The sequence below is a fragment of the Balaenoptera acutorostrata genome, chromosome 9, assembly GCF_949987535.1.
Source record: "Balaenoptera acutorostrata chromosome 9, mBalAcu1.1, whole genome shotgun sequence".
Classification (NCBI taxonomy): Eukaryota; Metazoa; Chordata; class Mammalia; order Artiodactyla; family Balaenopteridae; genus Balaenoptera; species Balaenoptera acutorostrata.
Genome location: NC_080072.1, coordinates 13,051,567 through 13,123,655, shown reverse-complemented (window position 1 = coordinate 13,123,655; position 72,089 = coordinate 13,051,567). Strand labels below are relative to the sequence as shown.

The 72,089-nt window shown below is 39.6% G+C and overlaps 3 protein-coding genes and 1 pseudogene across 3 annotated transcripts; 2 read left to right on the top strand and 2 right to left on the bottom strand.

The window, feature by feature from the left end:
- Window positions 1–8,533: 8,533 nt before the first annotated feature.
- On the bottom strand, window positions 8,534–9,041 carry LOC103008748 (mediator of RNA polymerase II transcription subunit 28-like). The gene is given in 2 exon segments (XM_057553946.1): window positions 8,534–8,879; window positions 8,881–9,041. Coding segments are annotated over 2 exon segments (507 nt in total).
- Window positions 9,042–19,075: 10,034 nt separating this feature from the next.
- Window positions 19,076–20,049, top strand: LOC102997696 (putative olfactory receptor 5AK3). Its single transcript, XM_028166200.2, is given in 2 exon segments — window positions 19,076–19,787; window positions 19,790–20,049. Coding segments are annotated over 2 exon segments (972 nt in total).
- Window positions 20,050–40,318: 20,269 nt separating this feature from the next.
- LOC103002188 (pre-mRNA-splicing factor 18-like) lies at window positions 40,319–41,347 on the bottom strand (annotated as a pseudogene).
- Window positions 41,348–45,296: 3,949 nt separating this feature from the next.
- Window positions 45,297–46,220, top strand: LOC114235787 (putative olfactory receptor 5AK3). The gene is given in 3 exon segments (XM_028162412.1): window positions 45,297–45,370; window positions 45,372–45,805; window positions 45,808–46,220. Coding segments are annotated over 3 exon segments (921 nt in total).
- The last annotated feature ends 25,869 nt before the right edge of the window (window positions 46,221–72,089 follow it).

The following is a 72,089-nucleotide window of genomic DNA, read 5'->3' as shown; positions in this document are numbered from 1 at the left end:
GATGGGTTGGCTTACAGGTATATGCTTTATCTTACAGAGATTCAGAGGAGCTTTTTCTTTTAATACTAGAGAAAAGGATAAGTGATGCTTTGGAGTACAGAAGAGAATAAAATGAAACAAAAACTCAATCTCCTTCATATAGAAAAGGTGAACTCACCTTCTAAAAAATAATTCAGTGTATCTGACTCCCTCCACTGGGCAAGAAAGAAAGACATCTTTCAGATACAGCTGAAGATGACAATGTTGCCCTGAATTAAGCAAAAGAGCAAATGTTCCATGAAGTAGCTCCTTTGACATGACAGTCTCACCTACTGATGATTTTGTTTGCTCCTCCCACAGAGCCTTGAAGAAATCTGCAGCCCTCTGGATTGGTGCTTACTACACCCATCCAGAAACATGACGCATACGGGCATGTGTTAAAGAGAAAACCATAAGCCCAAGAAGTGTCACTTGTGCTAAAGCCCATGAAACCAAACCTCTACAATATCTGACTTAACTGCAGTTTCAACCTTCCCCAGAAATGTAATCTTAATTAACTAGTGTGGAATTTTCTGGTCAGCACAGAGGAGGTAATCTGTCACGTGGTCCCTCTCCATCCCTGCCCTCCCCTGCCCAGATGAACAAGAGGCAATCTGCATGATAAAACTCTTGCCATTCCCTCTCTCTCCCCAAAAAAATGAGGGTGTCTGGCCTAAAAATACTTTGCTAATGGCTTCCTTGCCCCTCCCTTCTTCCTATAAAAACTTTCCATTTGTATAACCCCTCAGAGCCTCCTTCCTTTACTCACTGGGATACTGTCCAATTCATGAATCATTGAATAAAGCTAATTAAATCTTCCAGTTTCCCTGGTTGAATTTTTGTTCTTTAACAGCTTATTCAATAAGATTCTCAGAGGAGAAGAACCAAGGCCTGTTACTTTCACAACTTCCCAGATCACTGAGCACTGAGTTAGAATTTAGACGGTCAATCCTGCAGATCATTTCTGCCCTCTGCTCTCTGGCCATATGAATAAAGATGGCTTCATTGGCCAGACTTCTGTCTCTTTAAACTAAGTGACTCGTGAGAGTTATGTTACAGCTCTACCTGAAATTCTTCAATGGATTCCCATGGGTCTTGGAATAAAGATGAAACTTGGTGGTTGCCAACAGACTACCAGCATTGGCCCTCCCCCATGCACCCTGCCCCACCTTGTACCACTTGCTCCCTCTGCTTTAGCCCCAGTGGATTCTTTCAAGTCTCACACACTCTTCTGCTTCAGTGTCTTTGCTCCTGAATCCAGTGTCTGAACTGCTCTCTCACCCTCCCTGCCCTCTCTCCTTCTCACCTGGTTAGTTGCCAATCACCTGCAATCCTGTAACTGCAGAACAAGCCCAAACTAGACCTATCTTCTTTCTAACAAGATACTGAGTTTTTTCAGAGACAACAGAACAAAACTGCAAGTCAAGCAGCCAAAGCACACAAAGGAGAATATTTTTGACCTCAAATAACACCCAGAACCAAAGTCCCCACCACCATCCCCAGGGACCCAAAGGATCAGGACATGACTCGAACTTGAACACCAGAATCCTTTCAGAAGAGAAGGGTCCATTGTCCTAGAAGATCCCATGTTGAAGCCTCCTACCATATCTTACCATAAATGGCCAAGTTCCAAAGCTCACTAATCAAAACCTGCCCCACTGGCATTTCTGCATACCAACCCATCCTCCACTAACTCATAAAATTTGACCGAACCCTCAGATGGCAGAGATAGATTTGAGCCCTGCCTCCTGTCTCCTTGTCGGCTGGCCTCAAAATAAAGCTCTTTTCTCAAAAGCCAGTGCCATAGCATTGGCTTCTATGTGCATCGAGCAGTGAGCCCTTTGCTTGATAACAATCCTAGGGAAGCTTCCCTATTAAGTCAAGGCCTCCTGTGATACACTTTGCAGTAATCACTACAGGGATAATTTTATATCCATTTGTGTGATTCCTTAATTAATTTGTTTTCCACTATAACCTGCAATATCCATGAGAGTAGAGACTGCCTGACATGATAGAGACACTCAACAAAGATGTGCGGAAGGAACAAAGCTAGGAAGGAAGGAATGGAGGGAGGGAGGGAGGAAAGGAGGGAAGAAGGGAGGGAGAGAGGGAAGGAGGGAGGGAGGAAAGAAGGGAGGGAAGGAAGAAGGGAGGGAGGGAGGAAAGGAGGGAGGGAAGACGGGAGGGAGAGAAGGAGGAAGGAGGCAGGGAGGAATGAAGGGGTATCTCTCTCTCCATTAATCTATCTTTTTTATGTGCTTCAAAGTAAATTTCCTGGGGCTTATTTTAAAAAATAAATCTCAGATTATGCAAACTACAAGTGCATTTCTCCTCTTCAATAAAGAACTGTGTAGCAGCTTCATCTTTAAGGGAATCTTGAAGGGAATTTTGCTATGTGAAGGGCATATAACATGGTTAACTTTCTGCAAAATAAATTATTAACTCAAAACAGAACCAACCTTCTTGTGCACACACTTATCCTTCATTATTTTTCAATTATTGATATATATTTATCTTCATCATTCTCTTTCATTTGGCAACATTTACTGAGCACCTACCATGTCTCAAACTTGGGCCAGGTGATGTGAACAAGAGTTGCAGGAGCCCAGGCTCTTGGAGCTTACAATCCAGTGGAAAAAAAACAGTCAATAAAGAAATAAATGGAAGAAAAACCAAGATCATTGCATATGAAGAAAACAAAGGGTGTTGTGAGAGAGTGATAAGCAGGGACTAGTTTAAATAAGGGGCTCATAGAAAAGTGACCAGGAGAAGAATATGAAGGAGCCTCTGCCATGAGATCCTGATGAGCAGAATCATCAGAAGCAAGTGCAAAGGCCCAGAGGCAGGAACAACCTTCTGTCCAAAGAACATAGCAGGAAGCCTGTACGACTACGGAACAGTGTGCCAGGTTTTTTCCTCACCATCGCTTCAGCTTCAGTGTGTTTTGCCTTGGCTTTTCAGAGGCATTCAAAAATAATTTTCTAGATAAGCAACAAGGATAAATTGTATACCACAGGGAATTATAGCCATTATCTTGCAATAACTTTTAATGGAGAATAAACTGTAAAAATATTTAAGCACTATGATGTACACCTGAAACTAATATAATATTCTGAATCAACTATACTTCAATAAAAAATAATAAGAATAATTTTCTATTATTTGTACAAGCATAGTTTTCTCTGGGAAATCTTCTCAGATTTAACTGACCAGGTTAATTCTCCCTTTACAAGCTCTTATGCCCTGTGCACCTCACTAATACAACTTATCTCTGCCTGTACACCCACTAGACTAAAACTCCATGAGGGCAGTGAAACTGTATGCTGTTACTCACCATTTTATCACCAGCCCCAGTCCAATGTTTGGCATTGACTTGGTATTCAATAAATGTTTTAATGAATAATTAGTTAACCTATCTTCTCATGACAAGCTTTCCAAAAATTCCTGGTAATTGCTGCCTAGAATCCAGCTGTCATTCTGATGCTCTCTGTTCCATATGGAGACAAAAAACAAAAACAAAAAACACCTAAGTGCCTAAGTGGACGGAATTGTTAAAGCCTGTAATTAGGAACCCTTCGCTCAAGTCAGTTGAAAAAGGCTGCACAAGAGTGACTTGGGGGACTTCCCTGGTGGTGCAGTGGTTAAGAATCCGCCTACAATGCAGGGGACACGGGTTCCATCCATGGTCCCGGAGGATCCCACATGCCACGGAGCAACTAAGCCCATGCGCCACAACTACTGGGCCCGCGCTCTAGAGCCCGCGAGCCACAACTGCTGAAGCCCACGCACCTAGAGCCCCTGCTCCACAACAAGAGAAGACACCACGATGAGAAGCCCACATACCGCAACGACGAGCAGAGCCTGCGCACAGCAGTGAAGGCCCAACGCAGCCAAAAGTAAATAAATAAAATAAATAAATTTATGAAAGAAAAAAAAGAAGAGTGCCTTGGTTCTCCATCTTATTGGGACAAACCCAAACACTGACTCACACAAAAAGAATTTTCATTCTGACACACGATTTATTGGGAAAGGGCTAGGCAGAGCTGAAGAGATAAGAGAGTGAGACTGCCCTAAACCACAATGGGGAGTTTCTAGCCATGAGGGTACAGTGGTAAGAGCCCTGGATTTAGGTTCTCTTAATAGTTACACATCTACTCCTATCATACTCTCTGATCATGAGCTTGGTCCTTCCTTTCTAGAGATTACCTCCTTTATTCATAGATAATAAATGAAATACAAGGAATTATTTGGGTTAATAAAAACACAATATATGTTAAAGTGTCAGTACCTTGCCTGGCACAGGTCAGCTTTCATGGGCTACTGCATTAGCTTCCTAACTGTTCTCATTGCTTCCTGTCTTCTTCCTTCGTCAGCACCTTTGAACTCGATGCCCTAGCTACCTGGAATCTCCCAGATATCTGCATGAGGGGTACCTATTTATTATTTTGGTCACCTTCCATTCAATGCAATTTATGCACAGAATCCCTGTTCCCTCCCTCACCACGATTGCCTATCATTCCCTAAGCATTAACCTGTTTTATTTACTTCACAGTATTCAGCACCATCCGAAATCATTTATTTGTTATCTCAACTCACTGGAATATGTTTTAACACAGAAACCTGGAAGAGTGCTTGGCAAATGAATGAATGAATGTAAGTATATCCTTGTTCATAAAGTGTAAGGAGGATGGGGAAATAACATCAGCTCCTTGAGAGCAGTGGTTTTGGACTGATTTGTGTTATAGCTCCAGCACCAAAGCTGCCCTGAGTGCCTATTCAATAAATACCTGTTCTTCAAGGACTGTTTTTTTTCCTCTTCAAGCCAGCAAACACATCTCAAAGTCGTCCTGCAGAGGGTACCAGGTCCAGGCCTAGCTGGAATTTCCGAGGGCAAAGCCACCAGCACTATCCGATGGAGGAAAGTTTGGAGGACTTCGGAACGCCCAGCTTCAGAGAATCCAACAAGTAACGACGGAGAACCTTATATTGTGGCTAAAGGGCACTGCAGGCACATGCACTATGGACGCGCCAGTGTTTCCCCCTCAAAGGGCTGGCGATTTTATTAAGACAAAGCTCATATAAATTTAATAGAAAGATAAAATTAAGATAACCAGGGCTGCGTCCTACACAAGGGGCACGGGAGAGGTGGGGGAGGGGAGGAGGCGGGGAAGGGGGCCGCGAGGCGCCTGCGCAGTAGCTGCCCATTTCCGGTCGCAAGATGCGCATGGCTGAAAGAAGCTGCCTGGGGCGTCGCAGGCTGGGTCAGGTCTGAGGCTGGGATGCGCCGCTGGGGAAAGAGGCCCGGCTGGTTCCTTCTCACTGGTCCTGGAGAAGCTGATGGAGAACCATCCCCACCGCCGCGCGAGGCGCTCCCTGATAAGGAGAAGGGGAAGGAAAAGCCGGGGGAAGAGCCGGCTGCGGCAGCCAGCACCGTGGCCAGCTCGGCCTCCCTCGTGCTGCGCGTCCGGGACCAGGCCTTCCGCGGAGATGGCGAGTATTTCCACCTGCAGTAGGTGGACCTGGACGGGTTCCTGCCTGAGAACCAACGCCCCGCCGGCCCCACCCACCGGGCCCAGAACCTGCGGCTGCCAGTGGCCGAGCTGGAAGGGAAGGAGCCTCTTCCACGGCGTCCCCGCTGCTCCTCCACCGCCGTCTTCAGCCCTCGGAAACGTGTCCAGCCCAGGTTGGTGCCGGGCCTTTGGGCAGGACCCCCTGGCCCATCCTAGGAAGTCCGCCTCCCCCTGAGGGCTGCTGGTAGCCACACACCCAGTGAGCCCCGTCTCCCGGGGGAGGTCCTGGTGGGCCCGCAGTGGGGAGAAACCCTCTGCTTCCCGCCCTTTAGCACCCCTCTCCAACCTGGGGACTTCAGCATATGTCGCATCAGCAGCAGTCGGAGCCTTTGTGTTGGTTGCTGAGCTGCAGATGGTGAGGACCGTGGAGTGAGCTGCATTTTCTCAGTGCTGCTCTTTACCCCACGTGCACTTTGCCACTGATTGTTGGGAAGCTCAGGCAATAATAATAATAATAACAACAACAGCTAACATTTATTTAGCACTTACTCCATGCCAGGCATTAACACATAATCCTCACAAAAAATTGATACTCTTATCCCCGTTTTATAGGTGAGGAAACAGAGGCACAGAGAAGTTAAGCAACTTGCCCAAAGTCACACAGCTGGTAGGTAATGGAGGCAGTACTAGAACCAGGATGGCTGTCTGCATAGCCAAGTACTGCTTAGGCGCTGGCACAAAGAAGGCACTGCCACTGCCCAGCCGGGACGAACATCATCTTTGGGGTTCCTCCTTCATCTTCTGGTCCTTTTTTTAGGTTTTACCTCCGGGGATTGGTTTGTTTGTTTGTTTTCATGCCTCTTGGACGTGAACCCACCAGAGGAGGCATGGCCCCCCTTTTCAGGAGGGTCTGCAAAACTTTCTGCAGACTCAGTTGGAGACATATAGGCTGATGTCTCCTGAGAAGGACCCCAGGAGCTGGGATGAAACCCAGAGAACCTGTACCAAAGGATTCTCATGCTCTTTTTTTAAATTTTTATTATAGAAAATTTTCCAAAGGCAAAAGTAAAAGGTTTCTATAATGAACCTCCATGTAACCATCACTCAGCTTCCATAATTCTTTTTTTTTTTAAGTGAAATGTTTATTTGGCAGAAAACTTTTGAATTTAGTAAAGAAATGACAATAACTGGTGCACACATTAATTCAAAATATTTTTACTAAGCACCAAATAGAATAGTTCCTGAACTTTTCACTAAGAACCTCTTCATTACTGAAAGAATGCCTAACATGTAATCCGTTTAGTTAGGTTTTTAATCAAGAAATCTAAAGCTGCCAATCAGAGCTTCTGATTGGCACGAGATGACCAGGTTAACGACCTTGAAATCAGATAATGTGATTAAAAACAACTTTTAAAAGCTTTGTTTAACTATATACTCTGCTTGAGGGAATTAGTTGGCCTCCAGCTGTGTCCCATACACACACGCACACAAACAAAAATAAGTACTAAGTTATTATGTATAAAAATTAATAAGTGGTCCCTGTATATTCAGAGGGGAATAATGCCTACTTCTCATGAGGAACAAAGAGACAGATCACTAACCCCAGAGAGAGAACCAAGCAAGGCTGGCAGAAGAGACAAGAAGTCCTGTGTCCTGTGGATACGACGGAGAGGGCGTTTGGAGGCTGCAGAGACCAGGTAGCGTCCAGGCCAGACGGGAACTCGAGTAGATGTCAAGGTGGGTGGGGCGGGACCTTCAAGGCTGGAGAAAAAGCGAGCCAAGACACTGAGTCACAGAATTACTGCCTGTTCAGAAAACAGTGCTGCACTGGTTGAGGGTGAAGGGGTGTAATCTAATGAGGGAATGTAAACAACAGAGAAAGGAAAGCCTCATGCAAGGAGACCAGGCACAATGCCGGTTTGTATTTCTCAACAGCGGTTCAACAGACAATCTGAGGTGGCCTGTGCGACTGACAGAGGGTAAAATATCTTCCCAAACACCAAGTCTCCCATGCACCCTGCAGCCAGCCTCCCACCTCAAGGCCCCAGTCCCTTGGAATCAACACCATCCATTAGCAAGAACCTTCATTAATGGAAAAATCTGCTCCAAATAGCAGAACAAATAAAACTCAGAGATTATCACAGCAAGCTTTAATCCTCATATTTCACCTGTGCCCCTGTTGAGAGCAGGGTCTGCTCCGTTAGTTAAACTGATTATTGCATAAATGAATATCACTTAGCATATCACTGCTCCTACCCCCTCCCCAGAAAAAGTAAATAAACACTACACAAAATGTAAACTTACCCCCAATAAAAGTCAACATTAACTTAAGGATACTACTGTATTCCTATAGCACTAGGTTACTACAGTACGGTAACAGTTACTACACTAACCTACGATACTATAATCCTCTTCCAACCTATTTACAAAATATCCTCATTCTGAGGTTCTGGAAGTGTTAATTGTTGCATTAGATTCCTCTTCTTGAGGTAGTTCCAAGTCGTGAAAAACAAGCAAATTTACATATTTTTATATACTGCCACTGATGGGTAAATTATCATAAAAGGCCTACAACCAAAATCCTCATCCTTTGATATGCAGATCAGATCATACAAGCTTTTCCCCTCAGATCATACAAACTAATCTAAAACTGGAAACACAGAAATTAACAGTCATACAAAAATAAAGATAAAAACAAGCAGAAAAAAAAAACAAAAACCAAAAACATAAAAAGGAATCTGTAAAAAGCATCACACTAACAGTCTTAAACTTTGCTAAAGACAGACAATACGCTTGGTTTACTAAAGCAATAAGCATTTTATAAAGTACTCCAGAAATAACGCTTATGAAAATAGGTGGACATTTTTAGGTGAGAGCACAAAACTAAAATCATCTCATTCTCTGGCAAAGAGTTCTCCCAAAATGTCATGTCTACAAGAAGTGATGTTTGGCAAGACTGTGTCTGAACTGAGTCAGCCACCAGCTCATTTTCAGGTGGCTTTTCCTCAGGTTTGCTTCATCGGTGCAGGGATATTTGCAGACGCCTGCTCGAGGTAGGCCAGGGAACCCTGAGGGATGTCGGCTGGCTTTTTGGGCTGCATGTTGATGTCCTCCAGCACCTGTTGCCAATGTCTCCGTTTTTTTAAGTGCTTCTGAACCAGAACATCCTTTCGCTGTAATTCATTCCTCAGTTCCGAGACATCCTCTTTGATAACTTGCTCTGGTTTCTGAACAGGTAACTGCAATCTTTTTGGTAGGAAAAAACATACTGTCTGTCTCACAATATCTAGAAATTTCTGGATACACTGATCAACACCAGTTGGAATTTCTTCCTAATCTGTACTATTGACTCACCAGAGAAGCAAAACAAGGCTCAAAAGATGACTCCAACTCATCCACCAAGGTACTGTGAGAAGTTCTTGAAATGCCTGGTGTGGCCTGAAGAAGCCCCCGCGGGGGTGGCGGGGGTCCAGGTGGCTGCGCAGAGAACATGCCTCCCAGCAGAGCCCTCATTTCTAAAAATCCATAATTCTTAACTCATAACCAATCTTGTTGTCTATGACACCTTCCACTCCCCTCACCTGATTATTTTCAGTCACTTCCTAGATATTATATCGTTTCATCCATAAATATTTCAATATGTATATAAAATATAAGGACTCTTTTTAAAAACATAACAAAAAATACCAATTTTATATCTGAAATTGGCATCAACATTCAAGTGTTAAAAAAAAAAAATAGAGGTAACAATAATCAAGACTCTAAGAAGGAATCATGTGCTCTTCTAGAATAAGAAAGCACTGGCAATAATACCTACTGGGCTTTGGTCTCTGCCTTGGACTTCTCATGGGTAAATTAAATGAGAGAGTTAAGATGATGGTTAAGTTTTCATCTAGCTCAGATATTCTAATAGTTTTCAAAGCTAAATGGATTATCTTGTACCTATGGGTCTGGGTACCCTTAAACATACCCTCAAAGTTTTTATTAATAATTTCAGTAGTATTTCATTTATCTCCCCTACCAGAATGTACACTTCTTGAGGGTCAAGAATTTATCTCTTATTCACTGCCAGATCCTCAGAGCCTAGTGGGCAAATTGTGAGGGGCCTTCTGTGCTGAGCCAACGAGTCTGAACTTTATCCTAAAAGAATGAGGAGTCATGGAAGGAATGTAGTGAGAGAAGATGCATCACCAGATGTGCTCTTAAGAAAGATTGGATTTGTGCTACAAACAAATGCTGGAGAGGGTGTGGAGAAAAGGGAACCCTCTTGCACTGTTGGTGGGAATGTAAATTGATACAGCCACTATGGAGAACAGTATGGAGGTTCCTTAAAAAACTAAAAATAGAACTACCATATGACCCAGCAATCCCACTACTGGGCATATACCCTGAGAAAACCATAATTCAAAAAGAGTCATGTACCACAGTGTTCACTGCAGCTCTATTTACAATAGCCAGGACATGGAAGCAACCGAAGTGTCCATCAACAGATGAATGGATAAAGAAGGTGTGGCACATATATACAATGGAATATTAGCCATAAAAAGAAATGAAATTGAGTTATTTGTAGTGAGGTGGATGGACCTAGAGACTGTCATACAGAGTGAAGTAAGTCAGAAAGAGAAAAATACAGTATGCTAACATATATATATGGATTATAAAAAAAAAGAAAAATGGTCATGAAGCACCTAAGGGCAAGACGGGATTAAAGACGCAGACCTACTAGAGAATGGACTTGAGGATATGGGGAGGGGGAGGGTAAGCTGGGACAAAGTGAGAGAGTGGCATGGACATATATACACTACCAAATGTAAAATAGATAGCTAGTGGAAAGCAGCTGCATAGCACAGGGAGATCAGCTCGGTGCTTTGTGACCACCTAGAGGGGTGGGATAGGGAGGGTGGGAGGGAGGGAGACGCAAGAGGGAAGAGACATGGGGATATATGTATATGTATAACTGATTCACTTTGTTATAAAGCAGAAACTAACACACCATTTTAAAGCAATTATACTCCAATAAAGAGGTTAAAAAAAAAAAAGAAAGAAAGATTGGATTTGTGGAATATGAGAGTAGCGAATGGGAGGTCAATTAGGGAGTTACTCTTGTGATACTGAGCCGAAGTAGCAAAGGTATGAACTAAGGCAATGGCTATGGAGATGGAAAGTAGGGAGCATATGAAAGAGAAGTCGAGGGCTTCCCTGGTGGCGCAGTGGTTCAGAATCTGCCTGCCAATGCAGGCGACACGGGTTCGAGCCCTGGTCTGGGAAGATCCCACATGCCACAGAGCAACTAAGCCCGTGAGCCACAACTACTGAGCCTGCGCGTCTGGAGCCTGTGCTCCGCAACAGGAGAGGCCGTGACAGTGAGAGGCCCGCGCAACGCGATGAAGAGTGGCCCCCACTCGCCGCGACTAGAGAAAGCCCTCGCGCAGAAACGAAGACCCAACACAGCCATAAATAAATAAATAAATAAATAAATAAATAAATAAATAAGAAGTCGAATTAACTGGGCTTTAGAGAGGCATTCAAACAAAGACCACTTTGAGAAGCCCAAATATGGCCAATGGAAGGAAATTATAGACTTCATTCATATTTGGATTGAGAGCATTAATTCCCTCTTGGCATGCTCTAACCCTTGGTGCAAGAGCAGCCAAATGATCAAGATATGGTGGGACAGTTGATGGGAGTGAAGCATGGTAAGTGACGCTGGTCACCACTGGAAGGTTCAGTGTAAATTATTCTTTTAGTACAGTCAGGATTTGGCCAATCAAATTGCAACTAGTACAATGCCTGCTACTTGGTAGATATTCAGGCAACAGATCCAAGTCTCTTGAGCACGTCAGTAAACATGGATTAAATAATTTAATGTATGATAGAATCCTTAAACCCTCAAAACCAAAAGCCCAAAGTCTCCAAGAGGTTCAGTAACTTGCCCATATTCACTAGGTTAACGGATGATAGAGCCAGGCTTTGGACACAGACAGAATGACTCTGAGAGTTCATGCTTTAAAAACTCCTGTGCCATACAGCCTATCACCTTGCCAATCGTCCTAGGAAAAGGATGAAGGAAGCCAGCCATTTATACTGGCAGATCACCAAATATAAGAAGAGGAGGCAATAAAATATGAAGTTATAACAACCTTTTGTTGTTCAGCCAGAGTCCCTGCCAGGGCATCTACTGCCTGGAGGAGAAGGGATTTGAATTCTGCAGAATCACTCTGTGATTGAGCTCAAGGAGAACATACAAAGAGCTCTCTAAAATGATGGTCTAGAACCATAGGGTAATGCCTGTGAGCTTTCTTCTAATAACCACCACGCGGTTAATAAAGTGAGGCAGGTAGTTAATCATGTTAATAAACTGAGGCATGTGAATGTCTCTGATGATGTTGGGGACAGAGCTTAAGTTGAGGGTCCTGGCTAGGTAAAGCTCCAAGAGTCCTTTAGATATATGACAATGAGGACAGCTGCACCAGGGAAAGAAGAAAGAGGGGCACCCAGATTTGAAGAAGTCTTCTAACAGGAATAATCCTGATAATCCCTTTCATGGCAATGCCCTTCACAGTTCAAAAGGCATATGCATTCCTCACGTGATCTTCCAGCACCACTGAGGCAGCCAAGTCTAGTATCATTAGCCCGATTGTACAAAGGGAGAAACTGAGATTTATAGTAAGTGGAAGATCCAGGATGCAAAGCCAGGTTTTCACAATCTAAGATCAGCTCCAGTTTGGAACAGATGGTCCCCAAACTCATGGAAGTAAACAAATGCAAAGTCCCAAGAGGACAGAAACTTGAAAGAAAAATTTTTTTTTAATGTTCTCAACTGGGAAGCTCAATACGATACACTCAACTCAGTCCCCAGTGTCTGAGACTCTCATGAGAATGGGTCTTAGTCCCACAGCCCTCAAAAATAAACCCCCTATTTGTAGCAAAAGCAAAATATCACCTTGCTACAAGTGTAGAAAGGGATATTCTAACATAAATAGGACTTAGTTAAAAAGTAACTCGTATTTTTCTAAGCGGACGCTTGCTGTAGTGTCTGGAAGGAAAATCCAAGTCTATTTGTTAGAGAAATACAACAGGAATTTTATCTGTGATTCTTTGCAGGCTGCAGAAGAATCCTCCTCCAGAAAATCAAGAGTGGAAACAGAGTAGCAGGATCTGCTGATGGGGTGAGTTGGGAACACTTTGGACATCAGTTCTTAAAACAATGCCTCGAATATTGTCAATGCTCAGTGAAAGTTTTGCAACGGAAATACTTCTTCTTAGTTACCAGTTAACACTACTGGGAAAAGGAGAGGTCAGGTCTAGACTCAAAATTTACCTTACTTAAGAATATCTTTCAGTAGAACAGTGGTTGCCAGGGGCCAGAGGTGGAGGAAATGCTGGTCAAAAGGCACAAACTTCCAACTATAAGAAGAATGAGTTCTGGGGATCTTATGTACAGCATAGTGACTATAGTTAGCAATTCTGTATCATGAACTTGAAAGTTGCTGTTAGAGTGGATTTTAAACTTTCTAACCATAACAACAACAACAACATGGCAGTTATGTGAGGTGAAGGATGTGTTAACTAACCTTATTGTAAATATTTAACAGTATATGTGTGTATCAAATCATCACATTACACACCTTAAACTTACATGTTACATGTCAATTATATCCCAGTAAAGCTGGGGGAAAAAAGAATAGCACTGAAAGAGGTACAAGAAAAGTCTGTTGTGATTTTATATACAAATTGCTGCTACACTCCTTAATTGTATATAACACGAGTCCCTGTTGCCTCTTGCCCTTAGTTTATGGGGCAACGTTCACATGCTTCTATCCAAAGTACTTCCTTTGTTTGGAGTTACCTTCACTAGTTGTTCACATCTCTAGCTTATATAATCTCAAACCTGTTTCTAGTACCAATTTTAAAACTACTTATTTCAGGGAAGATTTCTACATCCTCTTAACAAGATGAGATCATTCTCTGAACTAAAGTCAAACAGCATTTGGTTTGTATCTCCTCTTGGATATGATTAACTCTGACTTTTATCACAGAGAATCACCGTTAACAATTGAACTTGAGGACCGTGGATGCAACTTATTCACCATTTTAGAAGTCTCTTAGCCTCTGAACATTGTTTTTAATAACTGGGATGCTCTATTTTTCCTTTGGATTGAATTGACCTCTTTCAACCCTTAAAATGGTAATACCCTTGTTTCTCTAATGTCTAGTAAAGGAGGTGTGGCTTTGATTTAGTAAAACTGGCAGCATTTTGACTTGCTGAGAGATGGTATGTCTGTAACCTGTGCTTTAAAGGCAATTTGGGGGTGTAAGTATGTACAAAAATATTTAATAATTATAAAAAGGCATACAGAATATACAACGAACACATGTAACCACCAAATATAAAATATCACCAATACTGGTGAAGGTCCGATATTATACTGTGCTATAATTAATCAATAAGCTCTTTCCCTCAACATTATGTTTTTAAGATTTGGGTTGAGAAGTGTAGCTCTTGTGAATTCATTTTCACTAACGCATGATATTCTTCTCTATGCCATTATTTATTTAATCATTAGTTGTTTAGTGTCTTTTTAGTCTTTGTCTATTATATCACATGGTTTGATTTATATTTATAAAATCCAATTTCACAATCTTTGCATGTTAATGATGAGTTTAGTTCATTTATATTTATTCACCGTATTAATTCATTTGGATTTATTTATGCCTTCTCAGGTGATTTCTATTTGTCTTGGTTTTTCCTACTGTTCTCTTTATCTTCTTTATTATGTTTAGATTGATTGATTTTAAAAGTCCATTTATTCCCCTAAACTTAAAAATATTTCATTGTTATCTTTTTAATTTTTGAAAATACATACATCTAAGTAAAAGCACAAGAATTTTAGAGCAGTCAATTTAATGAAGACTCCAGTATAATGTGTTAGTGTTAGCTGATATTTTTAATTATCACTTCCCCATAGACAATATTATCAATATTTAATACAGCCTCTGTTTATCCCAATATGTTATTTCCCATGTGTTTACCAGCTTCTAAGCTCACCATTTCTTCTTGCTTCTGAGACTTCGTTCAGAGATCACATTCCTCTCTTCTGAACAACAGTCTTTAGAAGCACCTTAAGTGCACAACTATAGATGGCAAACTCCATTTGTTCTTGCATGAAAATGTTTTATTTTATTCATGTTTTTCACTAACTTCGTATTTTTTAACATAAAACCTTCATAACAGTTAAAATGATAGTACAAGAAACATTGGTAAGCACTTCACCTAGATTAACCAATTCTTTTTTTTTTCTTTTTCTTTTCATTTAGCTTTATCTTTTTCACACCAAAGGAATTTAATATTGATAAAATAACATTATCTATTATGTACTCATTATTTAAATTCCCCTACTTGTCCCAACAATATCTTTTGTAGATATTTTCTTATCAGATTAAGAATCAATCAAGGATTGTGTATTAAATTTAGTTATAATATCTTTCTAGTCCTTTAAAATCTAAAACAGTTCCCAGTTTTGTTTTTGGTTTGTCTTTTATGAAATTGACAATTTTTTAGGTGTCCAAGCCAGTTGATTTGTAGAATTTCCCATCATCTGGATTTTTTCAGGTTGCTTCATCATGATTAGACTCAGGATAAATATTTCTGGCATTAAAACAACATAGGTGAGGCTTTTGCCCCCCCCCAACTTTGTATAATTGATATGTAGGTGTACAATTCTAGACTGTGGTTGTTTTCTGTCAGCACTTTAAGGACCTTATCCTGCTCTCTTCTGGGCTTTATTGTAACTGTTGGGAAATCTGTTTTTTCAGACTGTTATTCCCTTCTCTCTGACTGCTTTTATGATCTTCTGTTTTCTTCTATCGTACAACTTTTTTTCACAATGGTATTTCTAGATGTGGACAATTTTTATTTATTCTGCTTGAGAGTCTTCATACTTTCCAAATTTTTTTATCTTTTGTCAGTTCTCAAAACTTCTCAGCCATCATTTCCTAAAACATTCTCTTTCTTTCTGACATGCTAATCTTATGCATTCTATTCTAACTTCCACATTTCTTTTTTTTATATAAATTTATTTATTTTATTTATTTATTTCTGGCTGCATTGGGTCTTCGTTGCTGCGCTCAGGCTTTCTATAGTTGCAGCGAGTGGGGGCTACTCTTCGTTGCGGTGTGCGTGCTTCTCATTGCAGTGGCTTCTCTTGTTGCGGAGCACAGGCTCTAGGCACGCGGGCTCAGTAGTTGTCGCTCGTGGGCTCTAGAGCACAGGCTCAGTAGTTGTGGCGCACGGGCTTAGTTGCTCTGCGGCATGTGGGATCTTCCTGGACTAGGGCTTGAACCCATGTCCCCTGCATTGGCAGGTGGATTCTTAACCACCGTGCCAACAGGGAAGCCCTAACTTCCACACTTCTTAACTTTTCTCACATAGTTTCCATCTCCTTGTCAGTTTGTCCCATATTCTAGGGATTTTCTTCATATATGTCTTCCAGCTCACCAGTTCTCTCTGCTATTTCTAATTTGTTGTTTAACACACCTACTGAGTCTTTCATTTCAATGACTATTTTTTTAGGAAATCTATGATACTCTTCTATAATTCTTTTGGTAATCTTTGATAGTCTTTTTCCCTTGCTCTTATTTTCATTTTTAAATTTCTTTAAATAATAAAAAATCTATTCTATATTCTGTACCTGATAATTCCAGTATCCCAAACCCTATGTTATTCAGTTCTGCTATTTGTTGTTTCTGCTAAGTTTTGTTCAGGATGACTTTTTTCTTTGTATTTTTTTATTTTTTGAATTATAATATTATTTTTACTGATTTTACCTGCAGGAATCTTGAGGTAATTTGGATTCTTGTTATATTCCTACTCATGATCTTACTTTGTTTCTGCTAGATAACAAAGATATTCACAACCCAGCACAATGTTCTGTTAATTTCTTACATAGTAATATAAATTTATAAACTCCAAACCCATGTGAATTCAGTGTGGTAGTTACAAATACTCAGGTAGGACTCTTTTTTGGCCAAAACAGAAGCTCTTTTTCCATCAAGGTGATTTTTTTTGTAAGCCATCATTACTAAAATTCTATATTTGGGTCCATCTATACTCTACACTCTGCATATCCAAGGCATAGTTTCCCATCCCCCACTGAGGTCTTTAAACCAAAGATCTATGTTTAATGTAATGACAGAAGTCCTTGTGACAGCCTCAGCACCATCTCACGACCACAGCTCTGGTTTGCAGGTTCCTTTTCAGTCTTCAGTGCCCGGCATTTTTCTTACTTGCTTCTGAGCTCAGTATGACTTTACAGTGGTGTTTGTTATATTTTACCAAGCATTTTCAGGTGTTTTGTGCAGTCTGGTTTTCTCATTATCTTTTATATTATACAGCCTGGAGCAGAAGGATGAAGGCAATTTTCAAAAGTAATTCTTCCCACCTTCTCACTTGTTTTGAATTACCCCTCAAGGAACAAAAATTTCCACTGTGGGTTTATGTTCAAGAAGATGGATTTCAGATTCTAAAAGCAATTACCAAAGGAGAATTCTCAAAAACTATTTTGTTAAAGGCATTGTCACTGGTATTAAATATTCAGCATCCAAAGCATATTGAATTTGACAATATTCATTAAAATGTGAAATTTCTGGTGAAATATTAATCAATATTTTGGGGGCGATACTGCCTATAAAATTGATCCTGTTATTTTGCAGCCACATCCTCACATAGAATTAGTTGTCATTTGCATTCATGATGGTTAGGTTTAGAGAACTTTACTTTAAATGCTTAATTTCTTTTAATACCCCAGAGGACAAAACAGAGAGAATAAAAAAAAAGACATTGAAATGTATCAGTTATGCTTTCTTTTTTGCAAAATAATGCATTCTAAACCATACAGAGACTCACAACTCACAAGACTCAGTCTTGCCTAAGCAGTATTCCAAATTACTATGTATCAGAAGATTAAAGGTCACTCATGAATAATCAAAAGCATGACTGCAATGAGAGTTGATCAAAATAACATTAGCTGTTATAATAAAAAAATCCCCAAATCTCAGTGACTTATCACAACAGAAGTTCTCAATCACATAAAATCTAGTGGAGAAGAGGGGCTGCTGGCAGAGTGACTACTCTGCACAGTCATTCAGGAACACAGCGTGAAGGAGAATGCAATAAGCAACGCAGGTAGGGTTGCATAACTTAGCAAATAAAAATACAGGAGTCTCAGTTAAATGCGAGTTTCAAATAGACAGTGAGTAATTTTTTAATATATAAGTATTTCCCATGCAATATTTAGATTATACTTATACTAAAAAATTACCCGTTGTTTACCCACAATTCAAATTTAACTGGATGTCCTTTATTTTATCCGGCAGCCCTAACACATGGCTTCCGAAGTTTCCATGAATGTCAGTGTCCAGCCAACAGATGAGATAGAAAGGGAGCAGAAAGTCATATGCTTCCAGTCTGAGGGGAGCGGGGATGAGCTGGTCCAGGCCTAGAAGTAGCATTCATTCCATTTGCCCGTGTTCCATTGGCAGAACATGGTACCATGGCTACACTTAAGACAGTTTGGTTGGCAGTGTGCTCTAACTCTGTGTCCAGAAGAAAGATCTATTGATGAGCAGCAAGTCAATTTCTGCCATAACAAAGGTCCATGATACATTACTCCACAATGAGCAGTGCTCAGCAATACAGAATGGTGTTTAAGAGTAAAGGCACTAGAATAGGGGAGTTTGAGGGCTTGCAGAATATGAAAAATTATGGATGAAAACAACTCAGCTGTACCAGGTACAGGGGTAGTATAACTCAAAGTGGAAAATAAAGAGATCTATAATTTAAAATAAGCTCTCATTATATGTTAATAAAATTATTGCAAGATGATTTGTCCTGCAGCTAGGCTATAACTAAAAAGAAAAACAAAGGAATGGGAAATGCAAGACTATCTCTCAGAAATACATAAATGCATAAATATACACACACATATATATATATATATATATATTATATATATGGCTTGTGAGGAAGGGAGTTGCATACTAAGGATAATAGTATAGAGATACTCTGAAACCTTCATACATATATGGATCATAAACAAACCTCAGAAACTTCCTCTAATTAATGCTACTAACTTCAGGAACTTGACCAAGATTAAAATGATAAATGGCTGAGAAAAACTATAGGTTGTTGAAAAGGTACAAAATCGCATTTGAATATTGGTTTAAGCAAATATGGATGCTTGTATAATATATTGGAAACGTATGTTAGTCTGTGTTTCTTAGAATCACACATATTAGAAATCAGTCTTCTATGAAATACTTATTTTGGAAATGAGTCGATGGCTCACATGTCACTGTTTATGTGGTGGTTTCTTATCAAGAATATAGAAGAAATACTTTGAAAGCAATAAACCCTGTTGTGAGTGCTTGCCATGAAAATCTAATTCAAAAAAGGTGACTGGAATGTAACCTTTTCTATTCAAGAAGTCATAAAGATTTCCTTTCTTTTCTTGGTCCCCCTCTTGGTCCTTTCTAGACTTCCAGTACTCATGACACAAAGAAATAGCACTGAAGTGACTGAATTCTTTCTCCTGGGATTTGGTGCCCGACACAAGTTTTGGTATGTCCTGTTCACTGTATTTCTAGTCATCTATGGGACCTCTGTGGTGGGTAATGTTGGAATGATCCTACTCATCAAGACAGATTCCAGACTCCAAACCCCCATGTACTTTTTCCTACAACAGTTGGCTTTTGTTGACATCTGTTATACCTCTGCTGTCACTCCCAAGATGCTGCAAAACTTCATAGTAGAAAACAAATCAATATCATTCAAGGGTTGTGTCATGCAATTATTGGTTTATGCAACATTTGCGACCAGTGACTCTTACCTCCTGGCTGCTATGACAGTGGACTGTTATGTGGCCATCTGTAACCCACTTCGCTATCCCATCGTCATGGCGCAAAGAGTCTGCATCCAGTTGGTAGCTGGTTCATGTGTAATGGGCTCAATAAATGCTTCTGTGCACACAGGTTTTACATTTTCACTGGTCTTCTGCAAGGGTAGTACCATCAATCACTTTTTCTGTGATGTTCCTCCAGTTCTTGCCCTTTCATGCTCCAACATTGACAACAACATCATGCTACTTGTTGTCTTTGTGGGATTTAACTTAATTTTTGCTGTGTTGGTCATCATCTTTTCCTGGGAGAATATCATAGCTGCCATCCTAAAGATGTCTTCTACTGCAGGAAGGAAAAAAGCCTTCTCCACCTGACAGCTGTCACCATTTTCTGTGGAGCCGTCTCTTACATGTATTTACAGTCTCATTCTAATAATTCCCAGGAGAATATGAAAGTGGCCTCTGTATTTTATGGCATTGTGATTCCCATGTTGAACCCCCTGATCTACAGTTTGAGAAATAAGGAGGCAAAAGAAGCTCTAAAGGTGATAAGGAAAAAAATTCTTCTAGATTAGACCCAAATTGTTAAAATTCAGCACATCAAAGCATCCAGTAGAGATGTTTGACCACTATTTAATATTTCTGAAATAGGCAATACATTCACATCTTAAACCAGTGTTACCTCCTTCAATAGATAATTTCTTCAAATGCAAGAAATATAGTAATGTCTCATAGGACTAATTTTCTCATGGATTTAGTTTGAGAAACATATCCCATACTACCCATCAAAAGGGGCTTTATTGAGATTATTTAAAATATTAAGTATGTGTAGACTTGACAAAGTATATAGTTATTTCAAATATATTTCAGATATATTTTTAAAGACTAGAAAACCCAATTTTGTATGTAATCAATTTTAAAATTGAAGTGTATGATTTCCTGTTCATTTAAACAAGTTCCCTAAATTGTCAAGAAGGAGGCTTCTCCAGGGTCCTGTGATCCAGGGACAACTTCCCCAGGAGAACACACGGCATGCCTCAGGCTGGTGCAACATCACACTGGCCTCTGCTGCCACAGGCTCGCCCCGCATCAGTACCCCTACCTACCCCTGGCCTGAGTGAGCCAGAGCCCCCGAATCAGCTGCTCCTTTAACCCCGTCCTGTCTGAGTGAAGAACAGATGCCCTCAGGCGACCTACATGCAGAGGCGGGGCCAAATCCAAAGATGAACCCCAGGAGCTGTGCGAACAAAGAAGAGAAAGGGAAATCTCTCCCAGCAGCCTCAGGAGTGGCGGATTAAATCCCCACAATCAACTTGATGTACCCTGCATCTGTGGAATACCTGAATAGACAATGAGTCATCCCAAATTGAGGAGGTGGACTTTGGGAGCAACAATATATATATTTTTTCCCATTTTCTTTTTTTTGTAAGTGTGTATGTGTATGCTTCTGTGTGTGATTTTGTCTGTATAGCTTTGCTTTCACCATTTGTCCTAGGGTTCTCTCTGTCCGTTTTTTTTTGTTTGTTTTTTGTTTGTTTGTTTTTTTTAGTATAGTTTTTAGCGCTTGGTATCATTGGTGGATTTGTTTTTTGGTTTGGTTGCTGTCTTCTTTCTTTTTTTTATTACTTTTTAAAAATATTTTTTAATAATTATTTTTTATTTTAATAACTTTTTAATTGAATTTAATTTTATTTTATCTTCTTCTTTCTTTCTTTCTTTTTTTCCTCCCTTTTATTCTGAGCTGTGTGGATGACAGGGTCTTGGTGCTCCAGCCAGGTGTCAGGGCTATGTCTCTGAGGTGGGAGAGCCAAGTTCGGGACACTGGTCCACAAGAGACCTCCCAGCTCTATGCAATATCAAATGGCGAAAATCTCCCAGAGATCTCCATCTCAACGCCAAGACCCAGCTCCACTCAATGACCAGCAAGCTCCAGTGCTGGACACCCTATGCCAAAAAACTAGCAAGACAGGAACACAACCCCACCCATTAGAGAGACTGCCTAAAAACATAATAAGGCCACAGACACCCCAAAACACACCACCAGACGTAGACCTGCCCACCAGAAAGACAAGATCCAGCCTCATCCACCAAAACACAGGCACTAGTCCCCTCCACCAGGAAGCCTACACAACCCACTGAACCAACGTTAGCCAGTGGGGGTAGACACCAAAAACAACAGGAACTACGAACCTGCAGCGTGAGAAAAGGAGACCCCAAACACAGTAAGTTAAGCAAAATGAGAAGACAGAGAAACATACAGCAGATGAAGGAGCAAGGTAAAAACCCACCAGACCTAACAAATGAAGAGGAAATAGGCAGTCTACCTGAAAAAGAATTCAGAATAATGATAGTAAAGATGATCCAAAACCTTGGAAATAGAATGGAGAAAATACAAGGAACATTTAACAAGCATCTAGAAGAACTAAAGAGCAAACAAACAGTGATAAATAACACAACAAATGAAGTTTAAAATGCTCTAGAAGAGAACAATAGCAGAATAACTGAGGCAGAAGAATGGATAAGTGACCTGGAAGATAAAATAGTGGAAATAACTACTGCAGAGCAGAATAAAGAAAAAAAAATGAAAGGAATTGAGGACAGTCTCAGAGACCTCTGGGGCAACATTAAACACACCAACTTTCGAATAATAGGGGTCCCAGAAGAAGAAGAGAAAAAGAAAGGGACTGAGAAAATATTTGAAGAGATTATAGTCGAAAACTTCCCTAATATGGGAAAGGAAAGAGTTAATCAAGTCCAGGAAGCACAGAGAGTCCCATACAGGATAAATCCAAGGAGGAACATGCCAAGACATATATTAATCAAACTATCAAAAATTAAATACAAAGAAAAAATATTAAAAGCAGCAAGGGAAAAACAACAAATAGCATACAAGGGAATCCCCATAAGGTTAACAGTTGACCTTTCAACAGAAACTCTCCAAGCCAGAAGGGAGTGGCAGGACATATTTAAAGTGATAAAGGGGAAAAACCTACAACGAAGATTACTCTACCCAGCAAGGATCTCATTCAGATTTGACGGAGAAATAAAAACCTTTAGAGACAAGCAAAAGCTAAGAGAATTCAGCACCACCAAACCAGCTTTACAATAAATGCTAAATGAACTTCTCTAGGCAGGAAACACAAGAGAAGGAAAAGACCTACAATAACAAACCCAAAACAATTAAGAAAATGGTAATAGGAACATATATATCGATAATTACCTTAAATGTAAATGGATTAAATGCTCCAACCAAAAGACATAGACTGGCTGAATGGATACAAAAACAAGACCTGTATATATGCTGTCTACAAGAGATCCACTTCAGACCTAGGGACACATACAGACTGAAAGTAAGGGGATGGAAAAAGATATTCCATGCAAATGGAAATCAAAAGAAAGCTGGAGTAGCAATATTCATATCAGACAAAATAGACTTTAAAGCAGAGACTATTAAAAGAGACAAAGAAGGACACTACATAATGATCAAGGGATCAATCCAAGAAGAAGATATAACAATTGTAAATATTTATGCACCCAACATAGGAGCACCTCAATACATAAGGCAAACGCTAACAGCCATAAAAGGGTAACACAATCATAGTAGGGGAATTTAACACCCCACTTTCACCAATGGACAGGTCATCCAAAATGAAAATAAATAAGGAAACACAAGCTTTAAATGATACATTAAACAAGATGGACTTAATTGATATTTATAGGACATTCCATCCAAAAACAACAGAATACACTTTCTTCTCAAGTGCTCATGGAACATTCTCCAGGATAGGTCATATCTTGGGTCTCAAATCAAGCCTTGGTAAATTTAAGAAAATTGAAATCATATCAAGTATCTTTTCCTACCACAACGCTATGAGACTAGATATCAATTATAGGAAAAACTCAGTAAAAAATACAAACACATGGAGGCTAAACAATACACTACTTAATAACCAAGAGATCACTGAAGAAATCAAAGAGGAAATCAAAGAATAACTAGAAACAAATGACAATGAAAACACGACGACCCAAAACCTATGAGAGGCAGCAAAAGCAGTTCTAAGGGGGAAGTTTATAGCAATACAATCCTACCTTAAGAAACAAGAAACATCTCAAATAAACAACCTAACCTTACACCTAAAGCAATTAGAGAAAGAAGAGCAAAGAAACCCCAAAGTTAGCAGAAGGAAAGAAATCATAAAGATCAGATCAGAAATAAATGAAAAAAAAAAAAAATGAAGGAAACTATACCAAAGATCAATAAAACTAAAAGCTGGTTTTTGAGAAGATAAACAAAATCGATAAACCGTTAGCCAGACTCATCAACAAAAAAAGGGAGAAGACTCAAATCAATAGAATTAGAAATGAAAAAGAAGTAACAACAGACACTACAGAAATACAAAGGATCATGAGAGATTACTATAAGCAACTATATGCCAATAAAATGGACAACCTGGAAGAAATGGACAAATTCTTAGAAATGCACAACCTTCCGAGACTGAACCAGGAAGAAATAGAAAATATGAAAAGAGCAATCACAAGCACTGAAAATGAAACGGTGATTAAAAATCTTCCAACAAACAAAAGCCCAGGACCAGATGGCTTCACAGGCTAATTCTATCAAACATTTAGAGGAGAGCTAACACCTATCCTTCTCAAACTCTTCCAAAATATAGCAGAGGGAGGAACACTCCCAAACTCATTCTACAAGGCCACCATCACCCTGATACCAAAACCAGACAAAGATGTCACAAAGAAAGAAAACTACAGGCCAATATCACTGATGAACATAGATGCAAAAATCCTCAACAAAATACTAGCAAACAGAATCCAACAGCACATTAAAAAGATCATACACCATGATCAAGTGGGGTTTATCCTAGGAATGCAAGGATTATTCAGTATACACAAATCAATCAATGCGATACACCATATTAACAAACTGAAGGAGAAAAACCATATGATCATCTCAATAGATGCAGAGAAAGCTTTCAACAAAATTCAATACCCATTTATGATAAAAACCCTCCAGAAAGTAGGCATAGAGGGAACTTACCTCAACATAATAAAGGCCATATATGACAAACCCACATTCATTCTCAATGGTGAAAAACTGAAACCATTTCCACTAAGATCAGGAACAAGACAAGGTTGCCCACTCTTACCACTATTATTCAACGTAGTTTTGGAATTTTTAGCCACAGCAATCAGAGAAGAAAAAGAAATAAAAGGAATCCAAATCAGAAAAGAAGTAAAGCTGTCACTGTTTGCAGATGACATGATACTATACATAGAGAATCCTAAAGATGCTACCAGAAAACTACTAGAGCTAATGAATGAATTTGGTAAAGTAGCAGGATACAAAATTAAATGCTCAGAAATCTCTTGCATTCCTATATACTAATGACGAAAAATCTGAAAGTGAAATTAAGAAAAGACTCCCATTTACCATTGCAATAAAAAGAATAAAATATCTAGGAATAAACCTACCTAAGGAGACAAAAGACCTGTATGCAGAAAATTATAAGACTCTGATGAAAAAAATTAAAGATGATACAAATAGATGGAGAGATATACCATGTTCTTGGATTGGAAGAATCAACGTTATGAAAATGACTCTACTACCCAAAGCAATCTACAGATTCAATGCAATCCCTATCAAACTACCACTGGCAGTTTTCACAGAACTAGAACAAAAAGTCTCACAATTCGTATGGAAACACAAAAGACCCTGAATAGGGAGGGTGAGAGGGAGGGAGACGCAAGAGGGAAGAGATATGGGGATATATGTATATGTATAACTGATTCACTTTGTTATAAAGCAGAAACTAACAGCATTGTAAAGCAATTATACTCCAATAAAGATGTTTTTAAATGAGTCTCCTCATATGCTCTGTTCCAATTATTGCATAAACCTGAAATGTAAATAAATGTACTGCTTTGAAAAGCGCCTTATGACTCAACTCAAGCTGTTACACTTTCTACCTAATAGTCTTTTACTAGTTACCTTCTCTAACACTTGAAAACACCTATTTCTTATATGATAGTATGACTTCATTTTGGCATTAGTTACCCTGTTGATTCTGAATCCATCTCTTTCTTGAATAAGGTAAGGAAACTCTTGGAAACATTTTCTACATACTTCTCCATTAGAGATAGAAAATCTGTAGGTGGATCTAAAAGCCCAAAAAGTGGTCATTCACTTAGGAAGGATATACCAGTTATTTTTGTGCAGACAGATAACTTTAAACTACAGAAATTCACAGAGAAATTGAAGAGAGGCCAAGAGCCTTTTGAATCAGGAAGATAAACTGTTTACAAAAACGTTATAGTTGATAGATTCAGGATAGGTGATGGAAAGCCCCACATGAATCTAAAGATGCCATGCTAGCTAGATAAAAGAGCAAGTTTCACATTAAAATAGTACTAGCCAATCTAATGGACTGGTCAGAAAATACACTATTAAATAACAACACAAGGAGCATTGGGCAAAAAAAGAAAAAGAAGATTGTGAGATGATGGATATGTGAATGAGGTTGATAGTGGTGATAATTTCACAGTGTGTACCTGTATCAAAATACAAAGTTATATGCTTTAAATATATACAAATTTTATCAATTATACCTCAGTAAAGCTAGGGAGGAAATGATAAAACAAAATAAAATTTAATGCAGGTTAGGAAGTCCAGGTGTCCAAATTGGAAATAGGGCACAAAATAGAGAATCACGTAGTACTCTGCTTTCAGTACTGAGGTGAAAGAAATCCCAAAAGGAAATATTTGGACATCCCAAATAGGAGGAAATAGTTGATCTGGGTTCTGACCAGGGAATGATTAGCAATTGTTAGCAGTTGTCCAAGAGAAAATCCTTCCTTTCAAACATTGTATAGAGTAGTAATGGTCTGATTTGCAAGATCACATATGTTTCATAAATCATCAACTACACTTTAGGCTGTTTGGGTCCAGACTAGACTGAGAGGGGCAGAAAATAAAGATCCCAGTCTTGACTGAATCAGTATTTTGTGCATCCATTAGTGTATTTATTTGTAATGTCAAACATTTACTGATGGCCTAGTGTAGAATCACTGGACACCTGTAATTGAATCAGATACCGTCTCTAGGAAGAGATTTAGGAAGTAACTACATGATTCTAAAGGAAAAAAAAAGACGCTGTTTTGCAAGGAAAGGGATGGATAGAGATGTAGGGCTCATTCCCAGCCTAGAACAGCAGCCCCAGAGCCTGAGAGAGCCAAGTGGAAGGGTAGCTAGAGACCAAGACAGGATGAAGACTAAACAAATATCCATGAAGCAGAAGTGCAAAGCTCAACCATCAAGAGGATACCCTCCTAAAAAGTGAAATCACTCAAGAATAAAATCAATGAACTATTGATACACACAACAACTTGGATGAATGTCCAGGGAATTATGCTGAGTGAGAAAAACCAAAGCAAAAAGTTATATACTGTATGGTGCTCATTATATTTGAAATGACCAAATCTTAGAAATGGAGGACAAACAGATTAATGGTTACGAGGGTTAGAGATAGAATGAGGTAGGGCTAGGGGACGAGGAGGTGGTGGCTAGAAAAGAAGAATACAAGGGAACCTTGTGGTTTGGAAACTGTTCAGTATCTTGACTGTGGTGGTGTACAAAGGAAACTACAACAGGTGATAAAATGTTACAGAACTTAATACAAACACACAGACACAAACTGGGGAAATCTGAGTAAAATCAGTGGACTGCATCAATGTCAATATCCTGGTTGTGATATTATACTATAATTTTGCAAAATGCTGCCATTAGGGGTGTATTAGTTTTCTGTTCCTGCTCTAACAAATTACCACAAATTTAGTGACCTAAAACAACACAAATATATTATCTTAGAGTTCTGGAAGTTAGCAGGTAAAAATGGTCTCTAAATAAAAGTGTCACCAGGGCTGCATTCCTTTGGGGAGATTCTAGAAAAATCTACTTTCTTAATTATTTCGGCTTCTAGAAGCCACCAGTATTCCTTGACTTATAGCCTATTTTCTCCATCTTCAAAGCCAGCATCACAACATCTTCAAATCTCTGACTCTCAATCTTATGCCCCCTCTTCCAATTTTAAGGAAAATCCAGAATAATCTTTCCATCTCTAGGTCAGCTGATTAGCAATCTTAATTCCATCTGCAACCTTATTTCCTCTTTTCCATGTAACCTAACACATTTAGAGATTCCAGGTGGAGGATACAAAGATCTTTGGGAACTGCCTATCACAGGAGGAATCTGGGCAAACTGTACAAAGGATCTCACTGTATTATTTCTTACAACTGCACGTAAATCTATAGTCACCTCAACAAAAGTTCAATTAAAAATACATTTGGTGAAAATGTTTTTTAATCTATCCTGTAATTAACTTCATTTTGAATTGTGTTGATTGTTATTTTCTCATACACACATATCTTCCACCATCCTGAACTTGCCCTCTGCTACAGGGGAAGAAAAAGTCCTGCACCACAGATGTCTTGCTCCTGACATCTCTCATCATTTTCTTTGGGGCTCTCTCTTACAGGTACTAACAGCCTAAATCTACCAACTCCCAAGAGTAGGGAAAAGCATCATCATCATCTTGTGGCATTATGATTCCATGTTAAACCTCCTTATCTACTGCCTATGAAATGAGGAAGTTAAAGAAGCTATACAATCGATAAGGAATAAGTCCTTCTTGCTCGGACATAAATTACTAACACTGAATGCGAGACATATCCAAGTGGTTAGTGTTCTACTGCATTTGCTGATATCACGTTGGCCATAGCAAATCACATGGCTAACCCAGATTGAAAGATTTGGGGTAATTGACTCTACCACTTAATGGAAGGCTCTGCAATATCACCTTGAAATGCTGAGGCTGCATTGAAGGAAAGAATTTGTAACCATTTTATAACATACCCACCATGCTTTTGCCTGTAGTAAATATTTTTTTATACCATATGTTATTGCTTGTATGTGGAATCTAAAATATGACACAAATGAACTTATCCATGAAACAGAAACAGACTCACAGACATAGAGAACAGACTTGTGGTTGCCAAGTGGGAGGTGTGGTGGGGGAGGGATAGATTGGAAATTTGGGGTTAGAAGATGCAAACTGTTATATGTAGGATGGATAAACAACAAGGTCCTACTGTACAGCACAGGGAACTATATTCAATATCCTGTGATAAATCATAATGGAAAAGAATATGAAAAAATATATATATGTATAACTGAATCACTTTGCTCTACACCAGAAATTAACACAATGTTGTAAATCAACTATACTTCAATAAAATTTTTAAAATATATATATTTTTAGCTGACACCCTGGTCAGGATATGATTCATACTGCCATAGGTGTATATACGAGAAACACGCAAATTTAATCTCTGTAAACACAATGATAATGTGTAGTTTGCTCATTATTGTAACCCCAGTATCTAATAATTCAGGAATTTATTAGGTGCTCATGAAATTCTTACTAAAAGAATGAGTAGAGATTGCACCAAAAAACCTAACTGTGGTCAGTGCAGTGAGAAAGAATGCTAGTTACAGCACAGTACAGCTAACTGTTCTTGTAGTATCCCATATTATAAGGGCTTTGGGGATCCAACGACTGTCTCTAAGACATTATGATGGAGGCTCAATTCTTCAACCAAAATTGGAAGTCAAAGATTAGCAAAAATGACTAACTTAATAGAAAATATTTGTCTAGACCAAGATGGAAGAAAATATGGTATCACACAAAAGTTTTGAACAAGAATGACATGGAGAAGAGAATCTCTACAGAAGCTTAAGACAAAGAATCTATTCACCACCCCCTATTTATATATGGCAAAATATACTTGTTTTTTTATCCACTGTCCATTCTCCTCTTATTCCTTCTTAAAAAGAACCCAATATTATATGGAAGGTGATGCAGCCTGATAAATAGCTATATTACGTTTCAGCTTCCACTGTAGCTACAGTGTTATATGTCTTAGTTTGGGTTCCTGAGATATGGCCTTGGGTAAAGGTAATATATGGGGGGGGGGGGGGGGAGTGCAGTGAAGAAGTAACCTTTCTTAAAGAAAGGTCTGGCCTTTGCCTTCACCTACGTGGAGTTGATCTCTAAGCCCCTGAAATACCTACCCTAAAAGGAGGACCTTTGTTTGCCTGGAGGCTTTGGCCACTAGACAGTCTGACAATGTGATATGTGATGGGGGCTTTGGGATATGCCCTATCAGTTCTAACCTCCAGAGGAACTGGGAACCAAAGGTATAACACTGAACCTCTAGGAGGGATTAAGAACTAAAGACCAGCCACATGAGCAATGACATAGAGCCCAAAAAAGAACTGTGCACACCCAAGGCTCAGGTGAGCTTCCGGGTTGGCCAGGCTCCACGCATATTGCCACATGTTGACACGTGGGGGGGTAATGCATACCTGAGGATGATGGAAGCTTCAGGTTTGGATTCCTCATAGACGTTGCCCTCTATGCATCTTCCTTTGACTGGTTATAATTTGTATCCTTTTGCTATACTAATACTGTAACTGTACATATAGTGCTTTCCTGATGTGTAAGTCAGGAAAGGCTCTAAGAAAATTTCATAGACTGAGTGGCTTCTAAACAACAGAAATTTAATTCTCACAGTTCTGGTAGTTAGAAGTCTGAAATCAGGGTGCCAGCAAAGTTGGGGTCTGGTAAAAGTGTTCTTCTCGACTGCAGACTGCTGCCCTGTCATTGTGTCTTCACAGGATGGATAAACAACTGGAGAACAGTCTGGGGTCTCTTTTAAGGGCAATAGTCCCATTCATTTGGTCTGCTCCCTCATGATTTAATTATTTCCCAAAGGCCCCACCTCCTAATACTGTCACACAATGGGTTAGGATTTCAACAGATGAATTGTAGAGGGACAGAAACATTCAAGCCATAACATAGAGTGATTTTAGTGAATTATCAAACCTGAGGATGATTGTGGAGACCCCTAATGAGAAGTGCAATTGAGAGTGGCTCCGAGGACCCTTGAATTTTTGACTAGTGTCTAACTGACATCAGTCCTATGGGAACTGTTCCCTCATACCATGCAGTTGACTAAGCTTTTGGAAGAGAATTATCCCAAGCAGCACAGGGAGGGAGCAGGAATAATGAGACAGAAGGACAAAAGCAAGGAAAGGATGAATAACTTAGCTGACTGACACCCAGGAAACTGAAACTCAATCCCACAGGGAACTTTGGTAAACTATGTAGAATGTCCTACACAGCTGTCCTTGTAAAGAACAAGAGCTTAAGACAATTATTCACTTCCCCTCCCCCATTGCTTGACGGTCATGCAATATCTTGCATGGCTTCTGGGATATTCCTGAGACAGAGATGCAGAGAGATACTGTAGGAAACCTGCGTTCCACTGCAGATGCACTGAAATCGAGTAGCTGAGATGTGGTGCAGGGCACAGAGGTTTCTGCTACTCCAGGTAACACAGTTCTAGCCGGTGAGATCTAAGTAGACGTCTGCTGGATTTGGGGAAAGCTTTTGTTTTCCTGATCAAGGGTGTGTATGTGGTTATCACTCTACCCTCCAGGATCCTTTTCCTGCTTTGAAAGGGAATGTGACGTCTAGCACTATAATAGACATGTTAGACTGTGAAGCAACCAGCATATGGGAAAGATTACGCAAATCACAAAATGTGAGTTTTGACTTCCAAACTAATGCTAGGAAGGAAATATAAGTCTCTGTCTTTGCCAAAGTAACAGCCAAAAGTAAGTTGGATTTTCATCTACTTGCAGTGGAACACACTGCTAACTGAGACACTGGTCATTCCAATAAGGAATGTTGAACGTCAGCTCTCCACCCTTTAGCAATAACTTTCCTTCAGACAAGAAGCTACAGACTCATTGAATCTCGCTTTCTCCTTTCATAGATTAAAGGTTTAACCCTAGCAGCATCATAGCCAAACGCTACTCAAAATCTCTTATTCTACAGACTGTTATCTGAAGTATTCTGATGGTGTAAACTGTAACTGGAAGAAAGGGTGTCTTTATCCAGGACTGACTTTTAAAATATAAACATTATTAGAAAAAAAGAAAGAAGGGATCGAGTCAATTATTTTCTTCAAATTAAAAAATGGTCAAAGTGGTAATGTAAAAAAATTATTCACATAATAGTAACTCTATTTGTTCGATTAGGGGCATATGGACTTAAACTGAGATTAGCTTTGGATTTCTTTTTTCCAGATAGCCCTATTTTTAGCTGATTATGGTGACAAGGTCAGTTTTCTAGAACTGAACACAAATTCTTAGACGTAGTAAAACTTGCTCAACCTGATTCACAAGAAAAAATTTTAATGGAGCTGTTCTATGACAAGACAACACACAGACAAAAAAGTCCCTAATGACAGTAACATGATTAAATATATCTTCTCTAGAGGAAGCTTAAATGTTCTCCTGCTGAAAATAACTACTGAACATTGTTTATTCCGATTCCATTACAGCCCCTGGAAGCTCAGGTTCTCAAGGGAGAAAGTATTGATCCCTTAGGCTCCAGCTTTAAACTCCCCAGTTAGAAGGAAGCACACAGAGACCTTGGTGGACAAGTTGCCTGTACCAGTTGCAGAAAGAGAATCTGGATGCAACCCTCATGTAAGTAAAAAAAGCACAGCCCAGTTTTCAAAATCAGCCATGTGTCATCCCAGTGTGTGCTGGAAATGGTGGAGCAAAGGGGTCAGAGCCAAAGTTCTAGAAGTTTCACCCCAAGACCCAGGAATGAAGGCTTCATCCCTGGTGACACAGTGGAAATGGAGTGAGGGAAGTGAACTGGGCTGAGTGTTGCCTGAGAAGGATATGAAGGAACAAATGATTGAAAGATTAAACGAATGAATGAATGAATGAGTAGTGAGTAGTTTATGGCTTTAGTGTGTTATCTGCATGTGTTATAACCAGTTTTGAGTGCCCGTTCAATGTCTGGCCCTGTGCTGGGTAGTTTATATAAATCACATCACTGTTAAGTCACAGCATTACAAAGCAGACTTTACTTCTTTCCCTTCCCCTTCCTTCTTAAAACAATTAAAGCTATTTTAAAATGAAAAGGTGATGAAGTTTAAAAGTTTAAAGACTTCCTCTCCCTACTCACATGCCCAGGGATAATCATTAAAAGTTTGGTGTGAATTGTTCCAGAGCTTTTTCATGGATAAATTTAAAAAATGAGAAAAAGAGAGAGAGGGAGTTAAAAAAAAAAAAAACAAGTTTTATTTTAAGAGGGTCCAGCTCTACATATTATTCTGCAACTTTCTTTGTTCATTTGACAATATTATATGATCACCTTTTCATAAGAGTATATATTTATCACGTGCTTTTTGGACTATGTATTGATTCATAATATGAATCTATTCTGATTTATTTAACTCTATTTCCAAACTTTTGCTATTGTACAGTGTCACAATGAGCATTATTACCTTCTAAGTAATTCTGTGATCCCTGTTTTATATAAGGTAGAACTGAGGATGGGGGAGTTATATCATTTGTCTCTATGAGGTGGTGGGACCATATTTCAAACCCAGATACTTTCTACTGCACAGTGCTTAATACAAATGAAGCTTCAAAAGCACCAGGTTTCAGTGTAGGTTAAGCATGTTCAGGATACTCAGGTTCTTGTGTGTGTGTATTTGTGTGTGTGTTTGCGTGGTGTTCTTTGTACTGGTTTTTACATAGCTCTTGAAAACTGTCATGTCATACATTTTATTTGAATTCAAGATGATTAAGTTAACATAGCCAATCTCATTATCTCATCAAGATACTAGTTTAAGTGGACTCATGACCTATGCTAGCTTCTTCTGGCAAGTGCTATCACCCACTGGGTGGAAGCCTCCTTGAAAGGGTTGCATTTCATCTATTTTACAGCAAATTTACCTGAGGAGGCAAATCACACATACTTATTAGCCTTTAGCCCTCACTAAATGTTGAAAGAAGAGAATTGTTTCTTCTTCTTTCACGACGGAGTTATCCCACTCTGTTCATTTCTCAAGCTGTTTGAAAGATCCAGACTCTCCACATCAACCACAGGTTTGCTTTGCTATACTCCCCACCACTAAAGGCACCTTCTTATCCCAAACTGACTGTCACATCTGTGGAACTACAGCTTTGCCTGGCATTACAGACACCAGGGTAAGGAGCCCTCTAGTGATGTATGGGGATGTGGGTTTTTTTGTGAGGAACTTCTGTCATTGCACAATATTTAAGGTGCATAAAAATACATTTAAAATAATGTAACAACCATTCATATAGCTACCATCTAACGTCTGCAACATTTTTGGGGTTTTTTTTTTTAACATCTTTATTGGTGTATAATTGCTATACAATGTTGTGTTAGTTTCTGCTTTATAACAAAGTGAATCAGCTATATGTATACATATACCCCCATATCTCCTCCCTCTTGCATCTCCCTCCCACCCTCCCTATCCCACCCCTTTAGGTGGTCACAAAGCACCGAGCTGATCTCCCTGTGCTATGCGGCTGCTTCCCACTAGCTATCGATTTTACATTTGGTAGTATGTATAAGTCCATGCCACTCTCTCACTTCGTCCCAGCTTACCCTTACCCCTCCCCATGTCCTCAAGTCCATTCTCTATGTCTGCGTCTTTATTCCTGTCCTGCCCCTGGGTTCTTCAGAACCATTTTTTATTTTCTTTAGATTCCATATATATGTATATGGAAACATACCATATGCTAAAAATAGCATACGGTATTTGTTTTTCGCTTTCTGACTTCACTCTGTATGACAGACTCTACGTCCATCCACCTCACTACAAATAACTCAATTTCGTTTCTTTTTATGGCTGAGTAATATTCCATTGTATATATGTGCCACATCTTCTTTATCCATTCATCTGTTGATGGACACTTAGGTTGCTTCCATGTCCTGGCTATTGTAAATAGAGCTGCAATGAACATTGTTGTACATGACTCTTTTTGAATTATGGTTTTCTCAGGGTATATGCCCAGTAGTGGGATTGCTGGATCATATGGTAGTTCTATTTTTAGTTTTTTAAGGAACCTCCATACTGTTCTCCATAGTGACATAGTGACATAGTATCAATTTACATTCCCACCAACAGTGCAAGAGGGTTCCCTTTTCTCCACACCCTCTCCAGCATTTGTTGTTTGTAGATATTCTGATGATGCCCATTCTAAGTGTTAGGTGATACCTCATTGTAGTTTTGATTTGCATTTCTCTAAAAATTAGTGATGTTGAGCAGCTTTTCATGTGCTTCTTGGTCATCTGTATGTCTTCTTTGGAGAAATGTCTATTTAGGTCTTCTGCCCATTTTTGGATTGGGTTGTTTGTTTTTGTAATATTGAGCTGCAGGATCTGTTTATATATTTTGGAGATTAATTCTTTGTCCGTTGATTTGTTTGTAAATATTTTCTCCCATTCTCAGGGTTGTCTTTTCGTCTTGTTTATGGCTTACTTTGCTGTGCAAAAGCTTTGAAATTTCATTAGGTCCCATTTGTTTATTTTTGTTTTTATTTCCATTATTCTAGGAGGTGGATCAAAAAAGATCTTGCTGTGATTTATGTCAAAGAGTGTTCTTCCTATGTTTTCCTCTAAGAGTTTTATAGTGTCCAGTCTTACATTTAGGTCTTGAATCCATTTTGAGTTTATTTTTGTGTATGGTGTTAGGGAGTGTTCTAATTTCATTCTTTTACATGTAGCTGTCCAGTTTTCCCAGCACCACTTATTGGAGAGGCTGTCTTTTCTCCATTGTATATCCTTGCCTCCTTTGTCATAGATTAGTTGACCATAGGTGCATGGTTTTATCTCTGGGCTTTCTATCCTGTTCCATTGACCTATGTTTCTGTTTTTGTGCCAGTACCATATTGTCTTGATTACTGTAGCTTTATAGTATAGTCTGAAGTCAGGGAGTCTGATTCCTCCAGCTCCGTTTTTTTCCCTCAAGACTGCTTTGGCTCTTCGGGGTCTTTTGTGTCTCCATACAAATTTTAAGATTTTTTGTTCTAGTTCTGTAAAAAATGCCATTGGTAATTTGATAGGGATTGCACTGAATCTTTAGATTGCTTTGTGTAGTATAGTCATTCTCACAATATTAATTCTTCCAATCCAAAAACGTGGTATATCTCTCCATCTGTTGGTATCATCTTTATTTTCTTTCATCAGTGTCTTATAGTTTTCTGCATACAGGTCTTTTGTCTCCCTAGGTAGGTTTATTCCTAGGTATTTTATTCTTTTTGTTGCAATGGTAAATGGGAGTGTTTCCTTAATTTATCTTTCAGATTTTTGATCATTAGTGTATAGGAATGCAAGAGATTTCTGTGCATTAATTTTGTATCCTGCAGCTTTACCAAGTTCATTGATTAGCTCTAGTAGTTTTCTGGTAGCATCTTTAGGATTCTCTATGTATAGTATCATGTCATCTGCAAACAGTGACAGTTTTACTTCTTCTTTTCCCATTTGGATTCCTTTTATTTCTTTTTCTTCTCTGATTGCTGTGGCTAGGACTTCCAAAACTATGTTGAATAATAGTGGCGAGAGTGGACAACCTTGTCTTGTTCCTGATCTTAGAGGAAATGCTTTCACTTTTTTACCATTGAGAATGATGTTTGCTGTGGGTTTGTCCTATATAGCCTTTATTATGTTGAGGTAGGTTCCCTCTATGCCCACTTTCTGGAGAGTTTTTATCATAAATCAGTGTTGAATTTTGTCAGAAGCTTTTTCTGCATCTATTGAGATGATCATATGGTTTTTATTCTTCAATTTGTTAATATGGTGTATCGCATTGATTGGTTTGCATATGTTGAAGAATTCTTGCATCCCTGGGATAAATCCCACTTGATCGTGGTGTATGATCCTTTTAATGTGTTGTTGGATTCTGTTTGCTAGTATTTTTTGAGGATTTTTGCATTTATATTCATCAGTGATATTGGTCTGTAATTTTCTTTTTTTGTAGTATTTTGGTCTGGTTTTGGTATCAGGGTGATGGTGGCCTCATAGAATGAGTTTGGGAGTGTTCCTTCCTCCACAATTTTTTGGAAGAGTTTCAGAAGGATGGGTGTTAGCTCTTCTCTAAATGTTTGATAGCATTCACCTGTGAAGCCATCTGGTCCTGGACGTTTGTTTGTTGGAAGATTTCTAATCACAGTTTCAATTTCATTCCTTGTGATTGGTCTGTTCATATTTTCTGTTTCTTCCTGGTTCAGTCTTGGAAGTTTATACCTTTCTAAGAATTTGTCCACCTCTTCCAGGTTGTCCATTTTATTGGCATAGAGTTGCTTGTAGTAGTCTCTTAGGATGCTTTGTATTTCTGCCGTGTCTGTTGTAACTTCTCCATTTTCATTTCTAATTTTATTGATTTGAGTCCTCTTCCTCTTTTGCTTGATGAGTCTGGCTAATGGTTTATCAATTTTGCTTATCTCCTCAAAGAGCCAGGTTTTACTTTTATTGATCTTTGCTATTGTTTTCTTTGTTTCTATTTCATTTATTTCTGCTCTGATCTTTATGATTTCTTTCCCTCTTCTAACTTTGGGTTTTGTTTATTCTTCTTTCTCTAGTTCCTTTAGGTGTAAGGTTAGATTGTTTATTTGAGATTTTTCTTGTTTCTTGAGGTAGGCTTGTATAGCTATAAACTTCCCTCTTAGAACTGCTTTTGCTGCATCCCATAGGTTTTGGTCGTCGTGTTTTCACTGCCATTTGTCTCTAGTTATTTTTTGATTTCCTCTTTGATTTCTTCAGTGATCTCTCTGTTATTTAGTAACGTATTGTTTAGCCTCCATGTGTTTGTTTTTTCTTACGTTTTTTTCCCTGTAATTCATTTCTAATCTCATAGCTTTGTGGTCAGAAAAGATGCGTGTTATGATTTCAGTTTTCTTAAATTTACTGAGGCTTGATTTGTGACCCAAGATGTGATCTATCCTGGAGAATGTTCCATGCACACTTGAGAAGAAAGTTTAATCTGCTGTTTTTGGTGGAATGTCCTATAAATATCAATTAAATCTATCAGGTCTATTTTGTCATTTGAAACTTCTATCTCCTTATTTATTTTCATTTTGGATGATCTGTCCATTGGTGTAAGTGAGGTGTTAAAGTCCCCCACTATTGTAGGTTACTGTCGATTTCCTCTTTTATAACTGTTAGCAGTTGCTTACGTATTGAGGTGCTCCTATGTTGGGTGCATATATATTTATAATTGTTATATCTTCTTCTTGGATTGATCCCTTGATCATTATGTAGTGTGCTTCCTTGTCTCTTGTAACATTCTTTATTTTAAAGTCTATTTCATCTGATATGAGTATAGCTACTCCAGCTTTCTTTTGATTTCCATTTGCATGGAATATCTTTTTCCATCCCCTCACTTTTAGTCTGTATGCGTCCCCAGGTCTGAAGTGGGTCTCTTGTAGACAGCATATATATGGGTCTTGGTTTTGTATCCATTCAGCAAGCCTGTGTCTTTTGGTTGGAGAATTTAATCCATTCACGTTTAAGGTAATTATCGATATGTATGTTCCTATGACCATTTTCTTAATTATTTTGGGTTTGTTATTGTAGGTTCTTTTCTTCTCTTGTGTTTCCCACTTAGAGAAGTTCCTTTAGCATTTGTTGTAGAGCTGGTTTGGTGGTGCTGAATTCTCTTAGCTTTTGCTTGTCTGTAAAGCTTTTGATTTCTCCATCGAATGTGAATGAGATCCTTGCCGTGTAGGGTAATCTTGGTTGTAGGTTCTTCCCTTCCATCACTTTAAGTATATCATGCCACTCCCTTCTGGCTTGTAGAGTTTCTGCTGAGAAATCAGCTGTTAACCTTATGGTAGTTCCCTTGTATGTTATTTGTCATTTTTCCCTTGCTGCTTTCAATAATTTTTCTTTGTCTTTAATTTTTTCCAATTTGATTACTATATGTCTCGGCGTGTTTCTCCTTGGGTTTATCCTGTATGGGACTCTCTGCACTTCCTGGACTTGTGTGACTACTTCCTTTCCCATGTTAGGGAAGTTTTCAACTATAATCTCTTCAAATATTTTCTCTGATCCTTTCTCTCTCCCTTCTCCTTCTGGGACCCTTATAATGCGAATGTTGTTGCGTTTAATGTTGTCCCAGAGGTCTCTTAGGCTGTCTTCATTTCTTTTCATTCTTTTTTCTTTAGTCTGTTCTGCAGCAGTGAATTCCACCATCCTGTTTTCCAGGTCACTTATCCGTTCTTCTGCCTCAGTTATTCTGCTATTGATTCCTTCTAGTGTAGTTTTCACTTCAGTTATTGTATTGTTCATCTCTGTTTGTTTGTTCTTTAATTCTTCTAGGTCTTTGTTCAACATTTCTTGCATCTTCTCGATCTTTGCCTCCATTGTTTTCCCGAGGTCCTGGATCATGTTCACTATCATTATTCTGAATTCTTTTTCTGGAAGGTTGCCTATCTCCACTTCATTTAGTTGTTTTTCTGGGGTTTTATCCTGTTCCTTCATCTGGTAAATAGCCCTCTGCATTTTCATCTTGTCTATCCTTCTGTGAATGTGGTTTTTGTTCCACAGGCTGCAGGATTGTAGTTCTTCTTGCTTCTGCTGTCTGCCCTCTGGTGGATGGGGCTATCTAAGAGGCTTATGCAAGTTTCCTACACAGTGTTCTCTTGGTTGCTCTTCTTCCTTAGCTCTACCCTACTTGCCAAGACACAAGTGTATATTATTTTTCACCTATATCCATGCAATAGCCTCCTCACTGAACTCTGAATCCTCATTCTTTTCTTGCTGCTAGTTACAATCTGGGAACACACAATTATGCTGCTCATTCTTTCCAGTGATTACCACTCCTCCAGCTTTCTTTTGATTTCCTTTTGCATGGAATATCTTTTTCCATCCCATCACTTTCAGTCCGTCTGTGTCCCCAGGTCTGAAGTAGATCTCTTGTAGACAACATATATATGGGTCTTGCTTTTGTATCCGTTCAGCCAGTCTATGTCTTTTGGTTGGAGCATTTAATCCATTTACATTTAAGGTAATTATCGATATGTGTGTTCCTATGACAATTTTCTTAATTGTTTTGGGTTTGTTATTGTAGGTCTTTTCCTTCTCTTGTGTTTCCTGACTAGAGAAGTTCCTTTAGCATTTGTTGTAAAGCTGGTTTGGTGGTGCTGAATTCTCTTAGCTTTTGCTTGTCTGTAAAGGTTTTAATTACTCTGTCAAATCTGAATGATATCCTTGCTGGGTAGAGTAATCTTGGTTGTAGGTTTTTCCCTTTGATCACTTTAAATTTGTCCTGCCACTCCCTCCTGGCTTGTAGAGTTTCTGCTAAAAGTTCAGCTCTTAACCTTATGGTGATTCCCTTGTATGTTATTTGTTGCTTTTCCCTTGCTGCTTTTAATATTTTTCCTTAGTATTTAATTTTTTTTTAGCATTTACATTCAAATCTATTGCAAGACGGCAAAAGTTCAGCAACATTTAAGTACTATCAAGTTTCATTAAATGGTTCCATGTTTTTGGTGAAAAACGTAAAAATATTTTTCTATAAACACTTCATAAGAGGCAATGTGAAAATTACCATATTTTTCAGAAATAATTAAGTCCATCCTCAAATGTTCCTTTTTAATCCTCTAACTGCAAATTTCATATCTAGAGGGGAAAAGTTATTTTAAACCCTGCCCTGTGACTGTTGTCTACACATTTAAATTATGGGGAAATGTCTTTAGAACTTAATTTTTCTAGTATTTAAAATAAAAGCAAGACACAAAAATCACTTGGCAGTCAGATGTGACATGAGAGCCAACACAGTTCTGAAAACCAACAGTTGCATTAGGCAGAACTCAGAGACCATAAACTCCCTTTTTCTTCTTTCCTCATGCCTGTTGGTAATTCTGGAAGTCCATGCCAGTCTTCCTTAAGTTTCTTGTTGATATTTACAGACCACACACAGATCTCATAGTGCATTGTACTCCACACATTTTGATGAATCTGTAGGAAAGTGCTTCTGGCAAATGGTCATTAACATCTTCAGTCCCTGAATATATTTCCACTGTGTCTCATCATTTAAAACATGTGCAACATTCTTGGAAAAACAATCTTTTCCCTACCAGTTCTGGCAAGGATGCCAACCACAGTGACACCAATGGGCCAAGGGGCATTTCCAATGACCATCTGAAGATAGCATCATTAGCCATCACATTTTCCCTCTGCAACATGAATTTAATGATATCTGTTATGGATTCTTTAATATTGGCAGGAAGATTCCTTTTCCGTAGCTTTCTGAAAAGGGGTCTGAGATAGGACTCAGTCTGTTTCTGAGTAGCACTGTTCAGTTTACCCTGCATGCTGCGCTTCACATAATCCTCTCTGACATTCAGCTCCTTAGCACAAACACCAAGAAGAAACTTAAGGAATTTGGTAATGATGTCCATGTCTTTATGATCATCACCTTTTCCTAAAGACTATCCCAGTGCCTCTAACTCTTCAGTTGTGGTGTTTTCTTCATGAACTTTCAAATCATTCTGGGTGTCTTACTCTCCAGGTTCTTGGCCACCCACAAGTTCATTGAGATACTGCTGATCAATCTTATCCAAAGCTGCTTTCAGATCATTCCTCAATCCCTTGTTAACTTCCGGTGTGAGGATCTCTATTTTTCTTAAACGCTGAAGAGCATCATAATCAGTTTCTCCAAAGAGTCTGATTGTTTCTCCTCTTTCTCTTAATCTCCTGATAACCTCTTGCCTAGAAAGAGTCATGGGTAATTTTTCTTCTGCCAGTTCAAATTCTAATACTGAATTCAATGAAGTTAATGGTTCTGGTCCTCCTCTTTTGACTGTATCTTGTAGCCACATCTTTCAAAATATGGTTCCTCTTCTTTTTTTGCAAATTCACTACGCTTGAAATATTTTTTATTTTCCACCAGCAGGTTCCTGTCCTCCACCAGCTGCATCTTCTGGAGGATCTCTGATTTCAGAACATCCATCTCACTGCCCAGGTTGAAGCTCGAGTTTTCTTTTTCTCTCTCTGGCTCATTGAACCAAGCCTTTTGTCTCAGCCAGCTGCCACAAACCCACTACACAGCTGTATTTAAATTTTGATAGTTTGATTAATATGTTTCTTGGCGAGCTTCTCCTTGAATTTATCCTGTATGGGACTCTCTCTGCTTCCTGGACTTGATTGACTATTTCCTTTCCCATGTTAGGGAAGTTTTCAACTATAATCTCTTCAAATATTTTCTCAGACCCTTTCTTTGTCTCTTCTTCTTCTGGGACCCCTATAATTTGAATGTTGGTACTTTAATGTTGTCCCAGAGGTCTCTGAGACTGTCCTCAATTCTTTTCATTCCTTTTTCTTTATTCTGCTCTGTGGTAGTTACTTCCACTATTTTATCTTCCAGGTCACTTATCCATTCTTCTGCCTCATTTATTCTGCTATTGATTCCTTGTAGAGAATTTTTAATTTCATTTATTGTATTGTTCATCATTGTTTGTTTGCTCACTCTTTAGTTCTTCTAGGTCCCTGTTAAACATTTCTTTTATTTTCTCCATCCTATTTCCAAGGTTTTGGATCATCTTTACTATCATTACTCTGAATTCTTTTTCAGGTAGACTGCCTATTTCCTCTTCATTTGTTTGGTCTGGTGGGTTTTTACCTTGCTCCTTCATCTGCTGCATATTTCTCTGTCTTCTCATTTTGTTTAACTTACTGTATGTGGAGTCTCCTTTTCACAGGCTACAGGTTCATAGTTCCCGTTGTTTTTGGTGTCTGCCTCCAGTGGATAAGGTTGGTTCAGTGGGTTGTGTAAGCTTCCTGGTGGAGGGGACTGGTGCCTGTGTTCTGGCGGGTAGGGCTGGATCTTGTCTTTCTGGTGGGCAGGGCCACGTCCAGTGGTGTGTTTTGGGGTGTCTGTGAACTTAGTATGATTTTAGGCAGCCTCTCTGCTAATGGGTGGGTTTGTGTCCCTGTCTTGCTATTTGTTTGGCATGGAGTGTCCAGCACTGGGACTTGCTGGCCTTTGAGTGGAGCTGGGTCTTAACGTTGAGACAGAGATCTCTGGGAGAGCTCTCGCCAATTGATATTATGTGGGGCCAGGAGGTCTCTGGTGGACCAATGTCCTGAACTCAGCTTTTCCACCTCAGAGGCTCAGGCCTGACACCAGGCAGGAGCACCAAGACCCTGTCAGCCACACAGCTCAGAAGAGGGAGAAAAAAAGAAAGAAAAATAAAATAAATAAAATAATTAAAATTTAAAAATTAATAAAATAAAAAAAAATTTTTAGGTGATAAAAAAAAAGAAGAGAACAACCAAACCAATAAACAAATCCACAAATGATATCAAGCACTAAAAACTATACTATAAACATAAAAATCAGAAACAAGTCAGTGGCATACAGCAAACCCTAAGTCTACAGTTGCTCCCAAAGTCCACCACCTCAATTTTGGGATGATACATTGTCTATTCAGGTATTCCACAGATGCAGGGTACATCAAGTTGACTGTGGGGATTTAATCCACTGCTCCTGAGGCTGCTGGGAGAGGTTTCCCTTTCTCTTCTTTGTTCACACAGCTCCTGGGGTTCAGCTTTGGATTTGGCCCCACCTCTACATGTAGGTCGCCTGAGGGCATCTGTTCCCACCCAGACAGAACGGGGTTAAAGCAGTGGCTGATTAGGGGGCTCTGGCTCACTCAGGCCAGGGGTGAGGGAGGGGTATGGAATGTGGGGCGAGCCTGTGGCAACAGAGGCCAGCGTGACATTGCAACAGCCTGAGGTGCGCCATGTGTTCTCCTAGGGAAGTTGTCCCTGGATCATGGGACCCCGGCAGTGGCGGGCTGCACAGGCTCCTGGGAAGGGAGGTGTGCATAGTGACCTGTGCTTGCACACAGGCTTATTGGTGGCTGCAGTAGCAACTTTAGCATTTCATGCCCATCTCTGGGGTCCATGCTGATATCCACGGCTCGCGCCCATCTCTGGAGCTCGTTTAGGTGGTTCTCTGAATACCCTCTCCTCGCACACCCCAAAACAATGGTCTCTTGCCTCTTCGGCCAGTCCAGACTTTTTCCCGGACTCCTTCCCAGCTAGCTGTTGTGCACTGGCCCCCTTCAGGCTGTGTTCACACAGCCAACCCCAGTCCTCTCCCTGGGATCTGACCTCCGAAGCCTGAGCCTCAGCTCCCAGCCCCCACCCGCCCCGGCGTGTGAGCAGACAAGCCTCTCAGGTTGGTGAGTGCTGGTCGGCACCGATCCTCTGTGCAGGAATCTCTCTGCTTTGCCCTCTGCACCCCTGTTGTTGCGCTCTCCTCTGTGGCTCCGGAGCTTCCCCCACCCACCCACCCACCCCCCATCTCCGCCAGTGAAGGGGCTTCCTAGTGTGTGGAAACTTTTCCTCCTTCACAGTTCCTTCACAGAGTTGCAGGTCCTATCCCTATTCTTTTGTCTGTTTTTTCTTTTGCCCTACCCAGGCACGTGGGGAGTTTCTTGCCTTTTGGGAAGTCTGAGGTCTTCTGCCAGCATTCAGTAGGTGTTCTATAGGAGTTGTTCCACATGTAGATGTATTTCTGATGTATTTGTGGGAAGGAAGGTGATCTCCACGTCTTACTCCTCTGCCATCTTGAAGCTCCTCCCTAGATTGTTATTTTAAATTTAAGGATTTCTGTTCTGTGAAAGATATCATAGACAAAATAATAGATGATAGAATGTGAGAAAATATTTGTCAAGTCAACTGACAAGAGATTTAAACCTTGGATAAACAAAGAACATGTAAAATCAGTTCACTAGAAACATTTACAAAAAATTTTAACAGGCAATTTACAAAATAATAAAATCCCAAAATTCTAAGAACGTTTACATAATGATCAAATCTACTTATAACTAAAGGGAAAAAACCAAAAATGAGACATCATTTTACACCTATTTTCCTGACCAAAAAATATTAGGAAAATATCAATGCTCACTAGGAAGTGAGGATGTGGGGACCCCCATGCAAAATTAGTAGGCGTGTACACTGGCGCATCTGTTATATAAAATGATCTGGAAAAACTTGGTCAAATGAAATATGTGCATACCCTCAGACACAAAAATTTTGTCCCTAGGAATACACCCTAGAAAAATTACACACTGAGTTGTTTGTAGTGGAGACAAGTTGTAGGCAATCTGCTATCCATCACTAGGAAAGCACATAGGTAAATTAGGATGGATGGACACCATAGAGCAGTGCTACTCAATGTGTGGCCCATGAACCAGCACCAGTCCTTGGACTCTCTGTTTCCACTCTATGATGAGATAACTACAGAAAGTGAGATTGAACATTTAAACCACCACAAAGTTTTGACAATGCTGAGAACTTTTTATGTTTTTTGCAAACATGGGACCACAACAGATTGGACATTTTATAAAGAAAATTATCCTTTACCATAAATACTTTGATAAACAGTTCTGTGAAGGACTCTACAATTCCACGTGACCATCATGGCAGAGAAGAGCTTCTAAGGAATGAAAAGGAATAAAATGAAAATATGGAGCTAGGTGGGAACAAGATCATGTAGAACCCCATGCATATGTCAAAATTTCAAATATAATGATTAGTATTTAGGCAAATTGGGATTTCTAATTAAAATATAGATAGTATAAAAGAAAGCCTAATTAAATAAAACAATGTTCTTATATTTTCCCGAATTGATGTATGTATTAAATACTGTCAGTTTGCACACTGAGAACACAGCTACTCGTCCATGGCAACTTCTCCAAACTATAGATGAAAATATCTAAATTAGGTGTCAAGGTTCAGCCTTTAAAATCTAACTCAATTATATCATGGAAAATATTCTCTGACACCCCACTATGAAATTAGATATACCATTAGTTAAAGGATCACAATGGTCTTAGTTTTCTCTGCTCCTCTTCCTTTGCAACTTTATGTATTTAATTTTGCTAGCCATGGAACAAAACAATGGCACTGAAGTGACTGAATTCATCCTCCTGGCATTTGCTGGTCAACACAAGTGTGCTCATTCTAGAGGGTAACATTGGCATGATCCTATTCATCAAGATTGATTCTTCCCTTCACACTCCCATGTACTTTTTTCTCCAAAACTTGGCATTTGTTGATCTCTGCTACACCTCTGCTATCACTCCCAAGATGTTGCAAAACTTTGTAGGGACAGAACAATCCATCTCATTCATAGGATGTATGGTGCAGTTACTAGTCTGTGGTACTTTTGCAACAAGTAATTGCTACATCCTCGCTGCTGTGGCAGTGGACTGTTATGTAGCCATCTATAACCCACTTCACTATGGAACAGTTATGCCCAAGAGAGTCTGCAGTTCATACTTCATGGGTTTCATACTTCATGAGTTTCCTTCATACTTCATGGGTTTCGTAAATGCTTCTGTAAACACAAGTTTTCCTTTCTCATTGAACTTTTGCAAATCCAATAAAATTAACCATTTTTCTGTGATGAACCCCCAATTCTGGCCCTCTCATGCTCCAGTATTTACTTCAATGTCATGCCACTAGCAGCCTTTGTGGGGTTTAACTTGACGTTCACTGTGTCGGTCGTCATCTTTTCCTACATGTTTATCCTGGGTGCCATGTTGAAGATCTCTTCTGCTGCAGGGAGGAGAAAAGCCCTCTCCACGTGTGCCTCCCACCTGACAGCCGTCACCATTTGCTATGGGACTCTGTCTTACATGTATCTGCACCATCGCACCACAGAATCTCAAGAGCAAGAAAAAATGGCTTCTTTGTTTTATGGCGTCATGATCCCCATGTTAAACCCCCTCATCTACAGCCTGAGAAACCAAGATGTGAGAGAAGCCCTAAAAGGGGTTGGAAAAAAGTACTTCAAGTTTGATCCTTGATTTCTAGTTCTCTATGCTTGTAAACAACCAGACTAACAGTTCCAATGTTTAAGAAATCAAAACATGCATAGCACAGGGAGATCAGCTCGGTGCTTTGTGACCACCTAGAAGGGTGGGATAGGGAGGGTGGGAGGGAGACGCAAGAGGGAGGAGATGTGGGGATATATGTATGTGTATAGCTGATTCACTTTGTTATAAAGCAGAGACTAACACAACATTGTAAAGCAATTATACTCCAATAAAGATGTAAACAAATAAAAATCAAAGCAAAGAGCCAAACAACATAGGAAAGGTTGCTCAATCTATTAATATGGAGCTGAAAATTAAAGTAACAATGAGATAACCACCAATATGGCTGCCAAAAATTGAAAAAGAATCATAATGCCTATGAATTGCTATGATGTAAGGGAAAGGATGCTCTCACATTTGCTAATAGATAATTGAAGTGTTACCTTACTTCAGAAGGAATCTGGCAATATCTTTTTAAAAGAAGAATCTTCCATCCAGAATTTCAGCCTTGCAAATGGATCTATGGAAATAAAAGTTTTAATCTGTAAAAACATATATATAAGGATGCTTATTGTAGCATTGTTTTGAAAAACAAGACCAAGAAAGTAACTGTTCCTCAACAGGGAAATAAATCTGTATTATCGTAACTCCAAATTGTGTCTATTGCTGCATAACAAATTTCCATAAATTTAAGGGCTTAAAAAACACACAATTGTTATCTTATAGTTTTATGGTCAGAAATCTGCACATCACTTAACTGCATCCTCTGAGATGCTACAATCAAGGTGTCAGCCAGAACTGGGAACTCATCTGGAGGCCCAACTGGGGATGGATCTGCTTCCAAGCTCACTCATTTATTGACGGAATTCATCTCCTTGCCATTTAAGACAGATTCCTACCTTCTTGCTGGCCGTCAGCCAGGGACTACTCACAGCTCTTAGAGACTATCCACAGTTCTTTGGCACAAGGCCCTCTTCATAAGCCCTCTCATAACATGGCCGCTTACTTCTTCAAAGCCAGAAAGCCATATACAGTTATTCAGTACATGCACCGTGTGAAACAAAATATTGCCATATGCCCAAATCTTACTACCAATTCAAGAGTCAGTCTCTCCCTGAAGTTTTCCCAGGTCAACACTGTTTCCTGTCAACTTTCTGCCCCTGGAAGTAATTTCTTCTTCCACTGAATACCCACAGCACTTCACTTGTATCAATAAATATTATTTATTATTTATCACTTCCTATCTAAATTATTTATTTACATATAAGACCTTCACTATCATCTATAAGGCAATTGAAATACGCTTTCTTTCTATGACCTTTTGACATCTGGTATAGAGCCTTAGACACATTAGGTATTCTGTAAATATTGAATGAATGGATGGGTGGATGAATGATGATAAAAAACAATAATATGGGCAGCTTTCTAACTGGAAGTTATGTGAGTATGTAACCTACACTTGTCTCTAAATATCAATCTGTGGACAACAGCATTCAAATGACCAGGGGAAGTTTTTTAAAGTGTAAATTACTATACCCCAGTCCTGGAGATATTGATTCAGTAATATTAGATGGAGCCCAATATATTTAAATATCTGCATACATAGAATGTTGCTTTAATTGCTCCACTAGAAAGTAGTTTTTAAGTGCACAGGATTTAGAATCTTTTGGAATGTGGTTTATATCCCACCCCTGCCACTCCCCAGAAGTGTCTTCCTGGAAGCTAATTGAGCTTTCAAACCTTGTTTCTCATAATAATACATATCTCATGAGACTTTTCAATGTGTTTGTTTGCTTGTTTGTTAGGAACAGATAAGATAATGCATAGAAATCATAGTGCCTGGCACTCTTAAACTCTAGGTAAATGTTAAAAGTAATGAGTACTAACAAGGACTATTTCAACATGGGTGTGACAGATATTACAAAAACAATCTCATCACATGCACACACACACACACACACACACACACACACACACACACACAGCAAATAAGAAGTCTCTTAAGATTTACAACATGAAAACTTTCCCCTCTGGGAAGCTCCTCTCTCCTGCAGCAGAAAACTAACTAATACAGGTTGTTTCCTTTGATCCTGTCTCAGCGCCTATAGTCACAAACACTCAAGGGAACAGGTAGTAATCCCATAGGCTTCAGCTATGAGCTCTGTCTAAGGAGAATTCATTTGGTGGGCAATCAGCCCACTAGCCTGGGAAGAAAATCTAAAGACAAAAGTCCTGTGAATAAAGCAAATTACACTTTTTCTTATTTAGCTGTGCATTATTCTGGAATATGAGGACCACAGTAAAATCTATAGGATTAGAGCCAATATGCCAGCATAATTAACTCTAAGATTGGGTAAAGTCATCTTATCATCAGCAAAATAAACTATAAATGGAGAGAGGAAATTATTGATGGTATGGAGAAATCATAAAATGGCCCTGGAGATGATAGCTGATATATTAGCTATAATGCTCCCAACTGAAAATAAACAACCCTTACAGAATATGAGCAATAAATAGACAAGGCTACTCCATGACTGAGATGGGCCAAGACAGAAAAAAAGGCCACTCTAAGTTTGTCTGAAATAAAACAGGGACAAGTACTCTTAGCAACAAAAAAAAATAGCTAAACATTCCCCTCTTCCAACTAAAATGAGTAAACACTCCTCCTTTACCCACTTTAATTTTCTCACCTCTTACGTATAAATTACCAAAATATTCAACCACCGAATTCCTAAAAACACTCAAAAGAGAACTCACCTCCACTTCCTAAATCCTTCTTAGAATCACCCAGCACAAGCCTAAATCCTACAAGAGGCCTTCCCAATCTCCTCTTATCCAACACTCTGGTCCCTCTGGGATGTGTGTTTCCTTATTATGAAATAAGCCTAACTTTACTTGACTACATATGTGCTTCTGGTGCTTGTTGGCTACTGGACGTTGATGGTGTGAATTGCACCAGGCGCATCTATTATCTCTCTTGAACTTTGTTTCTCTTGTTATTCATTTTTATTGCAAAAATAAATTAATATGTATCCATTATTTTTTAAATACAACTCCTTTTAAAGTTTAAAAAAAAAGAGATTCTCTATTTTTCTTATTCCTACTTCCTACTTAAATTGTTCATATATCCCTGCAGATGGTGTTTTCTTCACATAAACACACAAACACACACACATACACACACACACAGAATTTTTTAATTAAAATTCAGTTCACACTCCACTTGTTTTTCTGCTTTACTCACTTAACAGTATGTTGTTAACATTTTTCCTAAGAATACATATAGGTCTCTCTCATTCTTATTAGGTGTTTCACAGAAATACAAACTATAGATTAACTCTGATTTGTTTTAGTATCACCCTATCTATTGCAAAATTTCTGCTATAAAAAAAAAAATAATGCATAGACTCCTGTGTGTTTAAGGTAAATTTTTTTCCATCTCATTGTATCAAAGATTAAACCGAGGTTGAGGGAACTTACATTTCTTGCCCTAAATCACATACCTATTAAATGGCAGTTCCACGATTCAAATCTAGATCTTTCCAACTTCAAAGCTTGTCCGCTTGTCATTGCAGGTGGTATAAGATAAAGCTTCAAAGTTGCTTTGAATACAATATAATTGGATACAATATAATTTGTACAACTTTAAAGCATAGGTATTATTCATCCAATAAAAGTCTCTTCCAGAACTCCCACTTCTGCCCACGATAGAGTAACAGGGACTGGATTTACCCTCCTGCCTGAAACAATAAAAATTGGACAAAATATATGAAATACTACTTTGCAAGACACTGTGCATCAAGCAATAAAGGACTGTGGTTCCTGAGAAGCAAGAAAAAAATAAACCCAAAATTTCCCCAGCTTTCTGTGTTAAGAAGGTGCCTAGACCACAGTGCAGAGAGGGAGTACTCAGGAAATGTTTAGTGGATTTCCTAAAGGAAATGGAGCTGAAAATTTGATGAGAGCAAGGCAACTAAAGTTCAGGACAGAATGTTGAAGGAAGTTCATTGTAAAGAGAAAGAACCCCAAGATCTGCAGAGGGTCCAATTATTTAGCTGAGTACTAATCAGTACGTACACATGCGGAAACAATTTGAGGTAGGGAAGGAAATAATTACAGATAATAGTGCTTGATGCTCACACAAGGCTGGGAGTAGTGCCTGTTCTCACCAGACAGACTAGAAAACCTCAAGATTCATAATGCGCTGGGTAGAACACACAGAAAGGACTTGCCTCAGTATTGCAAATGATTAGCTCTATACTGAACTCAGCTCCAGTTACAACCAACAAATCTACAAAGCAAGACTCAAAAGAATCAAACAATTTCCAAGTAACTTAATTGTACTCCAGAACAAAGCTCAAGAATATTTATAAGTATATGAAAATACCTAGCAACACACATGGTAAAATTCACAATGCCTGGCATCCAATCAAAAATTACCATACATACAAAAATCAGGAAAACATGCCATAAGTAGAAGAAAAATCAATGGACAAAACTGACCAAAACTGCCAAAAATGTCAGAATTGGCCAAGGACATTAAAGCAATTATCATAACCATCCTCCATATGTTCAAAAAAGACAAGTAGAGATGTGAAAGACAAGCTAAATCCTATAGAGCCTGATGATTAAAAAAATTTCACTGGATGGGAGTAACTACAGATTAGACATTCCAAAAGAAGTGATTAGTGATCTTGAAGACCTAGCAATAGAAACTATCCAAAATAATAGAAAAGTGACTCAAAAAGATAAATGAACAACACATCAGTGAACTGTGGAGCAACTTTAAGAAGGCTTATGTATGTGTAATTGGAATCCCTGAAGGACAGGAGAAACAGGGTTGATATACAAAATGTTTTTGAACATTTTGTAAATATGATGAAACTATAAAACCACACATTCAAGAATCACAAGAAATTCCAAGCAAAAGAAACATGAAAAAGCTACAGCAAGGCACATCATAATCAAATTAATCAAAACCAGGAATAAAGGGGAAATCTTAAATGCATACAGAGGGAAAAAAGACACATTATAAATAGCAGAACAAAAGTAAGGATAAAAAGAAGATATACAGATTGCCAACAAACACATGAAAGGATGCTCAACATCACTAATCATTAGAGAAATGCAAATCAAAACTATAATGAGGTATCACCTCACACCAGTCAGAATGGCCACCATCAAAAAATCTACAAACAATAAATGCTGGAGAGGGTGTGGAGGAAAGGGAACCCTCTTGCACTGTTGGTGGGAATGTAAATTGATACAGCCACTATGGAGAACAGTATGGAGGTTCCTTAAAAAACTACAAATAGAACTACCATACGACCCAGCAATCCCACTACTGGGCATATACCCTGAGAAAACCATAGGTCAAAAAGAGTCATGTACCAAAATGTTCATTGCAGCTCTATTTACAATAGCCAGGACATGGAAGCAACCTAAATGTCCATCGACAGATGAATGGATGAAGAAGATGTGGCACATATATACAATGGAATATTACTCAGCCATAAAAAGAAATGAAATGGAGGTATTTGTAATGAGGTGGATGGAGTTAGAGTCTGTCATACAGAGTGAAGTAAGTCAGAAAGAGAAAAACAAATACAGTATGCTAACACATATATACGGAATCTAAGGGAAAAAAAAAAAAAAGGCCATGAAGAACCTAGTGGCAAGACAGGAATAAAGACACAGACCTACTAGAGAATGGACTTGAGGATATGGGGAGGGGGTGGGGTGAGATGTGACAGGGTAAGAGAGTGTCATAGACATATATACACTACCAAATGTAAAATAGATAACTAGTGGGAAGCAGCCGCACAGCACAGGGAGATCAGCTCGGTGCTTTGTGACCACCTAGAGGGGTGGGATGGGGAGGGTGGGAGGGAGGGAGATGCAAGAGGGGAGAGAAATGGGAACATATTGTATATGTATAACTGATTCACTTTGTTATAAAGCAGAAGCTAACACACTATTGTAAGGCAATTAAACTTCAATAAAGATGTTAAAAAAAAAAAAAAAAAAAAAAAAGAACTACCATGTGACCCAGCAATCCCACTACTGGGCATATACCCTGAGAAAACCATAATTCAAAAAGAGTCAGGTACCACAATGTTCATTGCAACTCTATTTACAATAGCCAGGACATGGAAGCAACTTAAGTGTCCATCGACAGATGAATGGATAAAGAAGATGTGGCACATATATAAAATGGAATATTACTCAGCCATAAAAAGAAACGAAATTGAGTTATTTGTAGTGAGGTGGATGGACGTGGAGTCTGTTATACAGAGTGAAGTAAGTCCGAAAGAGAAAAACAAATACCGTATGCTAACACATATATATGGAATCTAAAAAAAAAAACCCAAAAGGTTCTGAAGAACCTAGGGGCAGGACAGGAGTAAAGACACAGACGTAGAGAATGGACTTGAGGACACGGGGAGGGGGAAGGGTAAACTGGGACGAATTGAGAGATTGGCATGGACATATATATACTACCAAATGTAAAATAGATAGCTAGTGGGAAGCAGCCACATAGCACAAGGAGATCAGCTCGGTGCTTTGTGACCACCTAGAGGGGTGGGATATGGCGGGTGGGAGGGAGACGCAAGAGGGAGGATATATGGGGATATATTTATATGTATAGCTGATTCACTTTGTTATTCAGCAGAAACTAACACACCATTGTAAAGCAATTATACTCCAATAAAGATGTAAAAAATAAATAAATAAACACAAGTGATTTAATGAATTCTACTAGGAAGCATGCTACTTACCCTGCTCCAGTTATTGTGGATGCTAAATGTCTTTATTTCTTTAAAAAGTATCCGATGATTCAGGCTGGCCGTTTCACAGAATCTACTTATTTTGGTGAATTCCTAGTCCTTGAAAACACGAATTACTGTCATTATTTACTACCATAATATGAGTCAGCTTTCTCCCCCGCCTAAGGGCAATGAACATTGTAAACACTTTCTGGAATCCCAGCTTATGTTTACCCAAAGAGTGGAAGTGAATTCCAGGTTTGATCCACTTCTGTTTCAAGAATGGCTCGTCATACCTATGCATCACCTTTCCCTGACCATTTCACCCCATCAGGATACTACCAATGGCCTTCAAAGAGCCAACATGTTCCTAACTATATTCGTTTGATAGGGTTGCTGTAACAACTATCACAAATTGAGTAGCTTAAACAACAGAAATTTATTGTCTCACAGTTCTGGAGGCTAGAGTCTGAAATCAAGATGTTGGCAGGATTGGTTCCTTCTAAGTTGTGAGAGAAAGATCTGTCCCAGGCTTCTCTCCTTGCCTCACAGATGGCTGTCCTCATGTTCACATGGTGTTTTCTCTGTGTATGTGTCTGTCTCCAAATCTCCCCTTTTTATAAGAACACCAATCATATTGAATTAGGACCCACCTTAATGACCTCGTTTTAATTTGATTAAAGTCTCTTTGAAGACCTTATCTCCAAATAAGGTCACATTCTGATGTACTGGGGGTTAGGACTTCAACACATGAAGTTTGAGGGGGAACACAATTCAACCCATAGCATCATCTAGAGGCAAGGCTGCTCAACTCTTCAGGACACTAAGAATCTTATAAACATCTAGTCTAAAGCAAATCCAGATCAATCCTTTATTCCCTCTTCCTTTCTTGGTAGATGAGTCTCTGTGTGGCAATTGGACCTGTCATGACATTCCAGAATTATTGGAATTGCATCTTCTCCTGGCCAGGATGCCTCTCACATCCTTCAGAAAGAAGTGGGCTCTGATTAACAAATCCGGCTGAAGACTCAGAGAACTGAGCCCCAATACATTCTCAGGGGTCTGACAAGCATAAGGAAGATTATAAGAAGGTAAGAGATTGTTATTATAAAAAGTTCAGTTTCAAGCTTAACCACAACCTACAATAACCCCAAACCTGAAATCTAAAATTCTGTAATAATAACCAATAATGATAATAATTATAACAACCATTTACTGAATAGTTATTATGTGCCTGGAATACGTACTTTATGTGCATGGTTTTACTTGATCTCACTACCACTGCATAAGGTTGATACTTTCAATTAAATCTGATATGTATGTAAAGAGCCTCGCACAAGTCCTGGCACATGGTATGTGTTTAATAACCAAAAGTTAATATACATGCCCATTTTACAGATGAAAAAACTGATCTTCAGAGACACCTAGGATTGCACTGACAGAGATGTAAGCTGTATTTGAATCTAATACAGGAGTATGTTAGACTCCAAAGTTTAGATCTTATCTACTAAACTATGCTGCAGCCCATATCTATCCCTGTGTCACAGAAATTCAAAATTATATAAAACTCCAGAAACATCCGTCATGTCCTCTGTCCTTTATGAGTCACTGAAATCTTTTACAGCATCCCTATTTAGTCTCCAGAGCTTGAGAATTACTTTTTTAAGATTAAACTAAGACTTCAGAAATGGGATTTGTAAGCTTCCTCTTTTTCCAGGGCCCCTTTCCCCCGCACACACCCAGATAGTTCCAGAAGCTCTTTATAAGCACCCCCTACCACCAATGCCCCTTAAAACTCTTATTATCAATATAGAAGACACTGTGACATCAACTGGTGAATGTACCAGATAAGACCTTAAGATCTCCCAATAAATTAGAGTCGGCTGATCAAGGAAGGGCCCTCTACTTGGCTAGTTTCCACGTCAAATGCTCTCCTTCAACTCACATTAGAATTACCATTTCCTTTCCCTAATTTCTGCACCAGAGATATGTAGAGTGTCCAAAACTGTGCAAAAGATTTTACATACACCATCTTGTCTGACCCTCACAGCAACTCTATGAATTCACCCTGTGTTGTTGAAGAAAATGATACTTAAGGTAGTCAAAGGGCTTTCCAAATCCCTCAGCCAGGAAATCTCAAGCAAAGATGGGCGTTTAGGGGTTTTTGTATTATTCTATTTTCTTTCCACTACAGCTCGTTGCACCTCTGATTTTTAACATTCCTTTTCAACTCATGTCTATGATTATATTACAGAAATCTTACTTAATCATCCCAACTCAACTTTCAATCTTACTTGACATTCCCTAATCAATTTTCAGAAATTCATTTCTTCAACAAATGTTTTTGAAATGGACACTCTGTGTCTGATTCTGAGTTGAGTGGGGACATAAAAATGAGCAAGACAGACATGACTTCTCCGTTCATGGAGCCTACAATCTAGCATTAGTGTCACAGCCAATCCAGAACTTAGCTGAAGAGGCCAAAGTCATTGCATCAAAGAGGATATGGTTCAACCACACTCAGAAATGTGAGATAAAGGGCCTTTCACAAGGAAAGTAAAAGGAAGTCAGAGTTTACTTCCGGAAAGTGTTCATTAGGTAGATTTTGGGTGCTTAGATGATTCAAGAGGCTAAAGTCAACCATCTTTAAAGAGGATACCTAGCCTTCTGTATGCAACAGTTAAGTAAGTGTGTGATGATTTGCTCATTAAGAGAACATTCTTATCTTCCCTTTTTAACATGTGAAATTTTAACTGAGTCAGACATAGGAGGTCTGGAGTCTATATTTTTATAACAACTTATTCATAACAATAATGAGAGCCAGAGTCAGTCTGACTAATGTACCTAAACCACTGTCTACACTGGGGAATAGGCCCCAGGCCATTGGTGTCTGGAGCACTTGTCAACAGTCCCATATCTAAATCTCACAGGGTGGTCATGTTCTCATTTATAATAACCTATCAAAATGATTGTTAGAATTCTTTGAGAAAATGTAGTCAAATACACTATGAAAATTCTTCTTATATAATCCCTCCTAAAAGCCCTGTGTTAAGATTTTCTTAAGCTCAAAGAGGCACCATTTTAGAGTAATAAGGAAGTTTCTACCATCTGGTTTGAAGAATAAAATTTGCCTTTGCAAGGGTCTATTATTTTTGGAAGGAGCTCTTTAGTACATTTAGCTTTGCAGATGTTAGGTGAGCATTCATTCATTGTTTGCTAGTTTTTGAGAGGAAGACCTGAGTGGGATCACTTTAGGTTGTTGGCTCAAATAGATAAATACTCCAAGGACTGAAATGGGTTCTGTTTGAGTTTGATCCAAAGCCTCAAATAATAAAATCCAGACATCGTTTCTTTGCATCTCTCAGCTCTGCCTCTGTCATGAGTCGTCCTCAGCCTCAAGCTGGTCTCCTTCCTGATGGTAAATGGCTGTAGCAGCTCCAAGCCTCACGTGACCAAATATGGTGATGGACAGAAAGCCTTTCTTTCCATGAATCCCAGAAAATATCTCCTCAGAGCTCACCGGCTCTGCTTGGATTGTGTGCCCCTCTCTGAAACAATGGCTTAGGGGAGGAGTGATCATGCTTCTGACTGCAGATAGAGCCAATCATTCCCAAGCGCAAAATAAAATGAGCAGAATGGTTTCCCAGGGGAAACTTAGGGCACTCTTACCAAAAGAAGAGAGACTGAATACTGGACCACAAGTGATAGATGTCCATTTATTTGGGGAAAGATAAATTCCTGTGCACATCATTTTAATACAAGGTAGATTGAGATTGGCCAAGTTAAAGGTGTAGGCAAAAGGCAAGAGGGCAAAGGGCATGGGGCAGAGAGAGGTTGATTCTGAGGAGAAGGATCTGGGAAGGTCACTTAGACTTGAGCACAATGGGAGCTGGTCACTCAGTTTCATCTTCAGGAACCCTGCGTTCCAGCTCCTGCTCCCCCACTGGCCTGTCATGCCATATACACCAACTCGGTTCTCCTCCGTAGAGATTCCTCACCTACAAAATAAAAATGGTCATCGTAAACTCTTAGGCTCCTCCAGCTCTGACCTCATAGGATTCTCGCTGTGGCCTCCACTGTTGGTGCCCTCCTCCCTCTGCCCTCAGGTGTCCTGATGCCTATGCATCCCTTACACTGTGATGCCTCAACTGGTCCTGCCTTCTCTGTATTCTGCCCTCTCCCCTGACATCAACCAGCAGGTAACTACTTTACTGTGAGTAACTCCCAGCTGAGTAATGAAAGAATCTTTGATATGGGATTGTCATTTGCATTTTGACAAAAGCCTTCTAGAACTTACGCTTTAACACAACAGATTTATTAGAGTGATGGAAATTTACGTATTTTGTTTTTAACCAAGTGGGCTGTGGTCCTTTCTGTAATTATCCATGAACTTGGCTGCCTTCACATACAATTAGCCCTAGAATCATTAAGGAAAACCAGACTTGGAGAAGCCAAGCTTTCAGACTTTAAGAGTCATATAATATATTGGGCAGTGAATATATTAAAGAACTTGTTGTACAAACATTGGTAATTCCTCTTTGACATAGGAGATTTGAGTGAGCTAAAGTCATTTCCTTGAAACAAACATGGAGACATTAAACTGTGTGAATTATGAGGTTGTGCTTCCACAGAGAGTAAGTATCTGGTGTGACTTGGAGAGAGCATGAAGGAACAATGGAGGAGATGTGGAGGGAAGCTGCATTCCAAGTCCCTTTAATAATATCTCACTGACCTTCAGCATTGACCTACAGTATGGCTTCCTCAAGACACAGCCTGCTCTTCCCCACCTCTGGGGCTCTGTCCACATGATCCTCCTCTTGGAATGTCCTTTCCTCCCATCCCAGCTCTGCTCTCCACACTATCCTCTCTTCCTTTCAAATTTCATTATAAATGTAGTCTCCCATAGGAAGTCTTGCCTGATCTCTCTGCTGGAAATGATACGAATACCCCTGAACTTGCACAGCACCTTACCTCCATCTCTACTACATCAGTGATGAGAAAGTGCCCTGCTGAAGGAGATCTCTGCTCAAACTGCACAGTCACAAAAAGACTTGGCTCTGGCATTATGGTAAGCCTCATTCTGGACCTTGTTGAGAATTGGGCCTGGTTAATGCCTGCGTAAGTGACAGAAGGCTATGATAAGGTCCAACATCAAAAGGGACTTTTCCATCACTTTCTGTGCCTGTGATAGGCAACCTCTGAGACAGTCTCCAGTGATTTCTTCCTCCTGGTATGCACGGCCTGTGTAATCTCCTCCCCTTGACCCCTTGAGCATAAGTAGGACATAGTGACTCCTTTATAGTGAACAGAATATTGAGAAAGTAATGAGACGCTGAGATTAGCAAGATTAGGATTAGGAAAAGACTCTGGCTTCCACTCTCAATCTCTGTCTGTTTCTCTGTGTGTGTCTCTCTCTCCCCTTTCTCTCTCTCTTTCTCCCACTCTCCCTCGGAGGGCAGCCAGCTGCCATGTTGTGAGTTTCCTACAGAAACATCTATGTGGCAAAGAACTGATGTCTCTGGCCAAAGCCATGTGAGTTTGGAAGAAGACATTCCCCCAGCAGAGCCTTGAGATAAGACCACAGACCTGGCTAACACCTAGATAGCAGCCTGTAAGAGACCCTGAGCCAGAAGCTCAGCTTAGCTTCTCAGCTAAGCCACATCTGGATTCTTGACCCATGGAAACTGTGATATAATAAATGTTCCTTATTTTAAGCCACTAAGTTTGGGGTTAACTTGCCATACGGCAGTAGAAAACTCATACAGTAACTAATCAAATGGGCCTTCCAGAATCCTACATTTTTTGGAAAAAACTTTTCCTTCTTGTCCTGTATCTGTCCCTCACTCTACAAATCACTCTTTGGCCTTGTTATTCTTCAGAAGTCTACACTTTTTCAGGTAATATGCTGGTCTAAGGAATTAAGCTCAGAATTTGATGGTCCCCATGAAATTGACTCTTTTCCAACAAATTGTATAGGTATCCGAAACTCAGAAAAATTCTTTCTTGTTAAAAATGTAGTCCAGGGAAGTTGGACTATTTTATAGATAAAATATTTTATAGCTATATTTCCCACATAAGTCTATTTTCTGGCCCATCAGTTCAGATAGATACATATTTCATATTAATAAGCCTGCACTATGAGAAGAAGAACAAAGTCTATTCAAATGTCTTGAAACAGCTGGGAAGTGAAAGCTTCTTATGAACCCAGCAGATTCCCAAGTGAATCACTTTTGGGGCATTAGCTGACATTTCGAGCATCCTTTTCAGCTATTCATCATGCTCTTCCACAAGCCCCAGCATGACCATCATTGGTGAGTGGCTTCGGTAGCTGAAAAGCAGGGGGCCCAGCCCTATAGGAAAGGTCCCCAGGGTGCCTCTTAACTCATAAAGGTCACAGCTACTGCTGGAAGAAGAGATACTACTGTCATTGACAGGGACTCTATTAATATTTCATCGAAGTCCTGTAAGGCTCACTTCTGTGTCTGAATCCCTCACTGGTTTGGTATCAGACATTAGATCAGTTCACTTCAGCCTTCAAATTACTAAAAATTAACCCATGGATCCTTAGTCAAATCAACTCCAAAAAACATTTATTGTATATCTGTCTGCTGGGTGCAGTGCAAGTTGGAGAGCAGAGAACGATGCAAAGATAACCAAAGAACAGAGGTTTTCCCCACAAGTTCAGAGTCCACACAGACCTGAAAAAAGGCTCAACAATAGCTCTACAATCAATGACCTCAAAGAGCACCAGAGCTGGAAGCTGAAGACCTAGAGTCTTAATTCCAGCTGTGCCAGCCTCAGCTTTTCCATCTGTACAACAAAGAATTTGGGCTAGACCACGGATTCTGTAGGAGGCAGGATTCTAGGAAGGGCTCCCAAGATTCTCACCCCCTGGTGTTACATGCCCTATGGCATGCCCTCTCCCCAAGAGTGTGGGAGGGATACATGTACATGATGGCATCTCACTCTCGTGATGAAGTTATGTTGAAAGGAAGAAATGAAGGGATTTTTAAAGATGTAGTTAAGGTCCCAAGTTAGTTGCTTTTCCAATAAATCAGAAGGGAGATGGAAAGCTAATATAGATTTTGGAGTGCCATCTTGCCTGCTAATTGTAATGATTGAGAATGTCTGCCTGGAGCATCATAATGAAAAGGATTCAAAATTTGCACCTAAGTTCAGCTACAAAAATTGTCATCACTGATTAATAATGTCTGCCATGGGTATTTATCAGTTAGGACTCCTCTGATTGCAAGCAACAGGAAACATCACATAAATTGGCTTAAGGAGGGGAAAAGAATTGTTATACCTGGTATTTATTCAGGAAATACTTACTGAACCCTACTGAGTGGTGAACATTGTTCTAAGCACTGAAGTTACCACAGAAGTGAAGTCTTTGTCCTCACAGAGCTCACATTATAGTAGCTTATTAAAATGAAAAGTCCAGGGATAGAGTTGGCTTCAGGCATTGATTCAGGAGTTCAGTGTATAATCTCCATGTTATAGCCACTTTAGGCTTCAGGCTTATATTCTCTCTGCTACACATCAAACGGGAAAAGATTATACTTCATCTGGTTACTCAAGCAGATAGTCCAAGATTCCCTCTTTTTAATGGTCCTGATTGAATAGGCTTGGGTTGTACAACCATCCCTAAGCCAATCGCTATGCCCTGGAAAGAGTGGTGTCCTACTGGGTTAAGCTGGATGTTATGGACCTCATGTCTGTGTCCCTCCTCCCTCCAAGTTCATATGCTGAAGCCCTAACGCTCAATGTAATGGTATTTGAGAACTACATGATTCAATAGATATGAAACATTTAGAACAGTGTCTGACACATAGTTCATGCTTAATATATGTTAGCTATTGTCATTATTATTCATACATTCACACATTTGTTGAGAATATATGTTCCAAGAGCTATCTTAGGTGCTAGAATTGCATAAATATATATATGTCAGTCTCTTCCATGGAGAGCTCAACAGAGATGTTTTAATTGCAAAATGAGATCATTATTACAATAAGAGAAGAATGAAAATCCTTTGGGAGCCCAGAAGAGGGAGCCTAATAACATTGTAAGAATGAGGGAAAACTTCCCAGAGAAGGGAATATTTCTACTGCATCTTACCTTCATAAGCCATGTAAAGAAGAAGACTGAAGAGAATTAGAGAGGTGGGTAAAACAATAGAAAATTTTAAAACAGCTATATCTTAGAAACATTGTACAGAGTGAAAAAAATAAGAATGAGATTTATAACACTAAACAATTTCTATAGTATGAAGACTTGGACACAAAATGACAACCTGCATTTTGCAAAAATATACACATAAAAAATGCTTATGAAACATACTTAATAAGAGTAGAGAATTGGAATTAAAATCATAAATAAAATTTTAAAAGAAAGAGAAAGCAAGGTCATGAACACTCAGTGGTGATAATGTACCATCAACTTAAAGCCAGAGAGGGAGGGAGGAAGGGGGTACACCAGGGAGAACAAAGAGACCAAACACAGAATATGTGAGAATTTGCATCTGAAATTCTGGAAGAATCATATCACTGCTGGTAGTATAAAGCCTCTGGTTATTTGATCTGAATTCTCAAAAGTAATGTTACAGACAGTAAACACATGCACGTGCGCACATACACACACGTCTAAATGTGGAGAGGAGCCTGAACTACCTTACCCGGCCCTCTTATGCACTTAGAAATAAATGCCTCTTCCCCTGAACAGACACAGACAGTGACAGGCACACAGCTCAGCAAGCAAAGCACAAGCTGGATTTTAGCACAACTCATGCCCTCAGCAGGGCACACTTGTGCAGGATGCAACTACACGACCCTAAGAGGTGGCCCTACAGTAGTTATTCCCTTTCCTCAAGCCTCCAGGAAAAAAAAAAAAAACTGAACAGCTCTAAACTATATACAAAATGAGCAAGCAGAAGCACAGAAGGTGTAGATAGTCAGATCACTCCATATGGGCAAATCCAAGAGCACTGAGCCTCAGAGCGGGAAAGTTGGTCACCAGCCTCAGTCTCCAGCATTAGAGCACCCCTGGGCTTGGGAAAGGCTGTCTCTTACAAAGCAAGAAAACATCCCATCATCTTCAGATGGAATGTCTACAGAGCTACTCTAGGAATGTCCAGGTCAGCAAATGACTCTTTAGCCTCAAATCATTTTCCCTCTGCCCAAGACTATTTGACCCAAATACTGCCTTTCTTTCTCTGGTATGGGATCTTCATGGAGGAGTTTTACCCTGTGACCTAACGTTTGAAGAATGGGACGATGTTAACTTGTGGCAAAGGGAGAAGAGAGTGATGGAGGATGGGATGTAGAGGGGTTAACAGTAACAAGCAGCCTGAAGTACTAAAGAACAAATAATAATCAAAGTGGTTTAATTACTTGAAAAAAAGAGTTCAAATTTTGAAAAGGAACTTTGCATCTGACAACCATGGTGCAGTGTACAGTGTATAGGACTAGAGCTTTTACATCTATGAGTTCACAGGATCTTCACAACAATCCTGTAGAATTGGGTACTGAAATCATTAGTAGTGTTGGAGGAGGAAGAAGGGAAGGGCCATCACAGGCGAGGGGTGGGAGGGTTCCAGTCTAAGATAGAGAGGTCATGGCCAGCTCCTTACCAAAGGACAAAGCCTTTTTAACTGTAGCGGGACAGGACAGGCAATATCACCTGGGTATTAGGTCACAGAGCTGCAGACAAATGGATCTGTATTCTAGTCAGCTAGAGGGGACTTGGACCAGTCTATTAACCATTCTAACTTTATTTCCTTAAATGGGATGTAATAATAATATTCACATTGTACGGTTGCCAAGAGGGGTAAAGGTTTATAAAGTGCTTAACGGAATGCCTATCACATAGTAAGTGTTCAATAAATAGAAGCTATTATTCATGTATTCAATAGGTATTACTGAGGGTTTATTTTGAGGCAATCATTGATCCAAGCCCAGAGATACAATGTTCAACAACAACAACAAAAGACATGGTATTTGTGCCCATAAAGTACACAGCCTAGTGGGGCAATAGGCAATAATGAAATAATCACCAAAAATATTAGTTGTGAATTATTCTAAGGGCTATAAAATCACACAGAGACAAAAGATTGTAAAACTGGAAATAGCACAAAGTGAAGGAATCTGAGATTTATTGGTCTAGGGATATCTAATCTAGAAAGGGTCAGGAAACAAAACAAAATTTGGGTTGAGATGTGGAAAGTGAATAGGAGCTAACAAATGGATGTGGAGAAGCACTCTAAAGGGAAGAATCAGCATGTGGCAAGTGCCTGTAACGGGAGAGGGCATGGTGCAGTCCAGGAAATAAAAGATGAGCGTGGCTAAAGCATGGAGGTAGAAAGAGTCGTGTAAGATGAAGCTGGCATGAAGAGGGCTGAGTAGGCAGGTGTTGTGCCCTATGGGTCCTGGTGGGAATCAATGAAAAGCCACCAAGGATTTTCATTCTTTTAAGGTTGACTTGTCAGGGACATGAGACAGAGTGGGATAACATGTTCACATGACGTTTTGACAAGATGGCTCTTGCTATTTATGTGGAGAAGAGATGAGAAGAAAAAGATAGAATGGATACTGGGAAATTGTTTTGCAATGATAGCAGTGGTCCAAGTTAGAGATGATGATGGCTTGGGATAGCAATAGAGGAAATAGCACAAAGTGAAGGATTTTCTGAGATTTATTTAGTAAATTGAATTGACAGGACTAAAGGATGGATTGGGTATGGAGCGTAAGGAAAAAGGAAGAATCAGGAATGTCTTGCAGGTTTTTGGAAGAGCCAGTTGCTGACATCGGGAGCACTGGAAGAAGTCCCAATTTGGGGGAAAGATAATACATGAATTTCTTTGTGGCCAAGTTGAGACTAAAATGTCTTTGGGATATCCAAGTAGAGATACTCTGCAGATATATGTTTCTAGAGTTCAGAGAGACGTCTAGGTTATGGATATGTACTTAATAGTCATTGGCATGTAGAAGGCATGAATGAGATCATGTAGGGTGAGGATACAGAATAATTTTTTTTTAAGTGGCTTTAGACTACACCCTAAGGAATTCCAAAATAATGATTGGGTAGTGGAGGATACGTCAGCAAACGAAAGTAAAAAAGGAATATTCTAAGCTAGGAAGAAAACCAAGAAAATATTCAGCACCAGAAGCCAAGTGAAGAGAGAGTCTGAAGGAGTCAACATTATTCAATGCTGCTGAGAATTTTGTAAATTGTGTCATAAATCACAGGTCTGTTTGTTATTCAACAGCTTAAAATTGCACCCCTTTAATCAAGATTTTAAAAATTAAAGGCTTAAAAGTTTAAATTATTTGCCTAAGTTTATGCAGTCAGGATGTAGTGGGCAGGGTTTTAAATCTAAATCTTGCGCCAAAGCCCATTTTATGAAGGTTCTCAAGCTCTACTGTCTTCCTTGGGGATTAGATATGAAGGTTCCTCCCCACGGCACTGTGATTTGCAAAACTAGAAGAACCTGACGCTCAGAGCTTAGCAGCAACATCTGCCTCCTCTCCTCCCAGGGACTGCACATCTCTATAGAAGAAAATCCTCCGTTGTCTCTCTGTAAGTAAGTAGCAGAGAGATTGGCAAAAGAAACATGATTTAACTCAGTGGTAGCTGTGATTTCATCTTGAATCTAGACTGGGATCAAGTGCATCTGGGAAACAGGCAGAACTTCTGACCACCGTCTCTTTTCAGAACAGCTGCTGAGAATCTATAGAAAAAATCTTTTTTTAAAAAATAGATCTTTATTGGAGTATAATTGCTTCACAATACTGTGTTAGCGTCTGTTGTACACCAAAGTGAATCAACCATATGCATACATATGTCCCCATATCCCCTCCCTCTTGAGCCTCCCTCCCATCCTCCCTATCCCACCCCTCTAGGTCATCACAAAGGAAGGAAGGAACCCAACACACACACACTCACACATACAAAAAAAACTTAACTCAGAAATAAAGTCTTATTCACAATTCTGAGTCCAGCAGAGTAGCTATTGCTCAAAATTCATTCCCATCCCAACCTGCTAGGTCCCAGGAAAATACTGGATGTCAAGTCTGAAAGACCCAGTTTTATCAATTTTCCCCTCCTTTCAACACTCAGCTTCTCTCTCAACCCCTGCCTTAGGACTGTTAAGATCATTTTACTATGGTCTTATCCTTGTTCATGTCAGATACCCTGTGAAGCCCGGGACTCCCAGCTCACCCCCATCCGCTAATTCTCATGCCTGTCTGGTTCTGTCACATTTTCTGAACTCATCCTCCACCTTTCTCCTTCTGCAATCATTTCACTATGACTCTGGAACTCAAGATCTCTTATCAGCAAACTCCCCTGTATCCTCAGCCTCTTCAGTAATATTCCCCTTCACCTTCGTGCTCTCACTGAAACCTGGTTCTTCCTTGAGGACACTGCAGTTATTTCTAACGATGGCTCTCTTCTCTTCCACTCCTGTAGCACTGGAGCTGGAGTTGGGGTACATACCCTCCTTATTGCTTCATTGATGCTTCAAGATCATTCTCTCTCCTTCCTCATCAACAAAATTAAAGCTCTGACTCTCACATCATGAAACTGTGCCTACACTACCCCTTGAGGTTGCAGTCACTTTCCCCACTCCTCCAAAGCCAAGTCACTACTCTTCAGCTCTTAAGATGTTAGCTTCTGGTCACTGTCATTCTCCCCCACACAATTCCTGTCATAGGTCTCATAGGTCAATACCCCCATAGAAAATCCTTCCCATATTCTGGCCATTCAGTATTTTGGCCTCCTCTCCACCATCAATCTTGTCCTTTTCTGGTCCTGCTCCAGGACTTTTTTTTTTTAATTTATTTTATTAAAGTATAGTTGATTTACAGTATTGTGTTAATTTCTGCTGTACAGCAAAGCAATTCAGTTATACACATATATACATTCTTTTTCACATTCTTTTCCATTATCGTCTATCACAGGATATTGAATATAGTTCCCTCTGCTGTACAGTAGGAACTTGTTGTTTATCCATTCTATATGTAACAGTTTGCATCTTCTAACCCCAAACTTCCAATCCATCATTTCACCACCCTCCCCTCCCCCTTGGCAACCACAAGTCTGTTCTCTATGTCTGTGAGTCTGTTTCTCTTTCATAGATAAGTTCATTTGTGTCATATTTTAGATCCCACATATAAGTGATATCATATGATATTTGTCTTTCTCTTTCTGACTTACTTCACTTAGTATGATAATCTCTAGACCCATCCATGTTGCTGCAAAAGGCATTATTTCATTCTTTTTTATGGGTGAGTAGTATTCCATTGTATATATGTACCACATCTTCTTTATCCATTTGTCTGTCAATGGATATTTAGAATGTTTCCATGTCTTGGCTATTGTGAATTGTGCTGCTATGAACATAGGGGTGCATGCATCTTTTTGACTAGTTTTTTCCAGATATATGCCCAGGAGTGGGATTGCTGGATCATATGGCAACTATATTTTTAGTGTTTTGAGGAACCTCCATACCGTTTTCCATAGTGGCTGCACCAATTTACATTCCCACCAACAGTGTAGGCCTGTTTATCAATATTTGCAACCCTTGCCTAACCACTAATTCAAACACTTCACTCTCTAACTACTTTCTGAGCCCCAACCTCAACAGTTCTTTGACTGCCCCCGAAACTTTAATCTATGTATTCTGCTACTTTTTCACTGCCCCTCATATCTTGTTTTCTCCTTATCTTCCATGGTCAATCATCATCATCATCCTCTTGCATACGTCTTCAATTCCATTGTGTCTCTCTTGCTTTGTCATATTTACTTGGCTAAATCAAAGTTCTAATTCAGTCCAACTCACTGGCTTCTCTGCAGTGGTATCCATTCAGCCAGTAGAAGGAGGACATGCTCCCATGCTGGCTGATACCACTTTACCCTCTCCTTATTCTCAAAGCTCCAATTGCTGTCTGGCAACCATACTATATTTCCTTAGCCTATCTACTCTCTTGGACAGCTATTTCATCCCCTCTCTTCTCTCCTTAAACTTCTAACACTGCTGCTTCATCCTTACTCATAGCTAATGAATCTGATCATTTCACATAGAAAATGAAAAAGAACTTCCACAACTTTCCTTCACCACATCTACCCACCTGCCTGATTCTGGGCCCCTAATATTTCTGCCATCCCTGTCACTCTCATGATCCTATGTAAGATCAACCCCTCTATTTGTATACCAAATCACATCTCCTTTTACCTAGTCAAGGACATTGCTCTTCCAATTTTCCCTTCTCTTTCTTGCATCTTCAGCTTCCCCCTTTCTATTGGATCATTCCCATTAGCATACAGATATGTTATTCTTTCTCCCAACATTAGTATAACAACCCCACCCACCCAAAAAAAACCCCTTTCCTTTCCATTCCTTTTCTTCTCTTTAGAGCAAAACTCATTGAAAGGGTTGTCTAAACTCACTGTGTCTAAATTTTCTCCTTCCATTCTGTCTCCAATGAGGCTTTTGTCAAAACTGTCTATCTCAAGGTCACCAGTAACTTCCACATAGCTAATTCCACTGGTCAATCCTCAGTCCTGATCTTACTTCATCTTTCATTAGCAACTTAACACAGTTGATGATCATCTTCTCCCTCAAGCACTTTCCCACTTGGCCTCTAGGACTTTACACTTGCCTGGTTTTCTTCTGACCTCTCTAGCTGCCATGTCTCAGCCTGATTTGCTGGCTGCTCCATATGCCCCAGACCTCTAAATGAAGGCAAGTCCTAGGGCTCTGTCCTTGAACCTCTATTTTTATCCATATACACTCAGGGCTTTAATATCATTTAGATGCCTGTAACTTTCATATATCTAACCAGAGCCCCTCCCCTTTAGTCTAGATTCTTATACCCAGTAGCCCACTGTATATCTCTACTTGAGTGCCTACTAAATATCTTAAATTTAATGTATCTATTACAAATCCCCAGATTTTCCCCCATAAAACCTGCTCATCCCACAGTATTTTCCATACCATTTAATGGTAAATTCATCCTTTCAGTTGCTCAGGTCAAACACACTGGAGTCATCCTTAATTCCTATGTTTTCCCACATCCAATCTGTCAACAAATCCTCTCAGATACAGCCTCGTCTTTTGTCTGTATCTTCAGGCTATATCCAGAATTCTATTGCTTCTTACTATTTCCACTGCTATGACACTGATCTGAGCCAAGCTGCCATCAACTCTCCCCCTGTATCACTGCAATACTCTTCTACCTGGTCTTCTACTTCTGTATATGTCCTACAAGCTATTTGCCACACAGAATCCAGAGGATCATGTTAAAGCATAAGTCAGTCCCTCTGCTTAAAACCCTTCAACGGGTCCTAATCCAAGCTTTCTACCACGTGCTCCAGAGCTCTGCAAGGCTGACCCATCACCTCTCTGACACCAGCACCCACTACTCCCTCACTCTGCTTCAGCCATGCTGGCCTGCTTGCTGTTTCTCTAATATGACAAACTTGCTTCTGCCTCCGTATCCTTGCTCTGGGTATATTCCCTCTGCCTGGAATTATCTTCTCCCATATTTTGGCCATCCCCATTCCTTCACTTCCTCCAGATCTTTACTCAAACATCTCAAATGTTGACTTCTCATTGAGGCTTGCCCTCAACACCCTATCTAAAATCCACCCTCCCACATGCACATTTCCTATCCCCCGTGTTAGCTTTATATTTTCCTCCTTAACAGGAGGAAAATTACTATAACTTCCTATATATTTCAGTTGTATTAAGCCATGAGCTTGATATAGACAGGGATTCTTATCTGTTTCCTTTACTGTCATCTCTCTGGAGCCTAGAACAGTGTACATTGCACAATAAGAGCTTAAATGAATAAGTGAATGAATGAGGAAACTGAGTTACCAGGAGGCTTAGTAATTTCTCCCAATTTACAAAATTGGCAGCTAGTACACATCAAAGCCAGAACTCAGGTCTCATTTCAGGACCCCCATCCTTTCAAGATGGAGACTTACCCAAGCCAGGGTGGAAAACACCCCATCCCTGTTTGCAGGAGTCTGCCCAAGACTCCCATTCTTCCTGACTTCTTGTGAAATATTCATAATGCCATGAAATAAGCTTTCCCAGTGCCCCTGCTGGGACTTCCCACTCATCTCTAATTTAGTGAATCCAAACAAACAGGACAGAAAAGGAGCAGCTGCCCCATGAGTAGAGAAGCAAGTGAAGAACTTCCTAAATTTCAAGTTGCAATTAGCAATTCCAGAGAGCAAAGGGGCTTTAGATAAACCAAAATGGCCATTGTCAGTCCTGCTGTAAGTATTAAACCCACTAAGAAGACTATGCCTTATCTCAACTTACAGGGCCACTGGGAAATAAAGGCCCATTCATGGAAATTGAACTTGATGTAACCTCTCCTTCCGGGCACATTTACCTAGAAATTCAGTGTTCTGGCCTGGAAATTTTGTATTCAAGCTAATAAAATTCACACATTTTCTGAGCACTAAACTGCATGCAAGTCACTCCCTACTGCTGAGAAATGAATGAAAAGATTAAAATAAAAAATAATACCATTTGTTGAACTTTATGATATGTTAAACTTGAATTAAGAGCTTTAAAATCAATACATCATTTAATCCTTACATCAGCTCTGCAATATGGTATAATATCCACGTTATGACTGAAAATGCCAGTTTAGTTCATCTTTCTAAGGCACTAGGATGAATAAATATCACAGTGAAAATTCTGATCTAAGTACCTCTGACTCTAAAGCTGAGGCCCTTAACCAATGTGTCAGACCACCTTCAGTTAAGAAGATTAAGAAGTTAAGAAGGGGTAAGACTCAGACTCACCCCTTGTCTCCAGTAGCTGAGTTTTCAGGAGAAAAATGGAACAACATCTAACTCTCTTTCTTTTCAAAAAAAAAAAAAAAAAAATAGTGCTGATCAACTGTAATGATAGATGCTGGTTGAGGAGAAATTTATTCTAAAAGGAGTTAGCTAAGAATCCTCTATGTATAAGGCATTTGCATCATGTTTGAATTATAGGTAAGGTTTAAAATGTTGATACAAGGCAGAGGGAATTCCGGGGGAAGAGATTTTCCTTGAAAAAGACAAGATCTTGAATCAATTAAAGCAGCAATCTTCATAAGTACAAGACTCTGAAGCTACATTAACATCCCTACTCTCCAGAACAGATCAATAAATACACCCCAAAAGGAGGATTCAGACATTGAACTCCCACACATGTCATCTGTTTGGAATTGTTACAAGAATGAAGAGAGGGCCTGCCCCTAAAGTTCTCCTCCATTTGGCCTAAAGAACTCCATCTCTTTACCTTAATATCTGTACTTCTGACAGACAGATAGTCAACGGGTTAACAACCTACTTATAAAAGCTAAAAGCCTGTAGGAAAATTACAATCTATAAATCACACCTCACTCTGTATTGATTTACTCCCTTGGCTTCCTCCTAACCCAGCTGAGGGCTAGCATCTGATGCACAAAAGAATACTAATGGGGATGAAGGAGGGGAAAGAAATAGGAAGAGATAATTCTGGAGCCTGGGGTAGACCTCAAGGGGCAGGTCTGAATGAAGTCCTGTGGCTGAGCTGTCAGTCACAGGAAAGAACGAGGCCAATGACAGAAGGAGGGGATCGTTAAAAGGGACATAAACCCAACTCAAACTATCTAAGCCAATGAAAGAATTGATTGGATCCTGTCCCTGAACTAAATCCAGGCAGGTTTACGCAGTGCCTGAAGTTGCAGGCTTTGTCACAACATCATCTGAGTTCAGATCCATACCCAGATTCTTACTCACTGTAGAACTTTGAGTATGTTACTTAGCTTCTCTGGGCCTTTCTTCCCTCATCGGAGTTAGGGTGTGATGATAATAACCATACCCACTTCATAAATATTCTATGGAAATTAAGTCGATACATGTGTTATGTGTTGAATTGTGTCTCTAAAAAGATATGTTGGTGTCCTCAGTGCCTTAGAGTGTGACCTTTTCTGAAATTAAATCTTTGCAAATGTAATTAGTTAAGACAAGGTCATACTGGAGTACAGTGAGCCTTAATCCAATATAACTGCTATACTTATAAGAAGGGGAGAAGAGACACAGACACAAGGGGAGAATGCCATGTGATGTCAGAGACCAAGATTGAAGTATGGTAGCTGCAAGCCAAGGAATACTGGGGCAACCACAAGCTGTAAGAAAGAAGCAAGGAAGGATTCTCCCTTATAGGTTTCAGAGGGAGTGTATTAGTTTGCTTGGGCCACCATAACAAAATACCATAGACTGGGCAGCTAAACATCAAAAATGTATTTTCTCCCAGTTCTGGAGGTTAGAAGTTCCAGATCAGGATTCAGCAGATCCTTGATAATAACCTAAACGGGAAAAGGATTTGAAAAAGAATAGATACATGTATATGTATAACTGAATCACTCCGCTGTACATCTGAAACTAACACAACATTGTTAATCAACTATACTCCAATATAAAATAAAAATTAACAAAATAGAAAATAGAAAAAAAGATTCAACAGGATCTGTTACTGGTGAGAACTCTTTTCCTGGCTTAAGGTTGGTCCAGACTCGCTGTGCTTCACATGGTGGAGAGAGAGAAAGCTCTCTGGTGTCTCTTCTTATAAGGACACTAATCCTATCAAATCGGAGCCCAACCCTATGACCGTATTTAACCTTAATTACTTCTTTATAGGTCCAAACATAGTCACATTAGGGGTTAGGGCTTCAATATATCAATTTGAGAGGTGGGGGGTGGGCTGGGGGGGGACACAATTCAGACCATAACAGGGAGCACAGCCCTGTCAACACCTTAAACTTGAACTTCTAGCCTCCAGAACTATGAGACCATACATTTCTGTTGTTTTAAACTTCCCAGATTATAGTACTTTGTTATGGCAGTCCTAGGAAACTAATACATGTGAAATGCTTACACCAGTGCCTGGTACATAGAATTTAACACATGTTATTATTACAACTCAGGCACAATTCAGTCCAGGTCCTCAAGGAGTGTCTTCAGGCATTTCTTTCTCTTCACCTCTCAGCTTTGTTTTCCTCCATATTGGCTCACCCTCACAAGCTCTCATGGTGGCCCCTGG